Raw genomic sequence first — 72,089 nt, 5'->3', positions numbered from 1 at the left:
TCTTTTCTATGGTCAAATGCATCTCTATTTCTTTTTCCTTTTGATCTTCATTTTTCCACTCTAATTTTCTCTCACTCTCTTTTCTTTCCTCTTTTTCTTTTTCTTTTATTTTTCTCTCGATCTCTCTTTGTGCGAATTCATCGTGGGACTTTTCAAGTTGCATTTGGTCTTCAAAAACTTGTTTAGGGGTTAAAGGAAGAAGAGTATACTTTTTGCCCTCTTTTCCTACCATGTACCTATTGAGATACCCATCATACATCACTCTCCTATCCCATTGCCATGGTCTACCCAGTAAAATATGACTAGCTTGCATAGGAACTACATCACATATCACCTCATCACTATACTTTCCAATAGTAAAAGGCACCCTCACTTGCTTATTGACTCTCACCTCCCCACTATTGTTAAGCCATTGCAGCTTATAAGGTTTAGGATGTTTTGTAGTTTCCAAACCCAGTTTATCAACAAATAAGGTACTAGCCACATTTACACAACTACCCCCATCAATAATCATGCTACACAATTTTCCATTCACTAAACATCTAGAATAAAAATTGTTCTCTCTTTGAAACTTAACCCCCTCATCATCATTCCTTACTTGCATATTCAAAGCACGTCTAGAAACCAACAATCTACCTTCCATAGGCATTTTCCCATCACTGCAATCCTCCACATCATTCTCATCATCCGTTTCAACACCATCACCACGCATCACCATTACCCTTTTATTTGGGCATTGAGATGCAATATGACCAAAACTCAAGCATCTGAAACACTTGATATCTCTATTCCTAGGAGTTTGGGAGTTAGAAATACCTTCGTGTTTATTATCATTAGCATCTTTTGGCTTAGTTTTGTCATCTCTTTTGAATTGGACAGCCTTGTTATCTCCCCTCCAATTCGGTCTCCAATTTGAATTTTGGGCCGAGTAAGTGTTGGCTTGCCTTGTGTTTCCCTTTCTCTTTAATTGTCTTTCAATCTTTACAGCCATGTGCACCATATCATCAATCGCCACATAATGTTGAAGCTCTACAATGTTGGTTATGTCTTTGTTAAGGCAATTTAAGAACCTTGCCATAGTAGCTTCCCTATCCTCTTCAATATTAGCCCTTATTATGGCTATCTCCATCTCTTTGCAGTAGTCTTCTACACTTTTGTTCCTTTGTATAAGGCCTTGCAATTTTTGATGTAAGTCCCTATAGTAGTGAATAGGAACAAAGTACCTTCTCATGATAGCCTTCATTTCGGCCCAAGTGGAAATAGATCTCTCTCCATTTCTCTTTTTACTTGTGATGAGTTGATCCCACCACACAATGGCATACTCTCCAAACTCCACGACCGCAAGCTTTATCTTTTCTCCTCCGAATAATTGTGGCACTCAAAAATAAGCTCCACCTTACGCTCCCATTCAAGATAAGCATTCGGATCATTCTTGCCTAAAACGATGGGATTTTCATTTTGATGCTCCCAATGTATTTATCAAGATCGTTTCGACCACTACCATAATTTCGACCTTCATTGACCAAAGTAGCTTGGTCATTAAAAGGTGGTGTTGGAAGTCTTCTTGCCCCTGGATTGGTTTGATAAGCTTCTCCTCTCATGGAATTTAACTCACGTTGTTGTTTCTCTAGATTCTCATTCACGTTGCCAATAGCTAGTTGAATCCTCTCAAATTGTTGTTGCATTGCTTTGAGGATGAATTCTTGATCTTTTAATGTTCTTGCACTCCCTTTTGGCTCCATCTTCAAATCTGAAATTTTAATGACAAACAAAATAAATTGCAACCTCACAAATCACTCCTTCAAGTGTTTACTCTCGTAGTATGGGCACTCGTGTTTCACTCAATTTTGGCTTTTACCCTCTTTTGAGCTCACACTCTCTTGCTTTTTAACACTCAAGCAATCTTTTATAACTTTATACAAAATGGCCAATTCAAACAACAACTAATTATCACTATGTACTCAATTTTAATTAGAGATAACAAAGAATTCCTAAAGAAACAAGATACACGAATTCAACTCTAAAAGCAAACTAGAACAATCTAAACAATGAAGAGCACACACTTGATATAGAAATAAGTGCATGATGATTTTTATGTTAATTAGGTAACAACGAATCAATATTATTACCTCAAGATGTAATAAGAAGCAAATGGGCATAAATATTAAATGAAAACTAAAGATGCAAGAAAAAAAATGGTGAATATGGAATTTAATGCACGAAACTTCTAATTCTCTAATAGAACCACAAATTATTACCAAAATACTCAAATTAAGTGAAACAAATAGTTTTGGATGAAAACAAACTCAATTGAGGTGAGTTGTTTCCAAACAGCCCCAAAAATTACACAAACAATCTCAACCAAACAAACAGCCTTGAAACGAGTTTCTCTTTTAAATTTTAAATGTATTTGAATGTTATATGAGATAAATAAAAGGAAAATAACAGCAGCTGTGTCAATTACACAAGGTAGAATATGTGGAAATGTGTTTTGCACAATTAAGCAAATTAGTCTAATCTGATTTTTTTTTTTTGCTTAATGCAAATTTTGTCTCTTTTGTTTGTAAGAAATAATGAAAATAAAGACAACAAAATAAGGATAGACTAATTTACTTGGTGAACCAATGCTCTGATACCAAATGATGCGGAACCCCAAGACCCTTGCTTGAACCATAGACCTCTTCAATCAGTTTAGAACAGAATTTAGATCACAAGTAAAAAAGGAATCAAATTTATTCAATCACCCAAATGATAGAAGTTAATGAGAACCCAAGAAAGATAAATGATATCTCTTGAACCCAATCCAAACAAGCACCAAGAACAATAGATAACAATTGTATTCCAAATCAACACCTCGTGCATAAAGTGAAAAGAAAGCCAAAACACTCTCAACTCAATTCTGAAATGTTTGATTACAACTCTTGATGTCCACAAAGAAGAGTTCCTTTGGTATTTATAGCCAAAAAAATCAATGATAAGTTACAATACAATAACTACAATTGTAACTCCCACAATAACTAGGTTAATTATGTGGTAATTACAATTATAACTCCAACAATAACTAGGCCAATTATAGACATGTAATTGTTATGTAACTCCAATCTTCTTAACCAACACCACTAATTGTTTGTGGCACCATATAGTTATGGGCTCATTCTTGTAATAACACTAAGACAAGACTTAAGCCCAAAATGAGTTATACTTAACTATATAGGCTTAATTAACTCAAATTAAAATAAAACAATCCAAAATACTTAAAACAACTCAACTAATCCAGCCTATACACAAGGCTTATTCATCCATTATCAATAAGACTCAAACAAGCCCAAATTATCCAAAATCACTTAAATCCAATTAAAGTTACGAATTTGAGCTGTTCAAAAAGCTCATATTTGAACTTTCCACAATTGGCCAGCCCATCATCCACATGTTTTTGAGTAAAAACTTGGAGCAACTCTTTAAGCTTCTTTACCTTTGATCTTGTTACTAGTCCGCTGAAACTTTCCAGGTTTGGAACTGTATTTGTGTTTACATCATTTGAAATTTGCTCTAAGTCACCTTCTGATGCTCTTTGAGTATCTTGAGTGTTTTTAGCCTTGTTTGCATCATTCCCCCTCCCCTCAAAAAGATTCGTCCTCGAATCAATTCCTGCATCAATTTCAAAATGGGATAAATCAGATATGTTAAATGTAGCCAAAACACTATACTCACCTGGTAGGTCCACTTTGTAGGCATTTTCATTGATTTTGGCTATGATTTGAAATGGACCATCCCCATGAGCATCCAACTTAAATTTCTATTTTGGTGGAAATCATTCCTTGCACATTTGAACCTACACCCAATCTCTGGGTTCAAATGAAATCTTGCGCCTTCCTTTATTGACATGGGATGCTACTTGTTCATTTTTCTTTTCAATGTTCTGCCTTGCTTTTTCATGATTTGCTTTAACCATTTTTGCTTTCTTATGTCCATCCAAATTAGAAATGTCACTTATAGGAATAGGCAACAAATCAAGTGGAGTTAAGGGATTAAAACCATACACAATTTTAAAAGGAGAAAACCCAGTAGAAATACTCCGATAGAGGTTCATCTGCATGGGCACCATGCGTTGTGCGCATGCGTGCGCGCGTGACTAGGCACAGAACGTGCACACCCATCCGCGTGGGTGCTGCACGCAGGCCTACTGCACGGATAGTGCACACACCGGGCAAATAGACCAGGCTTCGTGCCTCGCGGGGATAGGATGTGTGCACAGTGAGGACATCCTATGTTGGCTACACGGGCGACGTGCGATGTTAGTGCGGGCAGAACCCTTCTCGAGGGGTTTTCCAGTGGGATTTCTGCATTTTCTCCATCTTTTTTTATGAAAATATTATTTTTAAATAATAAAAATAAAAAAATTTAAGAATATTTAAATAAATTAAAAATATGAATTTAAAATACAAAATATGATATTTAGCATAAAATTATGAAATATCTAAAGATTTTAAGGCTCAAATAAATAGGGTTCACAATTACAAATTAAGCGCAAAAATTTTTGGGGTGTTACCCTCGACTTGGAGAAGATCAAGTTATGCATAAGAGGTAAACCGCCAACAACATATCTTAATTTCATAAGTTTAGCCCTCCTTCCTTTAGGGTGGTCTTGATCCGATGATCGCTATGTGTTGGATAATGCAGACAGAGAAAATTTTCACTATACTAGAGATCGATGATGAGAAGAAGGTTCCTCTAGTTGCTTTCATGTTCACCGATGAGGCAGAGAACTGGCAGAGATTGAAGAAGGAGACTTTGTCAGTTCTTATTACTTATAATAGATTTATGTATGCCTTCTACATAACTTTTTCCCAGTCTAGGTTAGAAAGAGGAAGAGTTCCAGGACCTTTGACAAGGCAGTCTTTCTGTAAGTAACTATGCTGCTAAGTTTGTTCAACTGTCTAGGTTTGCACCTGAGTTGGTCTGTACTGAGGACAAGAGGGCTAGACATTTTCTCAAGGGCTTGAGAGCAGATATCTATGATCGAGTGGCCATGTTTAGGCCAAGTACTTATCCAGAGGTTCTTGAGAATGCATAGTTAGTTAAAGAGCTTATTTCAGCTCGTTTCAGACAAGCTAGTGGTTATAGATTTTTTGATCAATTGAAGAGAAAACATGTGACATCCCGATACCTGGTGGGGTAACAGCACCTGATAGTAGAACATATATGAGTGCATAATAGAAATATATAACAGAATAAAAGTCATCCTTTAAAAAAATTGATGTTCTAATACAACTGAGGCCAAGACACTGGCAAATGCAAATATATATAAATGTTGTTCTAACCACTTTTATCATTATAATTTAATTGTTCATCAAAGTACAATCATTCACATGTACTCAAATGTCCACTACAGGTCTACAAATGGATCCAAACAAGATTCAAGGCATAGCTCGACGAGTGATTCTTCACTTTCCACATCGTTTGGGGGAAATGGATTGGGGTGAGTTCCATAAAACTCAATAAAACAAACAATATTTAAACTGCACTACTAATATTTCAAAGGTTATTTTATTTTAGAAAAAAATGCTATTACCTTTACAATCCATGGGACTTACCGTTAGAGAGCATTACAGATTTTGTCATATTATTTTTCATTTAAAATACTATTGAAAATATGGTGCTTTTAATTTACTAAAATTAGTTTTGAAATACCCGACTCAAAACATAAGCAATTAGGTAGAACATAGGGAAACATATTTGATACATCCATCTAAACATGGCATAACAAGATGAAATAGTGAAAAACATATTCGACACACAGGAACTTATCTAACATGGGGTCACAACAATAGTCCTTGCTAATCCAGTTCAAACTTCTCATTTTAGTTTCAGTGTTTTACAGATCTTCACGCGTAGTTATTTTAACTCATAGCATCATATGGCAAAAGGGATCCCTGACTACTAATGTGAATGAGAAATAGTTCAGTTCGATATACAGTAAAATAGTTGGAAACTATGACTACGACCATTCTTTATCACTATGGCCCCTATAATTAATCGTGATCCACTCTTGTCAGAGGGAAAGGTTACTCCATTCATAGGGAGTGCTTCACCAACGGTCGATTTCACTCATATTCAGTTACCCCTCAGTAATAACGGTCAAACAAATTTAGTCTTTATTCGTTGTTCTTAACAATCAAAATCTCAATCACAGTTTAACAAAATTTAACTTCAACACATTGGGTCCATCAAACCGGTCCTTAAACTTATAACTTTTCCAATTTAATAAAATTCCCTCATCTAAATCATCTTGACCTAATTAGCAACTTCAGGCCCAAATGAGGCCCAATAGATGAATAGACCCGATTAATACTCATTAACTAACTTAGCCAACTAAGGGCTCATTAGAATGAACTGGACTTGGTGGGGGTCTCGGCATGCAAACCATTCCCCTCGTGCATGCAGGCTTCTCAGCATGTGTAGCCTAGCAAGCTGCGCGCATGGGAGCATTGGGCATGGGCACCAATATGCGCACACATATAGCAAGTAGCAACGGTATGTTGGCACACTTGGTGGGGCATGTGCTCCTATGCATAACTGCTGCACAATTGCAGCAACCAAGGACCGTGCCCCTCATGCACGGTTGTGACACAGCCACAACCCATGATTCCTTCTCGGCACCTTAGTGCCCCAAACTAATTTTTGAGCTTTTCTTCTACCTCTCAAATCATTTCATTTTGAAACTTCACGTACCTTTTTACACATGCACAATCATATAGGCGATATAAGTAGAAAATAATCACCTTGAATCGATCAAACTTTCAATAGAATACGGTTACTAAATTGCACACATGCATGCATGAAACCAAATAAAAACAAACATATGAATTCATTATTTCTAACATTTCAAAATCTAAAAAACACATTAGAAGGATACATGATAATAGCAAAACCCTTACCAAACTTTTAAGCTTTCAAGTTCGCAAAGAAATGAGGTTAGTTTATTATTTGAATGAGAAGGAAGGTTGCTCAGCACCCATGGATTTATAAAAGAAGTTTTGTAATTTAAAGGAAAAAAACGCTCAAGAGTGAACTCTTGGTAAACTAAGTAAAGAAGGGAAAGCAAGAGGAAAAAGTGGGAAGCTCACCACTTGGGGGAGAAAAGCTCTTGGGTCACTTGTTGATGCACTCTCTCTCTCTCTCTTTCTCTCAACCAAGTGAAGAAGAAGAAGAAAAATGAAGAAAATGGAAGAGAAGAGTGAAATTTGGCTTTAATTGCCAAAAGGGGGCAAATGTGATCCATTATATCACATGCAATGGCCCTTGGCTGTTGATCAACCCTAGTTGCTAACCGACCATTCCATCATGGCGTAAATGCCTTGGGCAGTGTGTCGTTCCCCCTTGGGCACCGTGCACTATCTTGGGCAGTGTGTGCCACCGATTGGCGGTGTGTTGTTGTTGGTTGGGAGACGTGCCTCTATTTTTTGTACTACGATCGTGTCGCATCACATTACTCCTTTCCCATTAACTTTTTTGCTACTCACCAGATTTTGTCACTTGGTGCAAATCTAATGTTTCCCATTTTCTATAGATACGGACCCCTTCCTTCCTATTTCCTCATAACTTCCATTTCATTCTTCCATCCTCCAAGAGCTTAGAGAGAGAGGGAGTGATCTAGAGAAAGAAGGAGAGGATAAGAAGAAGAAAGGTGTAGAAAACATGAAGGTTTTGGTAAGAAATTTAGTATTTACTTTTAAACATCTTGAGGAGTATTTCTAGAGTTAAAATTTATGAAGCTTAAAATTATGATTTGTATGATTATGTTAAATGTCGTGATAAAGCATGTTATACGATCCTATATGCATTTGATTATTTGCATGTAATTTTAAATGATATAATTTTTGTGATCGATTTCTGAAATGCGAAAAAGGAGATTAAGTATGAAATTATGCGGAATCCCAAGAACCTTGCTTGAACCTTAGAACTCTTCAATCAGTTTAGAACAGAATTTAGATCACAAGTAAAAAAGGAATCAAATTTGTTCAATCACCCAAATAGTAGAAGTTAAGGAGAACCCAAGAAAGATAAATGATATCCCTTGAACTCAATCCAAACAAGCACCAAGAATAATTGAAATAGGAAATCAAAATTGAAATACAAATGATAACAATTATATTCCAAATCAACACCTTGTGCATAAAGTGAAAAGAAAGCCAAAACACTCTCAACTCAATTATGAAATGTTTGATTACAACTCTTGATGTCCATAAAGAAGAGTTCCTTTGGTATTTATAGCCAAAGAAATCAATGATAAGTTACAATACAATAACTAGGTTAATTATGTGGTAATTACAATTGTAACTCAAACAATAACTAGGGTAATCATAGGCATGTAATTGTTATGTAACTCCTTGTAACTCCAATCTTCTTAACCAGCACCACTAATTATTTGTGGCACCATATAGTAGTGGACTCATTCTAGTAATAACACTAAGACAAGACTTAAACCCAAAATGAGTTATATTTAACTATATGGGCTTAATTAACTCAAACTAAAATAAAACAATCCAAAATACTTAAAACAACTCAACTAATCCAACCCATACACAAGGCTTATTCATCCATTATCAATAAGACTCAAACAAGCCCAAATTATCCCAAATCACTTAAATCTAATTAAAGTTATGAATTTGATATGTTCAAAAAGCTCATATTTGAACTTTCCACAATTGGCCAGCCTATCATCCACATGTTTTCGAGTAAAAACTTTGAGCAACTCTTTAAGCTTCTTTGCTTTTGATCTTGTTACTGGTCCGCTGAAACTTTCCAGGTTTGGAACTGTATTTGTGTTCACATCATTTGAAATTTTCTCCAAATCACCTTCTGATTCTCTTTGAGTATCTTGAGTGTTTTTAGCCTTGTTTGCATCAAAATGGTATGAAAATATGAATTTGTATTGACATGTATTATCAAGTGTTTTATTAGGTTTTTTTATCTCTGAGGGACTTCTGTTTTCCCCTTTCCTCATCTAGTCTGGAAAGATGTAGGAGGACCACTCCTATGGATGATAATGTACCCTCTAACGAGAGTGGTGGCGCAAATTATCTATTAGGGATCACCTTTGGTTAAGTACTGCCAGAGCTATAAACTATCTGATAGGGCCATTATGGTTGGTATGGTCGTGGTCATAGATCATATCATGGTTTGGCAAGCCAGAAATGTGCTATTGGCGAATTGCCATTATATATCTGATCTGGTCTTTCCACATGAGTAGTTAAAAATTCGTATTTGCGCTCAGTAGATGGAAGTTAGAATGACTTCGTGAAGCATGAAATAAAAATTTGAGCATCTCATGATTTATTTGATTTTTTCTATTATCAACATGATTGTTTTGATTTTTATGACTATGACATGATGGATATGATGTTTTTATAAAGTAATAAAATGTTTTCATAAATTAAGAAAAGGATCTTGACGTGACCCTTGATCGTAAGTATTGATGACATAATAATTCACTTTTAAAATCTTATGATATTATTTAAATACTATTTTTCTTACTGAGTATATGGAACTCACTCTTTTTACGCCCCCCCAAATGAACAAGATAGTGAGGAACCGATCGCCTTGTCGAAGTCTATGAGGATCTCGTTGATCCATAAACCTTGAGTGCATGACTTGTCCCACACTCTGATGACTCCATTCACATAGTGAAAAAATTTTGTATTTTTTTCCACTTCTGGCCTTAGTTATATATATATGTGCAATTGAAAATTATATATTTTGGTAAGGAATTTGTAATAATTTGCTCCGCTGCATATAATTATTTATCATGCACTCGTAATCTGTTTCTGTATCTGGCACTCTTATGCGTAATTAGCATTTCTGATGTCACAAGAAGATCCCCTAAAATCTGCGAACATGATAGTCGGTGGTCACGTCGTTCTCGTAGCCATGCCCTCATGCTGCGTAGGTCCCACCGTCGGCCACCCATTCTTCAACCACCTACCACTTTTCCTGTTCGAATTAGTGCCACGTGTTGCTCATCCATGGCCCCTCCTTAACTATTTAAAAAGCTTTCTTCCTTCACTTTTCCACCATTTTTCCCATTCTTCCATTTTACAAATTTTTGAGAGAGAGAGAAAATATTTAGTGAGAGAAAGAAGCAAGAAAGAAGAAAAGAAAGTAGAAGTTTGAGGAGTTGTCTGAGGAGTACGACAATCCCTTCCTTTCCCTTGCTAAAGACTAATTTGACTTTGATTTCGGTAAGGGTCTCTTTAGTATTTTTTCTTACATTTCTAAGTGCACTTTTTAGTTGAACTAGATTGTGATACTGATGATTCATGAATGGATTTCTACACTGTTTTAGTGAATAATTATTTGGATATGAATGTGTGAGATATGATGCATGATGGTTGTACTATATGATGAAATGACTATAATGTATAAATTTCTATAAAGATTGATGTTGTTTAATTAGATAAGTGACAGCATGTTATTGAGCATGATGATTTGATGCATGCATCCTTTAGGTAATAGATTATTACTTATTATGGAGATATTGAGCATGATGTAGGAAAAACAAGACGACTGGTAACTCCATGCGGGTTTGGCCCTTCGCCATACCTTGGTGATGGCAAACAGGGTTATTCTAGTGGGCCCTGACCCAAGAGGATGACCTGAAGGTCAAGACTGGGTAAACATGGGCCTTTGAGCTGGATATGTGAAATAGGCCTTCAGGCTGGATATGTTGTTGAATCTCCTTGGATTTGAAATATGAAAATGATTGTGTTGAACATGAAAAATGCAGATAAAAGAATAAGGAATTTGTTGTGAACATAGAATAAACAAGTGAAAAGAATGAAAAAATCCATTCAGCTGCTATCTTTGAGGGGTTTCTATTTCTTCTTCCTCTGAATAAATGTTGATGAATTGCTTTCGATGATTATTGGCATTCTCTCTATTGAGAGTAGATTTGCATTAGGATATATAGGGCCATAGTTGTGATGTACGGATATGATCATAGTTTAGATGGAAAAATAGAACTGGCTCGGAAAGGGCTCGATGAATCATAGTGATAGCTGGGGATCTCCTTTGCTTTCAGTGGATATATGTTGTAATGGCTTTGCGCAGAGGTCGGTAAATGACTTAATAAAGCACATGTATGAATAAAAATACAGTATGAGACTATATGATGTTTTTATATGATGGTCCTTTTACTTATCCTGAGGTTATTAGGTATGCCACTTATTTAATATCTATTGAATATTTGACAAGCTTGGATATGCCTTATGTGACACAATATGCCTGCTGATGATCTTGATAAAATCTACTCTTTGCTTGGTCATACAACTAGTTCACTGAATTTTCCTAAAGAAAGACAAACGTTTTCTAAATATATGAACGTATTCATCCTGCGGTGGCCCTCCAAGATACGAGGTTTATATGAAAATATTGTTCAGGTTATTTACTTTTAAACCTTAGCTGTGTGGTTTAAATATTGTGTCCCTTATCGAGTTTATATAGAACTCACCCCTAATCCGTGTCCCCAAATGATGTCGAAGTTGATGATTTGTTCCCTGAGTTTTTTATTGAAGTTTTATTATAGCCATTCACGGATCTTTAGTAATTCCTTAATACATAATTCGAGTGTAATAGTTTATTTTGCACTCTGATGTAATATCCTGAAAGGACTTTACTTTTTGTATTTAATACTTAGGATTGTCAATTTATGGTCTCTGATGTAAGTTTTAAAACTTAGTTTGCTTGTAAGGGATTTCTAAATTTTCACTTCAATGTTAAACTTGTTTTTAGCACTTATAACTACTTGGTAGTTGGCTCCCTTCTACCAATTAGGTATATGGGATGTTACAAAATGGTTTCAAAGCCTAACTATAGAAATATCCCTTATACCAAGATCTATAGTTTAGACTTAGAGAAAACCTTCGAAAATTCTTAGAATTAGAAATGACTTTTTTTTCTAGTCATCAAGCTTGTTGTCTCCCTTTTGAAAGAATTATGACTCGAAAGGGACCATCCATAGAATGCCCTAAGGCTCAGGATGCTCTGACTAGGGCTGAGTTTACTGAGCTACTCCGAGTCATCCAGTGTTTGACCATTGTAGACAGAACCATTTCACAAAACATCTCTGAGTTTAGGAGACTGAACCCTCCTTCCTTGATGATGGACCCAATCCTTTGGCAGTAGAAACTTGGATTCTTCAAATAAAAAAGTTTTTCTCTATTCTGGGCCTAATTGAGGAACAGAAGATCCTTTTTGCTGCTTTCATGTTTATAGGTGAAGTTGAGCATTGGTGGCGGCTTAAGAAAGATGTCTTGCCCACTCCTACCACTTGGGATATTTTTATGGATGCCTTTCTAGAGAACTTCTTCCCAGTTTATGTTCGGGAGAAAAAGAAGAGGAATTTTAGGACCTATGCCAAGGAAATATGACGGTTAACCAGTATGTAGCTAGGTTTGTCAGTTATCCTAGTTTGCCCTCTAGGAGTGATAATTTATTGTGGGTTCATAGTACTCAACATTGAGGAGATGGAAGCAATTGCCGAGTGTAGCCAATCTTAGCAAGACCTTCGATGGACTCTATTACCAAAGGATCCTAATAAATCTCGATAAAAAGGAATTTTGTAATTAGATACCCTAGAGGAACTCAATCAATGGTTGGAATTTTGGGAGTCACCCAAACTTTGATAGGTTTTGAGGGTAATATAATACCTTTACGGAAGGATTATGTAAAGTGAAATAGAGAGTTTTCGAACATGTTACAGTCAACCACTTAAGTTTTAAATCTATGAGATTGGAATACAAGTTCTTGGTGAATGAACCTTGGTTTGGGAGTATTTAGAAGAGAAGTAACTAACCTAGGAGAACTTATGAATCATAAGAGAATATAAGCACGAGATTAGACCTCCAAGAGAAAGCGAGGAGTTGTGATGGTATGTGTGGGACGTAAATAACCATTATATTCGAGGTTGGTAGTATATTATGATAATGAGTTTACACAAATTCCTAATAAATCCATCCTCTTTCTAGAGACAGAAAAGAACTGGCCCACTTTGGAAGCATCCTTCTTTTCTCATTCAGGAAAGACCTTAAAGTTTTTCGCAAGTGTTAAAACAATATATTCAAGATTTGTTCAACCATGCTTGGAAAAAAGTTGTGTATATATATGTAATGATAAAAGAAAGAATACAATCTTAGATACAATTCCTAGAAGATCAATTATTATGATACCATAAACCGACCTCCCTAAAACTAAAATTTCTAAAACACAAATACTACTATTAACAAATTCAGTGATCTAAATTACCCAACCTTCACCAGCCATTAGTCATAAAGATTTGTTCCTAACTCATAATCGACTCGCATGTGTGCTTGGTAGAGCCCGGGGGCATGTATGCAGCTTTTTGAGCGCACATAATGTGCTAAGGGGCTCTCTTTGAGCACTTGGTCGTGCCTAGATAACAACCCACATGCATCAATTGCCCACAACTGTGCGATGCAGTCCCTTCTAGCACCTTGGTGCCTCACTTGATTATTTTCTTTCCTAAATCAATAAAACTCGTAAATTCACTTAACCATTCATCTTATTAAATCGTGATGAACACACACACTTCACCGTGTATCAAGAAAGACAATACTCCTATCATTACCTTAGGGTCAACTATGCATGGTGTTTTAAATAGAAGAAAAAAGGCTTCTTAAATGCGAAAGAGAAGCGATTACGGTGTCAACCTATATTTTTTAAAAAATTGAGTACATTGCTATATAGGAGGAAGGGAAGTTACGAAAGGAAAAAAAAACAAGAAAAAATGGCCAAAGGGAAGGGTGTTTACCTGATGGAAGAAAAGAGATGCACGAGTTACGGTACAATTCACACAAGTAGCACCGATCACAAGTTTTTCATGTAACGATCCGCTCTTGGTCTTCTCTCAGAATCTTGCTCAGGTTTATTCTCTTGGTTTAGCACTCCAGTTTGCTGTTTTGTTTTCCTCTCTTCAAATGAGTGAAGATAGAGAAAGAAGAAAGCCTCTTAAGCAGGAAATGAAGGAGAGTCATTGACCGTCAGATTATGTGACATCCCAAATACTAATTAAAGCATAAGGGTGCCAAATACAGAAAGAAATAATAGTGCATTTAAAATAATTACATGCAGTAGAATAAAATATATTACAAATCACTTACAAAATAAGTTTGAGTTCCAAATCTTATAATACTAAGAAAAAATAAAAATAAATACAAGCTTTTTAAAAGTTGGACTCATTAGAGTGTGAAACAATATATGCACTCGTAATGGTTCATGGATCCATGGGATCCTCAACGACTTCAATGGACAGGTGACTAGTGGTTCTTCACTATCATCCTCATCTAAAGGGGGGTCATGAAAAGAGGTGAATTCTAATATACTCAATAAGAAAAATAGTATTTAAATGACATTACTAAGATCTAAAAGTAATTAACTTAGAAATAATACCTTATATGCTTACCATCAGGGAACGTGCACGTGGGACCATTTAATACTAAAAAAACATTTTATTTTATTTAGAAAAATATCAACATTAAATCAATTGTATCAAACATATGATCACATCATGTAAATAGAGAAAATCAAATAAATCATATCATATCATACTTTCATTGCATCTTTTACTAATTTTTCATGCGAAGCCGTTCCGACCTCTATCTACTGAGGGCAATATGGATTCTTGACTACCACTATAGAATGACCAATTTATTTCATATCATTTTTAGCACATTTACGGCTTACTAGACAATGACATGTTCTATGACTATGATTGTGCCAAATACAGTGGTCCTGCATGTAAAATATAGTCACGACCATACATTGCCAAAGCTAGCCCCTACAATCATATCGCATCATCACTCTCGTCAGAGGGTATGCTGTCATCCATATGGAGCAATACTCTTATGTCTTTTAAGACTAGATGGGGGAGAAATAGAACTCCTCAGAGATAAAAAAGTCTAACGGATCATATTAATTTAAATATCATGCATGCAAATATCCATAATCCTTCCACATGTTAGTCAAATAACATCATGCTTTATCATCTCTTATCATGCCATCATATTTAGTATATTAATTTATTTACTTGTTAAAATGATGCAAATCATCCAATATCATGGAACATTTATGTAAACATATTTAAAACATAACAATAATTAAACATGTAACAAGCCATGTCACATTCATGCAATATTCTTTTATTAATCTAGAAATTATCCTTATAAAGTATAAAGTTAATACCAAATTCATTACTGAAAGCTTGAGGAAAGTCTTCTTCTTTCTATCCTCTATTTCTCTCTTTAAAATTTTCTTTGGTGAATGGAAGAATGAAGATGACGTGACGGAGTGGTGGAGAAGATCCCTATTTATAGGAAAAAGGGACTGGTTGATTTCTGCCAAGTGGCATAAATATGTCAGGAGAGAGGGAGAGGGAAAAGTGACTAATACGATGTGAAAATTGACAGACATGACTGACGAGACGACGGTAGCATAAAGACTAAAGGTGCACCCCAAGCTTGCATTGCACCCAGGCTGAGGCCTATTATGTGCAGTGTGTGCCTCATGCCCTATGCAAATGGGACGTGCATGCCCCATTATTTGTATATTTAATTTTTTGTGCTAATGTTCTATTTTGATATTCAAATAAATAATTTTCTTTTTTAATGATGAGTTAGGTAAACAAGAAAACCAAACGGTGAGATAAAATAATAAACTTTTGAAATCATACAATGTTAATTTTATACTGTTTTCCTTATTGAGCATATAGAACTCACTCTTTCCATTCTCCCCCGGATGAGGAAGAAAATGAGGAACTGCAAGGCCCTTATGTTTGTATTTTGTAGCCACTTCTGGCTTCAGTGATGTATGTATTTAGAACACTATATATATTTGTAAGGGATTTGTTAACATTTGATCCGCTGCATAAATATTATCATCCATTCATTATTCTGAATCTGTCTCTGATACCCATTTGCCTTAATTGACGCCTTGGATGTCACAGGTGGTACCAGAGCCAGGTTATCATGGAACAAATCCCTTGAACTGAGGCCTAGGATAGATAAACTTTTTAGAGTACCTAGGGAAGATAAATGTCCTATTTTCAAAGATTAAGCCTCCAACTCCTGTCTTCCTTTCTTTTATAGGAATGATGCGGGGAAGACCATTACACATGGTAGGCCAGCATGCCGTATGCCTGTGCGTGCGGTAGGCTAAGCTTGCGGTGCATGGTAGGTTGGGGCAACCTGTGCTGCCTCAAGCAGTGCGTGCCACCCCCTTGGGAATCATGCACTATTGTTGGGCAGCATGCCACCGTCACTTAGGCGACGTGTCACTGTCGTTTGTGTTGCGTGCCTCTGGTTTTTGTGCCACCATCACATTGCATGGTCCATTCGTCGGTCACATCTAACGGCCGTCACATATCATATTTTCACATTGTCTTTCTTTTTATTCACCAGATTTCACTGCTTGGCGCAAATCTAATAGTCCCTATTTTCTATAAATAGGGATCATCACTTCACCATTCCCTCATCACTTCCATTTCATTCTTCCATCCATCAAAGTGCTTTAGAGAGAGAAGAGGGAGTGATCTAGAGAGAGGAGAGGAGGAAAAGAAGAAAAAGGCGTAGGAAATATCAAGGTTTCGGTAACGAATTTAATATTTACTTTTAAACATGATAAGGACATCTCTAGATTAAAATTGATTGTTAATGCATGTTTTAGGAATATATAAAAATTGATTATTTGCATGTATAATTTAAATAATTTAATGTTTGAGATAAATATTGATATGTGATGCATTAGACGGTGGAAAAATGAATGAGCATGAAATGATGCATAGACATGAAAAGTATGTATTACTATTGGCATGCATAATTTATTAAGTATTTCGTTAGGCTTTTGATCTCTGAGGGATTTTTGTTTCTCCCCCTTCTAGTATGAAAAGACGTGAGAGGATCGTTCCGTATGGATGATGACATACCCTCTAATGAGAATGATGGCGCGATATGATTGTAAAGGTCACCGTTGGTGAAGTATGACCGTAGGCATAATTAACATATAGGACCACTATTGTTGGCATGATTGTGGTCATAGATCATGTCTTGGTTTGGCAAGCCACAAATTGCTGATATAAATAAAATGAATTGGTCATTCTACATGGGTAATCGGGAATCCATATTTCCCTCAGTAGTTTTGTCAGAATGACTTCGCATGAAGAATAAAAATGCAAAATAGTGCATATCATGATTTATTTGATTTTCTTTATTTTCACCATGATTGGTCTGATTTACATGATATGACTTTGACTTGACATTTTCTTTATTAAATAAAATTGATTTCATAATTAATAATGAACCCAGACATGACTTTTGATGGTAAGTAATGGTGTAATCATGGTACTTTTAATTACCTTTGAAATCTTATGATGTTATTTAAATATTATTTTTCTTACTGAGTATATGGAACTCACCCATTTCCATGCCCCTCTAGATGAGAAATCGATTACTGACCTGCCCCTTGAAGTGTTTGAGGATCCCACGGATCCATAATCTTTTATGAGTGCATGATTGTCTCGCACTCTGATGAATCCATTTTTTGTATAAGCTTGTAATTAATTTTGTTTTTGCCTCAGTTATGTATGAAGCTCTATTATTATTTCATAAAGGATTGTAATTATTTGTTCCACTGCATACATTTATCTATTATGCAATTGTAATCTGTTTCTGTATCTAGCACCCTTATGCCTTAATTTGTATTTGGGATATCACACTTTGACTTTACCTACTGGACACCCTGCCCGACTTACCCAACCATGTCAGCATTGTGGACGCTTTCATGGTGATAAACTCTATTGGCATTCAAACAACACCTTCTATAAGTGTGGAAGCACTCAACACTTTGTTAAAGACTTTCCCTAGCAGCCGAAGGACATGGCCAGACTAGTAACCCAGGGTTGTGCGCACCATCTTGATGAGCCTGGTGTCCTCACTACTCCTACTATTATTGAGGGTATGCTTTCTATCCATGACATTACTGCTCGAGCTCTAATTGATACAGGTGCTACTCACTCTTTTATTTCTTTTTCTTTTGCTTGTAAATTAGATATTAAGCTTGAATCTATTAATGAGATATTAGTAGTAGAGACGCCATCCAAGGTTGAAACTGTGATTAATTGGAACTGGCCAACAAAAGTTGCTGAGGTACGTAGTTTCCATGGTCTAGCTCATTACTATCAGCGGTTCATTGATGGGTTCCAAGATTGTAATTCCATTGACTTGCCTCACCCGAAAGGATGTAACTTTTATTTGGAATTATGAATGTGAAGAAAGTTTTGCCGAGTTGAAATATCGCCTCACCTCTGCTCCAGTGTTGATCTTTCTTGACAATACTAGATAATTTTAGGTTTATTGCGATGCATCTCACATAAGTTTGAGATGTGTCTTGACGCAGCATTGTTAGGTAGTCACTTACGTATCCAGACAACTGAAACCCCATGAGTGTAGCTACTCCACGTACGACCTGGAGTTGGCTGACATAGTTTTTTCTTTGAAGATATGGCGCCAATATCTGTATGGCCAAACATTTAAAATTTATACTAACTATAAAAGTTTGAAATACATATTTTTACAGAGAGAAATGAATATGAGGCAGAGACACTAGATGGACCTGTTGAAGGATTACAATTGCAAGATCCTTTACCACGCCGGTAAAGAAAATGTGGTTGCTGATGCCTTGAGCCATAATGAGTCTGCTTTGTTGGCCCGAATGATAGCCTCCAGTTGGAAGCTAGTTGATGCAATACAAACACTCTGCCTTAACCATTATGGCAATGGTGCCTACCTCACCCAGATTCGGGCCTTACCTAATCTTTTCATGAAGATTTGAGAAGCTCAATCCATCAATTTAGAGATAATTAAGAATCTGAGTAAGTTTACTTCTAATAAATTTCTTGATTTTAGGTTTACCGATGATGGTTTGTGTCGATTCCAGGATCGTATTTGGGTCTATGCCGCATTCAAGATGGATGTTTTTAAAGCTGCCCATGTATCCAAGTTGTTTATTCACCCCAATAGTACCAAAATGTACCGATACTTGAGGCGCCAATATATGAAGAAAGACATTGTTGATTATGTTTCCCGATGCCTTACTTTTTAGTGAATTAAGGCCAAACACTAGAGACCCGGTGGTTTGTTATAAGGCCTCCCTATTCTAGAACAGAAATGAGAGTATGCGACCATGGACTTTGTCACCGGTTTTTCCAAAACTTGTTCCACTTGTAATATAATATGGTTCATTATTGATAGGTTGACCAAGACTACGCATTTTTTACCTATCAAAACAACTGATTCCACAAGGAAGTTAACTCGTCTCTACGTCGAGGAGATTGTTCAACTCTACATCGTTCCCTCTTCTATTGTTTCAGATAGAGATCCCGATTCACCTCTCATTTCTGGGACAGTTTTTAGGAAGCCTTTAGTTTGGGTTTGTACTTCAGTACTGCCTATCACCCTTAGACTGATGGTTAGTCTGAACGTACCATCCAGACGCTCGAGGATATGTTGTGCGCTTATGTTCTCGATTTTGGTGACAATTGGTATAAGTATCTTCCCTTATGTGAATTTGCTTATAATAACAATTATCATTGCAGCATCGGCATGGCTTCGTATGAAGTCCTGTATGGTAGGCTCTGCCGCTCCCCCACTTGTTGGAACAAAGTCAGGAACCAATGTTACCTGGGACTGAACTACATTCAGGAGACTATTGAGAAAGTCGCCATCATTCAGAAGAACCTAGCCACCACTCAGAGTCACCAGAAGAGCTATACTGATAATAATAGGAGACCACTGGAGTTTACTGTTGGTGACCATGTTTTCCTCAATATCTTCCCTTAAAAGGGTAAAATGCGGTTTGGTAAGAAGGATAAGCTAAGCCCCTGTTATGTGGGAGTTTTTATGATCATGGAACGTATCAAACCCGTTGCATACCACCTTGCTCCACCTCTAGAGTTTACGGGTCTACATGATATTTTCCATGTCTCCATGCTTAAAAGGTACCACCTTGACCCTTCTCACATCTTTCCTCACCAAGAGATACAGGTCCAAGCAGACATGACTTATGAGGAGCTCCCTGTGGAAATCCTTGGTTAGACTTATAAAATTTTGCACTACAAAAGGATCTCGATGGTGAAGATATAGTGGCAACATGACACTTCAGATGAGGTAGTGTGGCAACTGGAGAGTGAAATGCAAGAGATGTTTCCTAATTTATTATGACAAATTTGGAGGACCAAATTTTCTAATAGTGGGGGGAATGTAACACTCCAAAAACCTTTGCACTTAATTGTTGTATAAAACCTCTAATTATTCGGGTCCTAAAGCAATCTCTTTAAATTCTATTTTATCTTATGTTATTTTAAATTCTGAATGAAAATGGGTTAATTAGTTAATTATATACTTTACGGACAAATTTAATTTTTTTACATTTATTTTGCCTAATTATGTATTTGTTTTTATCATTATTAATTTAAAAATTTTCAGAAAAATGGAGAGGGAAAAATGGCAAAAAAATCCCGCATAAAAGGCTGTGGGAAAGCCTTCCCCATCCGTATGGGGTAGGAGGTGCACGGTCTGCCCACGTGCCTGTGCGCACAGGCCCTTAGCTAGCGCACGCTGGAGGTGCTGGCTGTGCACAGCAGGCCTGCATGCATTGCCCTCAGGCAGTGCGCGTTGCCCCTTAGGGGGGCATACCGCCATTGATTGGACAGTATGCCTTTGGTTTTTGCACTGTTGTTGTGTCATTGTCGTCATGTTGACCATCCATCAATCGCGTCCGTCAGTTGTCGCGTTGCATCAAGTCACATTTTTCCTCCCTTTCTCCTCACAAGATTTTGCCACTTGGTGCCAATCCTACGGTCATCATTTTCTATAAATAGGAACCCCTTTTCACCATTTCTTCACCACTCTAACTTCATTCTTCCATCCACTAAAGAGATTTTAGAGAGAAAAGAGGAAGGAATAGAAGGAGGAAAGACGTAGGGAAAAACTTCAAGTTTCAGTAATGAATTTAGTATTTATCTTTACATTCTAAGGAGTATTTCTAGAATAATTAATTGTAATATTAATCGGTTGGTTGCATGCTCAATTTCGTTGTAATTTAATCTCACTTAAGCAAATGTTATGTGTTAATACATGTTTATATTATATGTAAAAAAAGTATATGTGATAACATGATAAAGAAATGAAGCATGATATTGTACTATAAATATGGAAAATAGATATCGATATTGGCATAAATGGCTTATAGATGACATGATTCATTAGCTTTTTATCTCTGAGGAGTTTCTGTTTCTCCCTTATCTGATATGAAAAGACGTGAGAGGATCACTCTCTATGGATGATGGCGTACCCTCTGATGAAAGTGGTGACGCAATATGATTGTAGGGGTCACCTTTGGCAAGTACGACCATGATTATAGTTTACATGTGAACCACTGTGGTTGGCACGGTTGTGGTCATAAATCGTGTCATAGTTTGGAAAGCCATAAATGTGCTGATGGTTTAGCAAGCCCCAAATTTCTGATATGATATGAAATGAATTGGTCATTCCACATGGGTAGTTGAGAATCTGTATTATCCTTAGTAGATAGAACTCAGAATGAGCTCGTGCGAAGAATAAAATAAGATAAAAGCATGACATTATTTGTTTGATTTTTTCTATTTAATTTCAACATGATTGATATGATTGACATGATATGATTGATAGGATTTGATATCATTATGACATGATTTTATATGATTGATTTGAAATTTTCTTTAAATATAGTAAACTATTTTCATAATTATTGAAATGGATCTCTAACATGATTCCTGATGGTGAGTAAATAAGGTACCATTTTTCAAGTTTAATTGCCTTTAAAATCTTAGTGATGTTATTTAAATACTGTTTTCCTTACCTTAATGTGAAACTCACCCATTTTCATGGCACTTTAGATGAGGACGATAGTAAGGAACCGATCGTTGACCTACCTATTGAACCTTTCAAAGATCCCGTGGATCTGTGAACCGTTGCGAGTACGTATTTTGTTCCATACTCTGATAAGTCCATATTTTAGAGAGGCTTGTATTTAATTTTGTTTCGCCTCAGTATTGTAAGATTTGGAAATCTATTATTATTTTGTAAGAGATTGTAAGATTTTATTCCGCTACATACAATTATCTAAAATGCACTCGTATCTGTTTCTGTATCTGGCACCCTTATGCTTTAATTAGTATAAGGATTTCATGCATTTGGTTCATGCTAAAAACAGAAAATCTATCTATAGGTAATCTTTTTACTTGAAATGTCTCTAACATTTTGAAACGGGGATAAACATTTATGATGAATGCACCTGGTTACTCAGTTAGTAGCGATTTTAAATGACTAAAGGACTAGTTTATTATTTGTGCTCTATTTTTCATAATTTCTTTAATTGTCAGTTCATTTTATGCTCCATCTCACATTTTTACTCCAATCATGTTTTTGATAGTGAGTGTGTTTTACACTCCATCTCCTCCATCATATGCTAGCTAATTTGTTCTATTCATCCAAACCTTTGCTTTGTTTTTCTTTTTTATTTTAATATGCAGTTCTAAACATGAACCTATAAAGTTTAGATAAGTTGTGATGCAAACAAGGCTAAAAACACTCAAGATACTCAAAGAGCATCAGAAGGTGACTTGGAGAAAATTTCAAATGATGTAAACACAAATACAGTTCCAAACCTAGAAAGTTTCAGTGGACCAGTAACAAGATCAAAGGCAAAGAAGCTTAAAGAGTTGCTCCAAAGTTTTTACTCAAAAACATGTGGATGATGGGCTAGCCAATTGTGGAAAGTTCAAATATGAGCTTTTTGAACAGCCCAAATTCGTAACTTTACTTGGATTTAAGTGATTTGGGATAATTTGGGCTTGTTTGAGTCTTATTAATAATGGATGAATAAGCCTTGTGTATGGGCTGGATTAGTTGAGTTGTTTTAAGTATTTTGGATTGTTATATTTTAGTTTGAGTTAATTAAGCCCATATAGTTAAGTATAACTCATTTTGGGCTTAAGTCTTGTCTTATTGTTATTACAAGAATGATAAGCCCATAACTATATGGTGCCACAAATAATTAGTGGTGTTGGTTAAGAAGATTGGAGTTACAAAGAGTTACATAACAATTACATGCCTATAATTAGCCTAGTTATTGTTGGAGTTACAATTATAATTACCACATAATTATCATACTTATTGTGGGAGTTACAATTGTAGTTATTGTATTATAACTTATCATTGATTTCTTTGGCTATAAATACCAAAGGAACTCTTCTTTGTGGATATCAAGAGTTGTAATCAAACATTCCAGAATTCAGTTGAGAGTGTTTTGGCTTTCTTTTCACTTTATGCACAAGGTGTTGATTTGGATTACAATTGTTATCACTTGTATTTCAATTTAAGTTTCCTATTTCAATTGTTCTTGGTGCTTGTTTGGATTGGGTTCAAGAGATATCATTTATCTTTTTTGGGTTCTCTTTAACTTCTACTATTTAGGTGATTGAACAAATTTGATTTCTTTTTTTACTTGTGATCTAAATTCCGTTCTAAACCAATTGAAGAGTTCTAAGGTTGAGCAAGGGTCTTGGGGTTCCGCATTATTTGCTATCAGAGCATTGGTTCACCAAGTAAATTAGTCTATTCTTATTTTGTTGTCTTTATTTTCATTTCTTACAAAAAAAAGAAACAAATTTGCATTCAGCAAAAAAAAAATCAGATTAGCCTAATTTGCTTAATTGTGCAAAACACATTTTCATATATTCTACTTTGTGTAATTGACACAGCTGCTGTTATTTCCCTTTTATTTATCTCATATAACATTCAAATACATATAAAATTTAAGAAGGAAACTCGTTTCAAGTCTGTTTGTTTGGTTGAGATTGTTTGTGTAATTTTTTGGGCTATTTGGAAAAAACTCACCTCAATTGAGTTTGTTTTCATCCAAAACTGATGTTTTACTTAATTTGAGTATTTTGGGTGATAATTTGTGGTTCTATTAGAGAATTACAAGTTTTATGCATTAAATTCCATATTCACCATTTTTTTTCTTGCATCTTTAGTTTTCATTTAATATTTCTGCTCATTTGCTTCTTATTACATCTTGAGGTAATAATCTTGATTCGTTGTTGCCTAATTAACATAAAAATCATCATACACTTATTTTTATATCAAGTGTGTGCTCTTCATTGTTTAGATTGTTCTAGTTTGCTTTTAGAGTTGAAATCGTGTATCTTGTTTCTGTAGGAATTCTTTATTATCTCTAATTAAAATTGAGTACATAATAATAATTAATTGTTGTTTGAATTGGTCATTTTGTATAAAGTTATAAAATATTACTTGAGTGTTAAAAAGCAAGAGAGTGTGAGCTCAAAAGAGGGTAAAAGCCAAAATTGAGTGAAACACGAGTGCCCATACTACGAGAGTAAACAAGTGAGGGAGTGATTTGTGAGGTTGCAATCTATTTTTTTTGTCATTAAAATTTCAGATTTGAAGATGGAGCCACAAGGGAGTGAAAGAACATCAAAAGATCAAGAATTCATCCTCAAAGCAATGCAACAACAATTTGAGAGGATTCAACTAGCTATTGGCAACATGAATGAGAAACTAGAGAAACAACAACGTGAGTTAAATTCCATGAGAGGGGAAGCTTCCCAAACCAATTCAGGGGCAAAAAGACTTCCAACACCACCTTTTGATGAGGAACTGGAGGAAGAATTTGATGACCAAGCTACTTTGGTCAATGAAGGTCGAAATTATGGTAGGGGTCGAAACGATCTTGATTAAAACATTGGGAGCATCAAAATGAAAATCCATCGTTTCTAGGCAAGAATGATACGAATGCTTATCTTGAATGGGAGCCCAAGGTGGAGCTTATTTTTGAGTGCCACAATTATTTAGAGAAGAAAAAGATAAAGCTTGCGGTATTTTAGTTTGGAGAGTATGTCATTCTGTGGTGGGATCAACTCATCACAAGTAAAAGGATAAAAAGAGAGAGATCTATTTCCACTTGGGCCGAAATGAAGGCTATCATGAGAAGGCGCTTTGTTCCTATTCACTACTATAGGGACTTACATCAAAAATTGTAAGGCCTTATACAAGGGAATAAGAGTGTAGAAGACTACTACAAAGAGATGGAGATAACCATGATAAGGGCTAATATTGAAGAGTATAGGGAAGCTACTATGGCAAGGTTCTTAAATGGCCTTAACAAAGACATAGCCAACATTGTAGAGCTTCAACATTATGTGGAGATTGACGAGATGGTGCACATGGCTATAAAGATTGAAAGACAATTAAAGAGAAAGGGGAACACAAGGCAAGCCAACACTTACTCAGCCCAAAATTCCAATTGGAGACCGAATTAGAGGGGAGATAACAAGGTTGTCCAATTCGAAACTCCTTTGAGGTTTAAGTGCCTCCAATTCGAACACTGTATCTTGTAGATTCTCTTTAGGAACAAGATCTATCTTCTAAAATTTTTAAGCTATCCACATCAAAATCATTAGAAATCATAATTTTTAACTTATCATCATGGCTTGAATTAAAATATGTTTGACTTAGAGGATCTATAGTATCCAATCCATAGACACAAGACACATCACTATAATACTTCATATCATTATATACATTAAATTTTGCCATTTTTTCATCAAATTCCACAATGAGTGTACCATCCTGCAGATCTATCTTCGTCTTGGCCGTACTAAGGAAAGCTCTTTTGAGCAAAATATCAGAGGAGTTAGATGATTTATCATCCTCCATATCTATCACATAAAAATCAACATAAAAAATAAGATTATCAACTTTGACAAGCACATCCTCTTGAATTCCTTTAGGATAAACAACTAATTTATCAGCTAGCTGAATTATAACACTTGTTTATTTTAAAGGACGACCAGTATTTAACCTTGAATAAATGAAAAAAGGCATGACATTTATTAATACTCCTAAATCACACACGACTTTCTTTAGTTCTAAACTGCTATCTTGTAAGAAATAACAAACATACTAATGTCCTTGCATTTTTGGGGGAGGGGTAATTTTCTCTAAATTATAGCTAAAACATTTTCTCCCACACTTACTCTCTCATTGTAAGCTCAACCTTTTCTTGTTGGTGCATAGCTCCTTTAAAAATTTGGCATATTGAGGTACCTACTTAATTACATTGAGTAAAGGAATGTTTATCTTGACTTTGTGAAAAATTTCTAGGATCTCCTTATTTTCCTTTTCCTTCCTTAATTGAGCAAATATTTATGGAAATGGTGGAGAGATTATGAACAATGTTGGCTAGTTAAAATATGGCTCAGCTCTATCGGCCTTATCATTGATAATTGCTTATGGTTATGTATTTTTCTGTAAGCCTTGCCCACGGGTTACCTGACAGTGACTTTTCAACAATTCCTTATAGTTTCTCAAAGTGATAGCACTTATGTTTTGTTTTGGATTAACCTTGGGTTGAAATGGCAGTTTGCCTCGGGATTCTAGATTACTTGTAGATATTGCTAGTTGTCTTGTTTTAGTTTTTAGATTCTAGATACTAGCTCTACATTCCCATTGGAACTATTGAGTTTCTTGTTGGAATTGCTGAGTGTTAGTAGCCAATGATTTAACAATTTCTTCAAGAGACATATTTTGTTTTGGAGGTACTAGTTATTGATGTGGAGGTGGTCTTGGCTGGTGTTGTTAGAAATTTTGTTGACTTGCTCCATAGCCAAAGTTAGGATGATCCCTCCATCCCGGTTTGTAAGTGATGGGATAGGGCTCATATCTCCCTTACGGCTGGTTGGGGAACCCTCCAATCGCATTAACTTGTTGCTGATCATTATCTTAAAGTGTAGGAAACATGTTTGCAGGATGTCGAGGATGCGCATAAATTCCACAAATTCTAACCTATTGTGTACTACCTGTAACCATATTTCACACCAAATTAATTAGTTGTTAAATTTGAGATTCAAGAGAAGAAATACTTACCTCATTCACCCTTCTTGCGGTGTTTCACGTGTTCCTAAATTGCTGCAAAGTGGCCGCATGATTGCTATCAATTCTCTAGCTTGGTGGAGTGTTTTATTTACAATGGTACTGCCACTAGTTGCATCAAACATTCTTCTCTCTATGGGCGAGAGTCATTCATGAAAATAATGAATGAGGGACTATTCTAATATGTCATGTTGTGGGTAGCTTGCACACAACTACTTAAACCTTTCCCAATAATCATGGAGACTCTTTGAATCCTTTTATTTTTTCCCATATATTTCCTTCCTTATTCTAATAGCTCTGGAGGCGAAAAAAATCTATTTAGAAACATTTTTATCATATCCGTCCAAGTAGTAATCGAATTAGGGGTTAAATAAAACAATAAATCTTTAGCTGCATCATTAAACAAAGGGAACACTCTCAATTTTATTTATTCTTCAGAGACTCTTTGCGGCTCCATACTTGAGCACACAATATGGAATTCTTTGAGGTGCTTTGAGGTTCTCATTCCCAAATCCTCTAAACTTGGACAACAAGTGGATTAAGCCATATTTCAACTCAAAAGCTACGCTCAAATCTGAATAAGTGATGTAAAAGGGTTGCTAGTTGATAAGCAGTGTTGCTAGCTCCCTCAAAGTGCATTCGTTGGCCATCTGCTATGTTTCTCCTTTTGTTTCAACGATTGTGCTTTTTTGTAAAAATCGTATTCTGTTGACATGTTTTCCTCTTCAGCTTGGTTTGTTTTCTTAGGCTCTTGGCAATTTTCTTGATTCTAGATTATATAGAATAGGTTCTCCATGATCAGACCTGGTCATAAAAAGAAAAATGATTAGTTAATCTCAACTCCTTGGCAACAGTGCCAAAATTTGATGGGTGTTGAATCCACCAAAAAGAAAATCCTGATTAACTAATAAAACAAATCTGTAGTGGTGGTAAGCAGGATCGAATCCATAAGGAATTGGAAACTAAATTTCTTTCTTAACCAACGAATGAAAAATAACAATGAGATTTTTATAGGTTTTAATATTAATCATAAAGTGTAAAATATAAAATAAGAATAGAACATAATAAAACTTATGTCTATAACTTAGAAAATAGATCAATTATAAGAAATATTCCTAGTTAACAAAATAGCTAAACTCTGGTTATGTATTTGATCATAGATGCAAAGATTAGTTTCATTTAAAAATATAAAAAAATCAGTTATAGTTATCAGAAATGTTCTTTAGCTGGATTTTCACTAAACAAATAGTTATAGGAACATCCATATGATTTAATTTGCCAACGACCTTGAGAGTTAGAAGAACTTGAATCAATTTTTCGGATTCATCCGCGTGAACTAGTCAACCAGATTACTTACCTTCTCAGTGCAACACTGATCGCCACTGTGCTAGAACTGCTCAAATAATAACAGATTTGAGTGGTTCGGCTGGCTACTTGTTGTTCCACCTTGCATTTGACAGGCTCTATTCAAATCTATTAAAAAATAACAAAATATGTAGGTGTAGAAAGTAAATAAATACAAAGATTCAAACAAAACTTAGATTACTCAATTTGATCTAACAATATGTCACTGAGTTTGTTAAATTTGTCAACTAGGAAAAGAAAGCAAATCAATCACTCATGGTGGAAATGAGTTTAATAAGAATAAAGAAAAGAGGGAAGATAAAGGGAAGATGCGGCGACAGTGGATGGTGCTATGAGTAGCAGGGAGAGGAAGAGAGATCCTTTTTCATCTTAGCAGCCCCAATTTTTATAACATAAAAAAGCTAGGGTTTCTCTTTTTTCTTTGATTAGGATCATTCTAATGATTTTGGCTCATCTTTGACTTTTCAAAATAATCTTCCCTTGATTTTCAGTCCTCAGATCTCGACTGGAATAAAATCTTTTTCATATTCAAAAAGTGCACCTTTTTCTTCAAGTTGGTTGATGTGCGCGACACAAGCCTTGGGCAAGGTTTATTTATGTTTGGTGCTTATTTGGATTGGGTTCAAGGGATATCATTTATCTTTCTTGGGTTCTCTTTAACTTCTACCATTTGGGTGACTGAACAAATTTGATTCCTTTTTTTACTTGTGATCTAAATTCCGTTCTAAACCGATTGAAGAGTTCTAAGGTTCAAGCAAGGGCCTTGAGGTTCCGCATCACGCTGACAATGAGTCAGGTGATGACTGAGCCCAGAATAAGTGACAACTAGAAGGAGATGATGTTGGTAAACTATATGGCAATCCAAAACACGAGGTTCACCTGCCGCTTGTGCACCATACACCATAAGAAATAGGGTTCTATTTTGGATAGGATGTTTGGTGCGTCCTTGTGGCCGGAAAAGGAGTAGGCAAGTGGTGGATGTATTCCATGTTTGGTGCCCGTAAGTAAAGGTCTTTGGATTTGTTAGGGTCGTAGGTGTCTGGTGGACATGTGGCGGATGGGTGGAAGAAAGCTGCTGGTGAATGGGAGAAGACCACGTCAGGGGTGTCCATGAACTGACAAGGCACAGGGCATGCATGCACAAGATGCAAGAGCAAACACTTGCATACATGTCAGAGTGCACAATGCACAAGCGTGCGCGCAGGTGCCGGCTGATAGTGTCGGCTAATAGTGTGTAAAAATGACATTTTTATTGCCAAATTTTGAGCTATCAAACTTAATGAAATGCTATTAAATCCAAACTATTTTCTACATTTTATTGCAAGATAGGAGATAAAGATGAGATACGGAAAAAAAAAACATAAAAAGAAAAAGAGTTCGTGAAACAAGTTGTCAGAGAAGGAACAAACCTCGGGCAAGACTTGGATCTAACAGATAGCAATAGGTTTTGTTCCCAAACAAAAAGAATCGAGCAAAGCTAAAACAGTATATAAGTTCACATGCCCTGTGGAAATCAAAATTAAAATACAAGTGATAACAATTGTATTCCGAATCAACACCTTGTGCATAAAGTGAAAAGAAAGCCAAAACACTCTCAACTCAATTCTAAAATGTTTGATTACAACTCTTGATGTCCACAAAGAAGAGTTCCTTTGGTATTTATAGCCAAAGAAATCAATGATAAGTTACAATACAATAACTACAATTGTAACTCCCAGAATAATTAGGTTAGTTATGTGGTAATTACAATTGTAACTCCAACAATAACTAGGCTAATTTATGCATGTAATTGTTATGTAACTCTTTGTAACTCCAATCTTCTTAACCAACACCACTAATTATTTGTGGCACCATATAGTTATGGGCTCATTCTTGTAATAACACTAAGACAATACTTAAACCCAAAATGAGTTATGCTTAACTATATGGGCTTAATTAATTCAAACTAAAATAAAACAATCCAAAATACTTAAAACAACTCAACTAATCCAGCCCATACACAGGGTTTATTCATCAATTATCAATAAGACTCAAACAATCCCAAATTATCCCAAATCACTTAAATCCAATTGAAGTTACGAATTTGGTCTGTTCAAAAAGCTCATATTTGAACTTTCCACAATTGACCAGCCCATCATCCACATGTTTTTGAGCAAAAACTTGGAGCAACTCTTTAAACTTCTTTGCTTTTGATCTTGTTACTAGTCCGCTGAAACTTTTCAGGTTTGGAACTATATTTGTGTTTACATCATTTGAAATTTGCTCCAAGTTACCTTCTGATACTCTGAGTTTCTTAAGTGTTTTTAGCATTGTTTGCATCACAGCGTCACTAGCTTTGACCCCATCAACAACAACCGGCACGTTGCCTTCCCTCAAGCACGACTAGATTTTGGATCTTTTGATGCGGAACCCCAAGACCCTTACTTGAACCTTAGAACTCTTCAATCGGTTTAAAACAGAATTTAGATCACAAGTAAAAAAAGGAATCAAATTTGTTCAATCAACCAAATGGTAGAAGTTAAAGAGAACCCAAGAAAGATAAATGATATCCCTTGAACCCAATCCAAACAAGCACCAAGAACAATTGAAATAGGAAATCAAAATTGAAATACAAGTGATAACAATTGTATTCCGAATCAACACCTTGTGCATAAAGTGAAAAGAAAGCCAAAACACTCTCAACTCAATTATAAATAAGACTCAAACAAGCTCAAATTATCCCAAACAACTTAAATCCAATTAAAGTTACGAATTTGGGCTGTTCAAAAATCTCATATTGGAACTTTCCACAATTGGCCAGCCCATCATCCACTTGTTTTTGAGCAAAAACTTGGAGCAACTCTTTAAGCTTCTTTGGCTTTGATCTTATTACTGGTCCGCTGAAACTTTCCAGGTTTGTAACTGTATTTGTGTTTACATCATTTGAAATTTACTCCAAGTCACCTTCTGATGCTCTTTGAGTATTCCGAGTGTTTTTAGCCTTGTTTGTATCATCTTTAGATGCGATGGTGCTTACTCCACCTCAGAAATGGACCCCCATACTTTGCTCCTCCTGATTCACTTGTCCAGACAAATCAATGCCTATCTAGCAAGGAGGAGCCATGCAAACCTCTAGCCGTAACCCCTGTACAATCAAATATGAAGGAGTTCATGGACTTCATCCTCATGCAATTTTACAGGATGGATGACTGTATGAACCTTTTGTAGCAATCAACACAAGAATTGAATGGAAAATTTGATGCCCTAACCGAGTTACTCACCCAACAAGGCAACTAACCAAGTAGCCCCTCACCAAATGAACCTCTAGGGGAGTACTCTATCCTATTCTTTTTATTTTTTTCCTCTTTTTTTTTATCTTATACTGCCTTTTCTCTCTTATTTATGCATTATTCGCTCACACTAGGGATAATGTGTAGTTTAAGTGTGGAGGAGAAGCATTATGCATTCTGTATCTTAGGAATCTAACTTTTTTTTAGCACTTCAGTCTAGGTGTTTTGACCTTGCCTAATTTTTGCCACACCACACATACGCTCCCAACGGTTTTTGATTCCGATCTTCACAACTGTCTATATTATTTTAAAGCAGCTCAAATAAGATATTTTAAAAATTGAATTGCAATTATAACAATTTTCTAGGAACTATAACTTGTTTTTCATCTTTTCATACTATGAATGATTATTTTTTATTATGTATTTTAAACATGACTTGTTTGGGGATCACCTATTCAAAAATTAATTTTCTTTTATTTTTAAGTGAATGTCAATATTTAGAAAGAACTCTACAACTTGTTCGGATATGTGTGCCTAGAATTCTATGGTTCATGTCTAGGACTACACATTAAAACAAAAAAAAAATTAAAGTTTGAATGATTAAAACAAATTAGCTAGCATGTGATGGATGAAATAGAGCGTAAAACGCACTCATTATCAAAAACATGTTTGGGTTAAAAGTGTGAGATGGAGCGTGAAATGCATTCACAATAAAAGAAATTATGAAAAATAGAGCATAAATAATAAACTACTCCTCTAGTCACATGAGATCGATACTAACTGAGTAATCGGGTGCATTTATCACAAAGGTTTACCCTCACATAAAACGGTTTTTCATTAATATGCTTCCATGAAACTCAATCCTATAAACTATTAGTTGATGGTTATTTTTGTAACTCGAGGGTTGAGGTGTAACATGCAAGTTGTGATGGAATGATTGCGATTAGGTGAGTTGAAAGTGAGGAGATGAGGATTCATGGTATGTACTGTGTAGTGCTTGAGGGAAAGCACAAGATAAGTATGATGGAGTTTGATAGTGTACAAAAATAACATTCTCGTTATCCACTTTTGAGTGCTTAATTGAACTATTTACTATCTAATTAAGTTATTTTGTCCTTTTTGACATAGCAAAGGAGACAAAGCCCAAATCTGAAAGAACAGTGTAAAAAGAGCAAGAACTGCAAAACAACTATCTATCACCATTTAAGCCTTGGGCAAGGCTTAGACTTAACAGCAGCAATAGACTTTGGAGCACACACTCAAGTCTCGGGCAAGGCTAAGGTATCGACATGATCATAAATCTCAGATACACCGAAGTAAGCCTCGCCCAAGGCTTACGTCTTAGTGAAAAGGATGAGCACAACCAATCCTTGGGCTTGACTAGTAGCCAAGGCAGCAAGAGGGAGTCAGGATTACACTCGACCAAGCCTTGACCAAGGCTTAAGTCACGTGTAGTTGCTGATTTAAAAAAGGCGTGCTCTTGGGATTCAAAAGAGAGAATCCTACTGCAACTAGGATTAGCAACCAAAAATTAAAGAGAAGATGATTTGGAAAATAAGATAAGTGCCAAAATCATTGGAATAAAGCCAAATGGAAACCTTAATTCTTTTAGTTATAAAAGGAAGCAGCCAACATAAAACGAGGGGATTTTTTTCCTAGTGCCACACTCTGCAACTTCTGAAAGTTTTCTACCTTCTTCTTCTTCCTCTTTTCAATATTCAAAACCCTATTTTTTGTGTTAATCCCCCACCATGAGTGGCTGATTAACTTTTCTTTTCCCAATTAACAGGTCTAATAAAACTCTAGTTTGTATTATGAGATCTAATTGATTTAATTTCGATTTTACTGAAGTTTAGGTATTTATTTTTTTCTCTATAGATATATTATTGTTGGTGTGAACCGTTTAAACAGGGCCTATTAAATGTGCGATCCTGCAGCATATAGCCATATGAGCAGCTCAAATATGTAATTATTTGAGTTGCTTTGGTACCCAATGACAATTAGTTCTAAACTAAGAGAAAAGGCAATTTAGTTAAGTGGGTCACGCGGTTGACTTCGACAATCAAAACTGGGTTTTTCTAGTTCTCAAAGCTATTAATAAGTAAAATCTTAAAGACGTTCCTAGGTGATGCGGAACCCCAAGATCCTTGCTTGAACCTTAGAACTCTTCAATCGGTTTAGAACGGAATTTAGATCACAAGTAAAAAAATAATCAAATTTGTTCAATCACCCAAATGGTAGAAGTTAAAGAGAACCCAAGAAAGATAAATGATATCCCTTGAACCCAATCCAAACAAGCACCAAGAACAATTGAAATAGGAAATCAAAATTGAAATACAAGTGATAACAATTGTATTCCAAATTAACACCTTGTGCATAAAGTGAAAAGAAAGCCAAAACACTCTCAACTTAATTCTGAAATGCTTGATTACAACTCTTAATGTCCACAAAGAAGAGTTCCTTTGGTATTTATAGCCAAAGAAATCAATGATAAGTTACAATACAATAACTACAATTGTAACTCCTACAATAACTAGGTTAATTATGTGATAATTACAATTGTAACTCCAACAATAACTAGGCTAATTATAGGCATGTAATTGTTATGTAACTCCTTGTAACTCTAATTTTCTTAACCAATACCACTAATTGTTTGTGGCACCATATAGTTATGGGCTCATTCTTGTAATGACACTAGGACAAAATTTAAGCCCAAAATGAGTTATACTTAACTATATGAGCTTAATTAAATCAAAGTAAAATAAAACAATCTAAAATACTTAAAACAACTCAACTAGTCCAGCCCATACACAATGCTTATTCATCCATTATCAATAAGACTCAAACAAGCCCAAATTATCCAAATCACTTAAATCCAATTAAAGTTACGAATTTGGGCTGTTCAAAAATCTCATATTTGAACTTTCCAAAATTGGTCAGCCCATCATCCACATGTTTTTGAGTAAAAACTTGGAGCAACTCTTTAAGCTTCTTTGCCTTTGATCTTGTTACTGGTCCGCTGAAACTTTCCAGGTTTGGAACTGTATTTGTGTTTACATCATTTGAAATTTGCTCCAAGTCACCTTCTGATGCTCTTTGAGTATCTTGAGTGTCTTTAGCCTTGTTTGCATCATTCTCCCTCACCTCAAAAGGATTCGTCCTCGAATTAATTCCTGCATCAATTTCAAAAGGGAATAAATAAGATATGTTAAATGTAGCTGAAACACTATATTAACCTGGTAGATCCACTTTGTAGGCATTTTCATTGATTTTGGCTATGATTTGAAATGGACCATCCCCACGAGCATCCAACTTAGATTTCCTTTTTGATAGAAATCGTTCCTTGCGCATATGAATCCACATCCAATCTCTGGGTTCAAATGAAATCTTGCGCCTTCCTTTATTGACATAGGATGCTACTTGTTCATTTTTCTTTTCAATGTTCTGCCTTGCTTTTTCATGAATTGCTTTAACCATTTTTGCTTTCTTATGTCCATCCAAATTAGAAATGTCACTTATAGGAATAGGTAACAAATCAAGTGAAGTTAAGGGATAAAAACCATACACAATTTCAAAAGGAGAAAACCCAGTAGAACAATGTGTACTCCGATTATAAGCAAATTCAACAAATGGTAGTATATCTTCCCAAGTTTTAACATTCCTTCCAATTAAAGCACGTAATAATGTACCAAGTGTTCTATTTTCTTCTTCAGTTTGACCATCTGTTTGTGGATGTGAAGTAGTAGAAATTAAAAGTTTGGTCCCAAGTTTAGACCACAAAACTCGCCAAAAGTAGCTTAAAAACTTAACATCCCTATCGGACACAATGATTTTAGGAATGCCATGCATTCTAACAACTTCGCGGAAAAACAAATCCGCTAAGTGTGTGGCATCATTTGTTTTGTGACATGGTATAAAGTGTGTCATTTTGGAAAAACGATCAACAACAACAAATATTCAGTCTCGGCCTTTTCTAGTCCTAGGCAAACCCAACAAAAAGTCTATAGAAATATCAACCCAATGATGTGTAGGAATAGGTAATGGCATATATAATCCATGTGGTTGAACTCTAGACTTAGTTTGCCTACATGAGATGCACTACACACAAATATTCTCAACATGTTTGCGCATATTAGGCTAAAAGAAATGTTCATGTAAAATGCTCAAAGTTTTGCCAATCCCAAAATGTCCCATTAAACCACCACTATGTGCTTCACGAACAAGCAACTCCCTAATAGAACTATTAGGCACACATAATTTTCCCTTTTTAAATAGAAAACCATCATACCTATAAAAGTCTTGAAATACCGCATGTTCACAAGCCACATAAACATTTAAAAAATCACTATCATGCACATACAATTCTTTGAAAGGCTCAAATCTCAACAATTTTGTAGAAAGAGTAGAGATAAGACTGTACCTTCTTGAAAGCGCATCAGCTACCATATTTTCTTTTCCTTGCTTATATTGGATCACATATGGGAAGGACTCTATGAATTCTACCTATTTTGTATGTCGTTTATTAAGCTTGCCTTGCCCTTTCAAAAGCCTCAAAGATTCATGATCGGTGTGAATCACAAATTCTTTTGGTAACAAATAATGTTGCCATGTCTCTAATGCTCTTACCAAAGCATAAAACTCTTTGTCATAGGTGGAATAATTCAATTGTGCACCATTGAGTTTCTCACTGAAGTAAGCAATGGGTCTTTTATCCAGCATCTATGATAGCAACGGTTACCCGTTGATTAAGATCGTCCTTGATGATCTAGTTCAGCCAATCTTTAATCTTGGATGAACTCAACAACATTAAGCATATCAAACTCAACACCTTTGAATTACACCAAAAGAAAGAATTATGAAAATCTTCTAAGCAACCCAACCCAACCTATTTGAACCCAACAACAGTAGGTATATCAAACCTACCACCTTTGAATCACAAAAAGGTAGAAAAATTGAATTACTGTTACCCACCTCTAAATCTAATGAACCCAACAATAATAGGTATATTAAACCTATCACCTTTGAATTACAAAGGAGAAAGAAGAAAAGGCCAAGGTGCCACAACTTAGGAGGAAGAATCCTAGTTGATAAACCTAATAAGTTTTGCAAGCAACTTGCAAGACCCAAACTAGCTCAAAGAGACTAGCAAATTAAGGAAAACCCTTAACAAGTATGTAATTTCAATCTCATTTTTACAAGTAGAATGCGGATCTATTTATAGGTCATAGGGAGCATGAAATTCAAAAGTAAATTACTTAAAATTAACTTTGGAAATAAAAACTAATAAAGAAAAATTCAAGACTAATTAATGACTTGGGATTCTAGTCTTCTTTGAATTCATTTTTCCAAGGTTGACTTCTTTTTACTCCATGCGGATTTTTCATCATCCAATGAAGAGTTTTAATGCTTTTGAAGACACCAATCTTGTTCATAAATGATCAGATTTATTGATGTCCTTCAACTTCAAAGTCAAGCCATTATTGTTGACTAGAATTTATAAAAGAGTATAGTTTTGAACCAGCCATGCTTTTGCACTAATTTTAGGCCATATTATGGACCAAAATGATTGTCTTGATCAACCCAATATGATCCATTAGCCCTTATTGGCCCATGATCTGAAATGGTCATGAAATTCACAATTCTAGACTTCGCATTGTGGGCTTTGGAGCATTCTAGTGAAAGACTTGTACTAATCAAATTCTTCAAGGCTTCTTGCATTTTCTTTCTTCTTGAACATGTCATTGGACCAGCAATGTTGATTAAATTATCATCTTCACAAACTTGAGCTTCTTGATTAGCAACATTTGAGCTTTTGTGCATTTGATCGCTATCAACCTATCCCAAGCCCAGAGGCATCACATTCAATTTCAAAAATTGAATCAAAATTAGGCAATCTTAATAAAGGCGCATTACATAACTTTTCTTTCAGTAAGAAAAATGTATGTTCTTGTTCTTTTCCCCAAACAAATCCTTGATTTTTTTTCATGATTTCAGTTAAAGGGGCAGCAATTACACAAAAATCTTATACAAATCTCCTATAGAAACTTGTCAAACCATGAAAACTACGCACCTAACTTACACTTTTAAGTGTCAGCCACTCTTGAATACCCTTTACCTTTTCACTATCTACCTTGATTCCTTTTGCACTCACGACATATCCTAAGAAAATGATGCGATCAATGCAAAATGTACATTTCTTCATGTTAGCATATAGTTGAAATTTGCGCAATGTGTCAAACACTTGCCTCAAATGCATGACATATCATCAATAGATTTGCTATACACAAGAATGTCATCGAAGTAGACAACCAGAAACTTTCTAATAAATTCACGTAAAACATGATTCATTAAACGCATGAAATTACTTGGCACCTTAGTTAATCCAAATGGCATAACCAACCACTCATATAACCCTTGTTTTGTTTTAAAAGCAGTTTTCCATTCATCTCCTGGTTTCATTCTTTTTTAGTGATAACCACTTTTAAGATCAATTTTGACAAGCACCATGCAACTCATCTAACATATCATTAAGTCGAGGTATTGGGTGTCGATATTTTACCATTATTTTGTTGACAGCTTTACAATCAACACATACGCCAACTACCATCTTTTTTGGGTACTAATAAGATGGGCACTGCTCATGGACTTAAACTTTCTCGAATGTGCCCCTTTTGTAAGAGCTCCTCCACTTGCCTTTAAAGCTCTTTGGTCTCCTCGGGATTTTTCCTATAGGCTGGTCCATTTGGTATGGCAGCCCCATGAATGAAGTCAATTTGATGCTCAATCCCTCTCAAATGTGGTAAACCTTGAGGTAGATCATCGGAAAAAACATCGCTAAATTCTTGAATAATTTCAAACACAACACTTGGCAAAGAAGGTTCAAGTTCGTTAGTTGAGAAACAAGCTTCCTTGTACATGAGTATAATAATTGGCTTGTTAGAAAATAAAGCTTTCCTCACATCTCTTATTTAGCATAAAAGCTCATTTTCTTTCCCTCATTCTTTTCTATGGTCGAATGCATCTCTCTTTCTTTTTCCTTTTGATCTTCATTTTTCCACTCTAATTTTCTCTCACTCTCTTTTCTTTTCTCTTTTTCTTTTTATGTTCTTTTTCTCTCGGTCTCTCTTTGTGCGAATTCATCATGGGACTTTTCAAGTTGCATTTGGTCTTCAAAAACTTATTTAGGGGTTAAAGGAAGAAGAGTATATTTTTTGCCCTCTTTTCTTACCATGTACCTATTGAGATACCCATCATGGATCACTCTCCTATCCCATTGCCATGGTCTAACCAGCAAAATATGACTAGCTTGCATAGGAACTACATCACATATCACCCCATCACTATACTTCCCAATAGTAAAAGGCACCTTCACTTGCTTATTAACTCTCACCTCCCCACTATTGTTAAGCCATTGCAGCTTATAAGGTTTAGGATGTTTTGTAGTTTCCAAACCCAGTTTATCAACAAATAAGGTACTAGCCACATTTACACAACTACCCCCACCAATAATCATGCTACACAATTTTCCATTCACTAGACATCTAGAATGAAAAATGTTCTCTCTTTGCAACTTAACCCCCTCATCATCATTCCTTACTTGCATATTCAAAGCACGTCTAGAAACCAACAATCTACCTTCCATAGGCGTTTCCCCATCACTACAATCCTCGAAAGGAGGCATTTCATCCTCCACATCATTCTCATCATCCATTTCAACACCATCACCACGCATCACCGTTACCCTTTTATTTGGGCATTAAGATGCAATATGACCAAAACTCAAGCATATGAAACACTTGATATCTCTATTCCTAGGAGTTTCGGAGATAGAAATATCTTTGTTTTTATTATCATTAGCATCTTTTGGCTTGGTTTTGTCATCTCTTTTGAATTGGACAGCCTTGTTATCTCCCCTCCAATTCGGTCTCAAATTGGAATTTTAAGTGTGGGCTTGCCTTGTATCCCCTTTCTCTTCATGTGCACCATATCAGCAATCTTCACATAATGTTGAAGCTCTACAATGTTGGCTGTCTTTGTTAAGGCCATTTAAGAACCTTGTCATAATAGCTTCCCTATCCTCTTCAATATTAGCCCTTATCATGGCTATCTCCATCTCTATGTAGTAGTCTTATATACTCTTGTTCCCTTGTATAAGGCCTTACAATTTTTGATGTAAGTCCCTACAGTAGTGAGTAGGAACAAAGCGTCTTCTCATGATAGCCTTCATTTCAGCCCAAGTGGAAATAGATCTCTCTCCATTTCTCCTTTTACTTGTGATGAGTTGATCCCACCACACAATGGCATACTCTCCAAACTCCACCGCCGCAAGCTTTATCTTTTTTTCCTCCGAATAATTGTGGCACTCAAAAATAAGCACCACCTTGCGCTCCCATTCAAGATAAGCATTCGGATCTTTCTTGCCTAGAAATGATGTGATTTTCATTTTGATGCTCCCAATGTTTTTATCACGATCGTTTCGACCCCTACCATAATTTCGACCTTCATTGACCAAAGTAGCTTGGTCATCAAATTCTTCCTCCAGTTCCTCATCAAAAGGTGGTGTTGGAATTCTTCTTACCCCTGGATTGGTTTGGGAAGCTTCCCCTCTCATGGAATTTAACTCACGTTGTTGTTTCTCTAGTTTCTCATTCATGTTGCCAATAGCTAGTTGAATCCTCTCAAATTGTTGTTGCATTGCTTTGAGGATGAATTCTTGATCTTTTGATGTTCTTTCACTCCCTTGTGGCTCCATCTTCAAATCTGAAAATTTAATGACAAACAAAATAGATTGCAACCTCACAAATCACTCCCTCACGTGTTTACTCTCGTAGTATGGGCACTCGTGTTTCACTCAATTTTGGCTTTTACCCTCTTTTGAGCTCACACTCTCTTGTTTTTTAACACTCAAGCAATGTTTTATAACTTCATACAAAATGGCCAATTCAAACAACAATTAATTATCACTATATACTCAATTTTAATTAGAGATAACAAAGAATTCCTAAAGAAATAAGATACATGAATTCAACTCTAAAAGCAAACTAGAACAATCTAAACAATGAATAGCACACACTTGATATAGAAATAAGTGTATGATGATGCAAGAGAAAAAAAAATGTTGAATATGGAATTTAATGCACAAAACATGTAATTCTCTAATAGAACCACAAATTATCACCCAAAATACTCAAATTAAGTGAAACAAACAGTTTTGGATGAAAACAAACTCAATTGAGGTGAGTTGTTTCCAAACAGCCCAAAAAATTACACAAACAATCTTAACTAAACAAACAGCCTTGAAATGAGTTTTCCTTCTAAATTTTAAATGTATTTGAATGTTATATGAGATAAAAAAAAAGGGAAATAACAGCAGCTGTGTCAATTACACAAGGTAGAATATGTGGAAATGTGTTTTGCATAATTAAGCAAATTAGGCTAATCTGATTTTTTTTTTTTTGCTGAATGCAAATTTGTCTCTTTTTTTTTGTAAGAAATAATGAAAATAAAGACAACAAAATAAGGATAGAATAATTTACTTGGTGAACCAATGCTCTGATACCAAATGATGCGGAACCCCAAGTAAAAAAGAAATCAAATTTGTTCAATCACCCAAATGGTAGAAGTTAAAGAGAACCCAAGAAAGATAAATGATATCCCTTGAACTCAATCCAAACAAGCACCAAGAACAATTGAAATAGAAAATCAAAATTGAAATACACGTGATAACAATTGTATTCCAAATCAACACCTTGTGCATAAAGTAAAAAGAAAGCCAAAACACTCTTAACTCAATTATGAAATGCTTGATTACAACTCTTGATGTCCACAAAGAAGAGTTCCTTTGGTATTTATAGCCAAAGAAATCAATGATAAGTTACAATACAATAACTACAATTGTAACTCCCACAATAACTAGGTTAATTATGTGGTAATTACAATTGTAACTCCAACAATAACTAGGCTAATTATAGGCATGTAATTGTTATGTAACTCCTTATAACTCCAATCTTCTTAACCAACACCACTAATTATTTGTGGCACCATATAGTTATGGGCTCATTCTTGTAATGACACTAAAACAAGACTTAAGCCCAAAATGAGTTCTACTCATATGAGCTTAATTAACTCAAACTAAAATAAAACAATCCAAAATACTTAAAATAACTCAACTAATCCATCCCATACACAAGGCTTATTCATCAATTATCAATAAGACTCAAACATGCCCAAATTATCCCAAATCACTTAAATCCAATTAAAGTTATGAATTTGGGCTGTTCAAAAAGCTCATATTTGAACTTTCCACAATTGGCCAGTCCATCATCCACATGTTTTTGAGTAAAAACTTGGAGCAACTCTTTAAGCTTCTTTGCCTTTGATCTTATTACTGGTCCGCTGAGACTTTCTAAGTTTGGAACTGTATTTGTGTTTACATCATTTGAAATTTGCTCCAAGTCACCTTCTGATGCTCTTTGAGTATCTTGAGTGTTTTTAGCCTTGTTTGCATCACAAGGACTGTTTGATCAACAAGAATCAATCAATGAACGTTTCTTGGTTGATTTAAGATTAAGGAAGGATTGGCTGTCGGAATGTTTTCGACAACTAGAATTGGTTTGCTGCACTTAGTATAATTAATCACTGCATCTATGATTAATTTCATAACTTGAAATTAGTTATTTCTTTAACTGGGAATCTATCTTATATTTGCTTTATTCTCTAAACTGTTTTCTAGAATTCTTTACTATTTTTCTTCATTCTTATTGGGTATTTTATATTTTCTAATAATATAGAATTTCAAGAAACCCCCCTTTGTTTACTTTTCTCATTCACTGGTCAAGGAAGAAAATTAGTTCTTAATTCCCTAATGATTTGAGCCTACTTACCACTAGTTCAATGTTGTTTTATTGATTAAATAGGATTTTATTTTTGGTGGATTCAACATCCACTAGGTCTCCCCCTTGAATGAATGTTATGTGGCCTACACCGCGCTTTATAACTAAAAGACGTAGGAGGATACAAGGAGGATTGTTGAACTCCTTAAACCTCACCTAAATATGCAATCAGAGACTTAACTGCTCAAATGAACCCCTCTCTACTTGAATCTACACCCAACTACATGAAATGCAAAAACATGAAATCGGAAAATTAAAACGAGAAAAAAAAAATGTCAGGACTTACTGGATAAGTTGATCCCAGCTCCTCAGCTCAACAAGACTTCAGAAAGCTCCCTAACTTTGAAGAATTGGAAGATGTTAGAAATTAGCGAAAGCTAATTCTTGAAGAAAAGCACAAAGCTTAATTTTATTAATTCTCAATGTTGTGTTTACAAAGCTAGAATTTAAGCCTTTATGTAGATTTTTATTTTCTATTTCTAATTGGAATGGGATTTAAAATTCTTTTCCAAAATTTAGGACCTAATTTAATTAGAAAACAAATACAAAATATTAAAATAAAAGAACCTTATCCTAAATTTAATTAAAATTATCAATATAATTAAAATAACTAACAAAATAATATTTTCTCCTTATCCAAATCTTCAAGAATCTTGATCTCCCTTAGACTTCAATTTTGAGTTGAAATTATTCTCCAATTTAGCACTTTAATCTCATGGAATAATTATAAAAGCATGGGAAACCTTGAAGAACTTGGAAAATGATATAAAGAGCGTAGAAGGACTTAGAAAAACTCCAGCGGTGTGGGTACCTTACTTGGCACGCGGGCAGCGTGCGGGTTGCACAGGTGGGTTGTGTGGACCTACTGCACAGAGTTGAGTCATGCATTCATGGGGTGTTGGGTGTACGCCTGGCTTCCTGCGCACATGCACGTAATCGCGCACATGTAGCATGTACATGCCTGTTGGAACGCATTGGGCGAGTGAAGCTGCCTATATGCGCATGCGTGCTGGTTGCACATGCGGGTAGCTTCTCACACTGTGAGGCGTGCAAGCACTGCTGCTCGCGTGACTATGCAGGCGATGTGCCTGTATGTGTAGGTGCCACATCTAACACATGTGGAGACCCATATACATGTATGCCATGGGCCCAGACCATGTTTTGGGATTTTTCTTAGGTCAGGATTCGTGGACTGAGTATCTCCTTAGCCATAAGGCCCAATAACTTTCTTGTTTACCGTCCTTTCTGATTCTACTACTTCTTAGACCGAGGGCCAGATGCATTTAATCTAGATTTACTATCTTGGGCCTATACCTTGGTGAATTCTGTTTGATCACTATCTGTCTATGGACACTTGTGAATATGTTTAGGAAGTTCACTATTGTTTAGTCTTTTTTGCCCTTCATTGATCACATAATTCTCCTAATTATTATTGACCTTTTCCTTAGTTATTATCACATCATAATAGTTGAGATCAATTCCTGCTAAAAAATTTAATGAATGATCATGATTGCCTCCTACCTAAACCGATCTAATGGCTTAGATTAATTCCTACTCAAAGGCCCATAATTTGAGGAAGTGTAAAAAGACCCACCTTAATGAAATCCTAGATCGAATAGTGACAATTTAAGGGAGCAAGATCGAATGGACATGGGTTATTTTTGCATATGAAGGAACAAAACAACCCCCCTTTAATCCAACAACCCAATTTTTCTTGGGGAAAATATTTAATAATATGATGTTTGGGTATTTAAGGAAACCTAATTCGGATTTCCTTCAAGTTGGGATAAGACGACCGGGAAAGAGAGAGAGAGGATGCAACGTTGGGAGAGAGAAAGGAAGAGAAAGAGAGTGAGAGATTGAAGTTTGACTTATAAAGGGAGGAACGTCATCGCTGGAGCACAACAACCGAGAGGAAAAAAAGGGAAGAGGAACTAGACGGTGGCCATGACTTATGGGGTCCCCATGAAGTTAACCCTCAAGTAACCTTTCCCATCCTTTTACCTCATTGTTTTGGTACAGTTAACCATACCTCACATGGACCATGCATGGCTAGACATTCAAACCGCTACCCAAACACGGTGAACTGAGAGGATCTCTTCAAACATCAAACCTAGCATCCTACCGGTAAGCTCTCAAATCCGAGACTCCAAGGAAATTTTAATTTATTTTGTTTTAGATTAAGATAAGTTAATGCATGTTAGGTTTAGTTTAGATATAATAGAACATCTAAGTGATTGGAATAGTTGAATAAACGAGTGTCAAATGTGGAAAATTTGCATTGGAATCTCGGGCTTACTTACTGACCTGAGAGGTTGGACTTTTAAGCAGATTATTGTGTGAATTTTGAGGACATTTAGGTGATCTCTAGTACGAGATTTTACACAAGAAATCTATAAGTATAAGTAGTGCCTGTCCTAAAGCCTCCATGTTATGATTTTCATCATAATTTTGCTAACCAACCTTTCTGATAAATTGATAAGTTTTGAGCAGGTGAACGGAAATTGCAAGAAAGGGACCTAGATTTGAATTTGTTGTTTTCCTTGTATGTTTCATTTTCTGTTTTGCATACGAAATTACTTAGTTGTACAACAATGTTTCTAATTACATGAAAAACTAAGGAAAGAAGTGAATTAAAATGGATAGTTAATTTGGGTTTTTCACGATCAAGAAAGAAAAATTATGATATGAAAATAATTTCATTTTTCTGAAAAAAGAAAGATTTTAGTGATCTTGTGCTACGTCATAATTTTGAAAATCAGAACAATTCGACTCATTTGAACACAGAGGCATGCAAAACAGACAAACTAACAATCATATTAAATTTTCTTATCTAAAAATACTCCTTAAGTAATACTAGATTCCTTATCGAAACCTTGAGGTTTTCTCCTGTTTCACTGTTTTCTGATTTTTTTTAAAATTTTCTCTTTGAAATAAAATAAAATAAAAATAGATCAAAATTACAAATCTTGAGAAATATTAAACAATATAAATTAATTTAAGTTTAAGGTGGCCAAAGGCCAAATAAATAGAGTTTTCAAATCATTTTAGCACAATAATAGGTGGGGTGTTACAATATTCCTAAGGGGAGACTTTGCCAAAATTTTGGTAGAAAATTGAGATAATCTTGGGGGGGGGGGGGGGGGGGGCGTTGCTCAATTGAAAATAAGAAATTGGGGTTTTCATGAGGGGAGACTCTGCCAGCGTCAATAGAGAAATTTAATGGTTTTATAGGGGAAACTTTGCATGATTGAGCAGAGAGATTAGAGCTTGTGTAAGAGGGGACTCTACCCAAATCAAGGTTTGCATAGGATTCAATGTGACGTCATGCTACCTGGTGGTGAGTGGTGTCCAATGCAGAGCAAGTATGATTGCAAATATATATGTACAGCGCGGAAGTTCATTCATCCCTTACGAAATTTAATAGTCTCATTACACTTTTGAGGTAGAGAAGTTAGCTAGTAAAATAACTACAGACATTTTTATAGACACTTGTGAATCGCACATTCACAACTAACAAGCTACGGATACACAAGCAGATCCAAACAAGCATCAAGGAGCAGGTTGAGAGACACGTCATCTTCTTTAACATCATCTGGGAAAAATGGATTTGGGTGGGTTCCATGAAACTCAATAAGGAAAATAGCATTATTATCATACTCAACATTTCGAAAGTTATTGAAGACAGATAAGTGAAAATACTTTTACCGTTTTAAACGCCATATTTGCATTTTTTGGACAGCTAAAAACTTCATAATAAAAAGTTAACGTATCTTTCTTTTAAATTTTATTCTCTGACCTATCCCTGACATAATCATATGCATGATAGAAAATCATTAAAGTGATCTATAACTAACCAATGACTGAACTAATATACAAAATAGGTTATTACAACAAAAGTGACTCACGTGGGTTTCAATGGTTATAGATCTTTGCACGAAGCTATTTAGTCCTATACCAACGAAAGGTAGAAGGGATCCCAAACTACCACTATGAATGGGAATAATAATATGTTCAGAAAATAGTAATTTAGAATTTCTCTGATCACAACGTTACTTCACCACTGCGACCGCTACAGTCAGTCACCATTAACTCTTGTTAGAGAGAAGGCCAATACAGTTTCCATTCACAGGGAGTGGTTCACCAAAAATCAGTAAATAGATGGATAGTAATAACCCTTCCATGATAATGGGCAAACCGATTTAGGGTTATGAAGATGTAACACCCCGAAAAACCTTTGTGCTTAATTTATAATGTGAACCCCTATTTATTTGTTTTCTGATCCAGTTATTTATTATTTATAAATATATAAGATATATGTTTTGATGTGTGTGAAAATTATATCTATTGCATGTATTACATGTGTATCATGATATCTGTTTACTGGGATAGTATATCTCACTCCCTCATCATTTTCAGATCCTGTAGAGACCGATGAAGAGTAAGTCGTAATAGCAGAAAAGTCTTTTACAAGTTAGGTTTTGTAAGAACTCAGTTTACTATTTTGTGCTTTTACTTTGTAATGTAAGAAAGAAAAAATTTTAGAGTCTCGTTTTGTTTGTATATGATGTATATATATATTAAGGGATGTAACACTTTTATATTTTTATATTAATGAAAGTTTAATTATATCTCATTTAATTAAGTGTAAAGCGTTACTGTGCTCCGAACATGCCCTATAAGAGGGGTGGTTGTGACAGATCTCCATGCTTGTAGGAATCCAAGAAGGATAAGGATTCTTCATTCTTACAGGCTTGTGATTTCCTATGGATGCTCCTTTGCACTATCTCTTTGCACGCATATGTTATTCGCATGCGTGTCACCTCCGTGCACGGGTAAGTGTTCTTGCATGTTGCTTTCGTGTACGCAGACATCTCCTTCCTATGCAGCTTTGTGCATGCATGTAGCAACGTGGGCTTGCTCATGAGGTAATATCCTAAACTTGGCATGTCTACATGCAATGCATTTATTATAAATGCATTTTATATCCTTCCTCATGTTAGGCCAATAGAACTACTCATGTAAGATGTCTAGAGTGTTCGTTATCCCAAAGTGATCCATGAGTCCCCTACTATGTGCTTCTAGCACTAACAATTCCTGAAGTGAATAGTTAGGCACACAAAGTTTAACATCCCTAAGGAGAACCCGTCATGCCTATAGAACTTTTAGAATGCATAATGGTTACATGCATGATAAACAGAGGCAAATTCGAAATCATCAGCATACATCTCTTTAATATGCTCGAATCCTAACAACTTAGAACTAATAGTAGAAATCAAAGCATACCTGCGGGATAATGCATAAGCTACAGTGTTATCCTTACCTTTTTTATACTTGATAACATATGGGAATGACTTGACGAACTCAACCTACTTACCATGTTGATGGTTGAGTTTATCGTGACCCTTTAGATGCTTTAGGGACTCATGATTGTGTGAATCATGAACTCCTTCAGCAGTAGGTAATGTTGCTGTACCTCTAATATTTGTACCAAGGGATACAATTCTTGTCATAGGTTGAGTAGTTTAATGTTGCTCCACTGAGTTTCTCATTGAAATAAGTTATGACGCGGTAGGGTATGGGAAGGATCAAATCAACTCCTATAACCCACTCAACGTATGCAATACCAAAACTATAACTTCTTAGATAAACTCCTCCCTCTAATTGAATCTACAATCCAAAAAAGAAAGTAAAAGCAAAGACTAGGGAAAATAAACAAAGAAAAAAAAATGCCATGGACTTACTGATAAGTTGATCTCCGTTCCTTGGCTCAATAAGACTTCTGAAGACTTCTGAAGACTCCTGCTTCCTGAAGAACTTAAAGAAGCTAATTTAGAAAAAATGCTAAAAAGAAGAAAAGCCTAAACTTTAAAGAACTATCTCAAATTGGTTGTAATTGGTGTGTTTACAACCTATGGGCAAAGGCTTATTTGTAACCTTTCTCGAGCAATCTAGATGAGTACAAACTCTTGAGATAATTTTATAAAATGATACCTTAAAAAAAATCTCTCTAAATCTAGGATAATTACATAATAAAATAACTATGCTATTCTAAATAAATTAATTAAATAATCCTAAGGGATAAATTTATAATAAAATAATAATTAAAATAATTTAATGTTTATCCCATGTGATTTTCATGTAAAACACATGCGAAAATTAATTTAGGCATATGGAATTTTAATTTAAAACATTGGTAATTTAAAAAGTGGATCCCACATGCCTTTTAAAATTTTAAAATAATAAAATAAATACTAGATAATTAAAAAAGGGAAAAGGGCCAGCCTGGTTTGGGTCACCCGAATGGCCGGGCTGTCTGATCCGCACGAGCTATGCGAGAAAAGGCTTGCGGGAGTTGTGAACTGGTGTGCTTGGGCTAGTTGGGCCCTTCGCAAGCCCATCCACATGGGGTGGCCGAGTAAGAATCTCAAGCTGTAGGTCATGCACACACAAGGCCGCGTGCATGCCAGGCGGGACTTGCGTGCACGCTACCCGGGGCATGCGGGCTATTCCGGTCGCATGCTCGCAAGTTGCTTCACGTGTTCGAGTTACCCACCTGCACGGGTGGATCTCCATGCTTGTTACTCATGTGCCAAAGGAGGTTTATGCATACCTCAAGTGTCTTCCATCTTCAGACTGGACTTTGGGCATCCATTTATGCTTAATTAATGATCATGTTACTGACCCAATCCTGGACTAGCAAATTGAAAATTCCTGCAAGCTTGCGGGCCTGGCATTGGTGATTAGACCTACAGGCAACTGGACTTATTTCCACATTGGTCCTAGTTCGTCATGGACTTTAGAGTCCTACACATCTTCTTTTATCAGGATATCCTTCGTGATGGTTCTCATGTCATCCCCCCCTTCTTTGAAAAGATTAGTCCTCGAATCTTCACCTACATCAAAAGGCAACAGGTCAGATACATTAAAAGTAATGGATATTTCATACTCACCTGGTAGGTTGATCTTGTAGGCATTGTTGTTGACACACTCTAGAACTTGGAATGGTCTATCTCCTCAAGGATTCATCTTAGATTTTTGCTGATTGGGAACCTTTCTTTCCTTAAGTGAACCCATACCTAGTCTCTCAATTGGAAAACAAGGTGTTTCCATCCCTTGTTAGCAATAAGCTTTATTCTATTTTTGTATGTGCTGCTGAGTCTTCTAGTGTATGGTTTTAATGAGTTCAGTGTGCTATTGTCCATCCATACTTTTTACTTCCTGCATGGAAACAAGGATTAGATCTAATGGAGTCGAAGGATTAAAACTGTGTACTACTTCGAAAGGTGACATCCTAGTGAAAGTATGAATACTTCGGTTATAGGCGAACTCAATCATAGGTAGACAATCTTCCCAGGTCTTCAAGTTGCGTCCTACCACGACTCTTATAAGGGATCCTAGGGTCCTATTTAACACCTTGGTTTGCCCATTGGCTTGGAGGTGATAGGTAGTGGAGCACAACAACTTTGTTCCTAACTTTCCCCACAACACTCTCCAAAAGTGGCTGAGAAACTTAATGTCCCTATCACTCACAATAGTTTTAGGTATACTGTTAAGTTTGACGACTTCCCTAAAGAATAGATTAGTGATATTTGTGTCATCATCTATTTTATGGCATGCAATAAAATGGGCCATCTTGCTAAAACGGTCTACCACAATAAATATACTATCATTACCTCTACTTGTCCTAGGCAGCCTTAGTACAAAGTCTATAGAGATGTCTACCCACGAGGCGGTGGGTATAGGTAGCGGGGTGTATAAACCATAAGGCATCATTCTAGATTTGGCTTGCTTACATGTGATACACTGGCTATAGATACGCTCGACATCCCTCATATTTAGTCAATAGAAGTGTTCTTATATCATGTCTAGGATTTGTGCTACCCCAAAATGTCCCATGAGTCCCCCACTATGCGCTTCCCATACCAATAGTTTCTTGATGGAACAACTTGGTATACAGAGTCTGTTTTCCCTTAGGCGAAATCCATTACTCTTGTGATACTTTTGGAAAGCATAGTGCTCACTAGCTTTGTAAAGAAAGAAAAAATCTTTATCATTGACGTATATCATCTTTATGCGCTCAAACACTAAGAATTTAGAGCTTAAGCAAGGGAAAGACAACATCCTTGCAGATGTATTATCTCGAAGGTATGTACTCCTATCCACATAAGGGAAAGTTTATGTGAACTATGACAACTTATCGTGTCGGTGGTTGATCTTACCTTGGCCCTTTAAATGCTTAAGGGATTCGTGATCAGTGTGGACAAATTCCTTCGGTAGTAAATACTGTTGCCACACTTCCAAGGATCGCACCAAGACATACAGCTCCTTGTCATAGGTCGAGTATCTAAACAATGTGCCACTAAGTTTCTCACTAAAGTAGGTTATTGGGCGCCCTTCTTGCATTAACACAACTCCTATACTTATTCCTAAAGCATCACATTCAAGCTCAAATGATGCGGAACCCCAAGACCCTTGCTTGAACCTTAGAACTCTTCAATCGGTTTAGAACGGAATTTAGATCACAAGTAAAAAAGGAATCAAATTTGTTCAATCACCTAAATGGTAGAAGTTAAAGAGAACCCAAGAAAGATAAATGATATCCCTTGAACCCAATCCAAACAAGCACCAAGAACAATTGAAATAGGAAATCAAAATTAAAATACAAGTGATAACAATTGTATTCCAAATCAACACCTTGTGCATAAACTGAAAAGAAAGCCAAAATGCTCGCAACTCAATTCTGAAATGTTTGATTACAACTCTTGATGTCCACAAAGAAGAGTTCCTTCGATATTTATAGCCAAAGAAATCAATGATAAGTTATAATACAATAACTACAATTGTAACTCCCACAATAACTAGGTTAATTATGTGGTAATTACAATTGTAACTCCAACAATAACTAGGCTAATTATAGGTATGTAATTGTTATGTAACTCCTTATAACTCCAATCTTCTTAAACAACAGAACTAATTGTTTGTGGCACCATATAGTTATGGGCTCATTCTTGTAATGACACTAAGACAAGACTTAAGCCCAAAATGAGTTATACTTAACTATATGGGCTTAATTAACTAAAACTAAAATAAAATAATCCAAAATACTTAAAACAACTCAACTAATCCAGCCCATACACAAGGCTTATTCATTCATTATCAATAAGACTCAAACAAGCCCAAATTATCCTAAATCACTTAAATCCAATTAAAGTTACGAATTTGGGTTGTTCCAAAAGCTCATATTTGAACTTTCCACAATTGGCCAACCCATCATCCACAAGTTTTTGAGTAAAAACTTGGAGCAACTCTTTAAGCTTCTTTGCCTTTGATCTTGTTACTGGTCCGCTGAAACTTTTCAGGTTTGGAACTGTATTTGTGTTTACATCATTTGAAATTTGCTCCAAGTCACCTTTTGTGCTCTTTGAGTATCTTGAGTGTTTTTAGCCTTGTTTGCATCATTCCCCCTCCCCTCAAAAGGATTCGTTCTCGAATCAATTCCTGCATCAATTTCAAAAGGGGATAAATCAGATATGTTAAATGTAGCCGAAACACTATACTCACCTGGTAGGTCCACTTTGTAGGCATTTTCATTGATTTTGGCTATGATTTGAAATAGACCATCCCCACGAGCATCCAACTTAGATTTCCGTTTTGATGGAAATCGTTCCTGCGCATATGAACCCACACCCAATCTCTGGGTTCAAATGAAATCTTGTGCCTTCCTTTATTGACATGGATGCTACTTGTTCATTTTTCTTTTCAATGTTCTACCTTACTTTTTCATGAATTGCTTTAACCATTTTTGCTTTCTTATTTCTATCCAAATTAGAAATGTCACTTATAAGAATAGGCAACAAATCAAGTGGAGTTAAAGGATTAAAACCATACACAATTTCAGAAGGAAAAAACCCAGTAGGAATGTATACTCCGATTATAAGCAAATTCAACAAATGGTAGCTTATCTTCCCAAGTTTTAACATTCCTTCCAATTAAAGTATGTAATAATGTACCAAGTGTTCTATTTACTACTTCAGTTTGACCATCCGTTTGTGGATGTGAAGTAGTAGAAAATAAAAGTTTGGTCCCAAGTTTGGACAACAAAACTCGCCAAAAGTGGCTTAAAAACTTAACATCCCTATTGGAAGCAATGGTTTTAGGAATGCCATGCATTCTAACAACTTCGCGAAAAAACAAATCCGCTAAGTGTGTGGCATCATCTGTTTTGTGACATGGTATAAAGTGTGCTATTTTGGAAAAACGATCATCAACAACAAATATTTTGTCTCGGCCTTTTCTAGTCCTAGGCAAACCCAACAAAAAGTACATAGAAATATCAACCCAAGGATGGGTAGGAATGGGTAATGGCAAATATAGTCCATGTGGTTGAACTCTAGACTTTGCTTTCCTACATGAGATGTACTGCGCACAAATTTTCTCAACATGTTTGCGCATATTAGGCCAAAAGAAATGTTCATGTAAAATTCTCAAAGTTTTGCTAATCCCAAAATGTCCCATTAAACCACCACTATGTGCTTCACAAACAAGCAACTCCCTAATAGAACTATTAGGCACACATAATTTTCCCTTTTTAAATAGAAAACCATCATGCCTATAAAAGTCTTGAAATACCGCATGTTCACAAGCCACATAAACATTTGAAAAATCACTATCATGCACATATAATTCTTTGAAATGCTCATATCCCAACAATTTTATAGAAAGAGTAGAGATAAGACTGTACCTTCTTTAAAGCGCATCAGCTACCACATTTTCTTTTCCTTGCTTATATTGGATCACATATGGGAAGGACTCTATGAATTCTACCCATTTTGCATGTTGTTTATTAAGCATGCTTTGCCCTTTCAAATGCCTCAAAGATTCATGATCGGTGTGAATCACAAATTCTTTTGGTAACAAATAATGTTGCCATGTCTCTAATGCTCTTACCAAAGCATAAAACTCTTTGTCATAGGTGGAATAATTCAATTGTGCGCCACTGAGCTTCTCACTGAAGTAAGCAATGGGTCTTTTATCCTGCATAATAACAGCACCTTTCCCAAGCTCAGAGGCATCACATTCAATTTCAAAAGTTGAATCAAAATTAGGCAATCTTAATAAAGGCGCATTACATAACTTTTCTTTCAGTAAGGAAAACGCATGTTCTTGTTCTTTTCCCCAAACAAACCCCTTATCTTTTTTCCTGATTTCAGTTAAAGGGGTAGCAACGACACTAAAATCTTTTACAAATCTCCTATAGAAACTTGTCAAACTATGAAAACTACTTACCTCACTTACACTTTTAGGTGTCGGCCACTCTTGAATAGCCTTTACCTTTTCACTATCTACCTCGATTCCTTTTGCACTCACGACATATCCTAAGAAAATAATGCGATCAATGCAAAACGTACATTTCTTCATGTTAGCATATAGTTGAAATTTGCGCAATGTATCAAACACTTGCCTCAAATGCATGACATGCTCATCAATAAATTTGCTATACACAAGAATGTCATCGAAGTAGACAACCACAAACTTTCCAATAAATTCACGTAAAACATGGTTCATTAAACGCATGAAAGTACTTGGCGGATTAGTTAAGCCAAATGGCATAACCAACCACTCATATAACCCTTGTTTTGTTTTAAAAGCAGTTTTCCATTCATCTCCTAATTTCATTCTTATTTGGTGATAACCACTTTTAAGATCAATTTTAGAAAATACACAAGTACCATGCAACTTATCTAATATATCATCAAGTCGTGGTATTGGGTGTCGATATTTTACCGTTATTTTGTTGACGGCTCTACAATCAACACACGTACGCAAACTACCATCTTTTTTGGGTATTAATAAGACGGGCACTGTGCATGGACTTAAACTTTCTTGAATGTGCCCCTTTTGTAAGAGCTCCTCCACTTGCCTTTGAAGCTCTTTGGTCTCCTCGTGATTGTTCCTATAGGCTGGTCTATTTGGTATGATAGCCCTGGGAATAAAGTCAATTTGATGCTCAATCCCTCTTAAAGGTGGTAAACCTTGAGGTAGATCATCGAGAGAAACATCACTAAATTCCTGCAAAACTTCAACCACAACACTTGGCAAAGAAGGGCCAAGTTCGTTAGTTGAGAAACAAGTTTCCTTGTACATGAGTACAATAATTGGCTTGTTAGAAAAATAAAACTTTCCTCACATCTCTCATTTTAGCATAAAAGCTCATTTTCTTTCTCTCATTCTTTTCTATGGTCAAATGCATCTCTCTTTCTTTTTTCTTTTGATCTTCATTTTTCCACTCTAATTTTCTCTCACTGTCTTTTATTTTCTCTTTTTCTTTTTCTTTTCTTTTTCTCTCGGTCTCTTTTTGTGCGAATTCATCATGAGACTTTTCAAGTTGCATTTGGTCTTCTAAAACTTGTTTAGAGGTTAAAGGAAGAAGAGTGTACTTTTTGCCCTCTTTTCCTACCATGTACCTATTGAGATACCCATCATGCATCACTCTCCTTTCCCATTGGCATGGTCTACCCAGCAAAATATGATTAACTTGCATAGGAACTACATCACATATCACCTCATCACTGTACTTCCCAATAGTAAAAGGCACCCTCACTTGCTTATTAACTCTCACCTCCCCACTATTGTTAAGCCATTGCAGCTTATAAGGTTTAGGATGTTTTGTAGTTTTCAAACCTAGTTTATCAACAAATAAGGTACTAGCCACATTTACACAACTACCTCCATCAATAATCATGCTACACAATTTTTCATTCACTAGACATCTAGAATGAAAAATGTTCTTTCTTTGCAACTTAACCCCCTCATCATCATTCTTTACTTGCATATTCAAAGCACGTCTAGAAACTAACAATCTACCTTCCATAGGCGTTTCCCCATCACTACAATCCTCCAAAGGAGGCATTTCATCGTCCACATCATTGTCATCATCTGTTTCAACACCATCACCACGCATCACCGTTACTCTTTTATTTGGGCATTGAGATGCAATATGACCAAAACCCAAGCATCTGAAACACTTGATATCTCTATTCCTAGGAGTTTGGGAGTTAGAAATACCTTTGTTTTTATTGTCATTAGAATCTTTTAGCTTGGTTTTGTCATCTCTTTTGAATTGGACAGCCTTGTTATTTCCCCTCCAATTCTGTCTCCAATTGGAATTTTGGGCCATGTAAGTGTTGGCTTGCCTTGTGTTCCCCTTTCTCTTTAATTGTCTTTCAATCTTTATAGCCATGTGCACCATATCATCAATCTCCACATAATGTTGAAGCTCTACAATGTTGGCTGTGTCTTTGTTAAGGCCATTTAAGAACAATGCAATAGTACCTTCCCTATCCTCTTCAATATTAGCCCTTATCATGGCTATCTCCATCTCTTTGTAATAGTCTTCTATACAAGAGTTCCCTTGTATAAGGCCTTGCAATTTTTGATGTAAGTCCCTACAGTAGTGAGTAGGAACAAAGCGCCTTCTCATGATAGCCTTCATTTTGGCCCAAGTGAAAATAGATCTCTCTCCATTTCTCCTTTTACTTGTGATGAGTTGATCCCACCACACAATGGCATACTCTCCAAATTCCACGACTGCAAGCTTTATCTTTTTCTCCTCTGAATAATTGTGGCACTCAAAAATAAGCTCCACCTTGCACTCCAATTCAAGATAAGCATTCAGATCATTCTTGCCTAGAAACGATGGGATTTTCATTTTGATGCTCTTAATGTTTTTATCAATATCGTTTCGACCCCTAACATAATTTTGACCTTCATTGACTAAAGTAGCTTGGTCATCAAATTCTTCCTCCAGTTCCTCATCAAAAGGTGGTGTTGGAAGTCTTCTTGCCCCTGGATTGGCTTGGGAAGCTTCCCCTCTCATGGAATTTAACTCACATTGTTGTTTCTCTAGTTTCTCATTTATGTTGCCAATAGTTAGTTGAATCCTTTCAAATTGTTGTTGCATTGCTTTGAGGATGAATTCTTGATCTTTTGATGTTCTTTCACTCCCTTGTAGCTCCATCTTCAAATCTGAAATTTTAATGACAAATAAAATAGATTGCAACCTCACAAATCATGTGTTTACTCTCGTAGTATGGCACTCATGTTTCACTCAATTTTGGCTTTTACCCTCTTTTGAGCTCACACTCTCTTGCTTTTAACACTCAAACAATCTTTTATAACTTTATACAAAATGGTCAATTCAAACAATAATTAATTATTACTATGTACTCAATTTTACTTAGAGATAACAAAGAATTCCTAAAGAAACAAGATACACGAATTCAACTCTATAAGCAAACTAGAACAATCTAAACAATGAAGAGCACACACTTGATATAGAAATAAGTGTATGATGATTTTTATGTTAATTAGGCAACAATGAATCAATATTATTACCTCAAGATGTAATAAGAAGCAAATGGGCAGAAATATTAAATGAAAACTAAAGATGCATGAAAAAAAAATGGTGAATATGGAATTTAATGCATGAAACTTGTAATTCTCTAATAGAACCACAAATTATCACCTAAAATATTCAAATTAAGTGAAACAAACAGTTTTGGATGAAAACAAACTCAATTGAGGTGAGTTGTTTCCAAACAGCCTCAAAAATTACACAAACAATCTCAACCAAACAAACAGCCTTGAAACGAGTTTTCCTTTTAAATATTAAATGTATTTGAATGTTATATGAGATAAATAAAAGGGAAATAACAGCAGCTGTGTCAATTACACAAGGTAGAATATGTGGAAATGTGTTTTGCACAATTAAGCAAATTAGTCTAATCTGCTTTTTTTTTTTTTGCTGAATACAAATTTTGTCTCTTTTTTTTTTGTAAGAAATAATGAAAATAAAGACAACAAAATAAGGATATATTAATTTACTTGGTGAACCAATGCTCTAATACCAAATAATGCGGAACCCCAAGACTCTTGCTTGAACCTTAGAACTCTTCAATCGGTTTAGAACGAAATTTAGATCATAAGTAAAAAAGGAATCAAATTTGTTCAATCACCTAAATGGTAGAAGTTAAAGAGAACCCAAGAAAGATAAATGATATCCCTTGAACCAAATCCAAACAAGCACCAAGAACAATTGAAATAGGAAATCAAAATTGAAATACAAGTGGTAACAATTGTATTCTAAATCAACACCTTGTGCATAAAGTGAAAAGAAAGCCAAAACGCTCTCAACTCAATTCTAAAATATTTGATTACAACTTTTGATGTCCACAAAGAAGAGTTCCTTTGGTATTTATAGTTAAAGAAACCAATGATAAGTTACAATACAATAACTATAATTGTAACTCCGATAATAACTAGGTTAATTATGCGGTAATTACAATTGTGTAACTCCAACAATAACTAGGCTAATTATAGGCATGTAATTGTTATGTAACTTCTAGTAATTCCAATCTTTTTAACCAACACCACTAATTGTTTGTGGCACCGTATAGTTATGGGCTCATTCTTGTAATGACACTAAGACAAGACTTAAAGTCCAAAATGAGTTATACTTAACTATATGTGATAGCAACGGTTACCCGTTGATTAAGATCGTTCCTTGATGATCTAGTTCAGCCAATCTTCAATCTTGGATGAACTCAACAACATTGAGTATATCAAACTCAACACCTTTGAATTACACCAAAAAAAAGAATTATGGAAATCTTCTAAGCATCCCAACCCAACCTATTTGAACCCAACAACAATAGGTGTATCAAACCTACCACCTTTGAATCACAAAAATGTAGAAAAATTGAATTACTGTTACCCACCCCTAAATCTAATGAACTCAATAATAATAGGTATACTAAACCTCACCTTTGAATCACATAAGAGAAAGAAGAAAGGCCAAGGCGCCATAACTAGGAGGAAGAATCCTAGTTGATAAACCTAATAAGTTTTGCAAGCAACTTGCAAGACCCAAACTAGCTCAACGAGACTAGCAAATTAAGTTAAACCCTTAACAAGTACGTAATTTCAATATGATTTTTACAAGTAGAATGCATTCCTATTTATAGGTCATAGGGAGCATGAAATTCGAAAGTAAATTACTTAAAATTAACTTTGGAAATAGAAACTAATAAAGAAAAATTCAAGACTAATTAATGACTTGGGATTCTAGTCTTCTTTGAATTCATTTTTCCAGGGCTGACTTCTTTTTACTCCATGCTGATTTTCCATCATCCAATGAAGAGTTTTAATACCAATCTTGTTCATAAATGATCAGATTTATTGATGTCCTTCAACTTCAAAGTCAAGCCATTATTATTGACTAGAATTGATAAAAGAGTGTAGTCTTGAACCAGCCATGCTTTTGCTATCTAGTGTGATGTATGGAATATATGACAAAGGTGGAGTGTTGGAGTATTTCTATTGATCGGTCATGTCATATAGGCCCGAGTCGGACATCCAATTGCTTCGATTTGAATTATCCGGAGGATGTCTTATATATATTAATTATCAAAAAGATGGACAATCAAACCTATTTCTCGATTCAATAGAAGCCCAAAGAGGTGAATAGGGTCCCAAATAATTTTAGGCCATATTATGGGCCAAAATGATTGTCTTGATCAACCCAATATGATCCATTAGCCCTTATTGGCCCATGATCTGAAATGGTCATGAAATTCACAATTCTGGACTTTGCATTGTGGGCTTTGGAGCATTCTAGTGAAAGACTTGTGCTAATCAAATTCTTCAAGGCTTCTTGCAAATTCTTTCTTCTTGAACGTGTCATTGGACCAGCAATGTTGATGATATTATCATCTTCACAAACTTGAGCTTCCTGATTAGCAACATTTGAGTTTTTGTGCATTTGATCGCTATCAGTTCCCTCCCCCTCAAAAAGATTCGACCTCGAATCATGTCATGCATCATTTTCAATTTCAAAAAGATCAGAAACATTGAAAGTATTACTAATTTCAAACTCATCGAGCAAGTCCAACTTGTAGGCATTATTGTTGATTCTTTGAAGGACTTGAAATGGACCATCTCCACGAGGGTGTAACTTTGCAGTTGATCGCTATCAATATGGGTTTAATTAACTCAAACTAAAATAAAACAATCCAAAATACTTAAAACAACTCAACTAATCCAGCCCATACGCACTGCTTATTCATCCATTATCAATAAGACTTAAACAAGCTCAAATTATCCCAAATCACTTAAATTCAATTAAAGTTACGAATTTGGGCTGTTCAAAAAGCTCATATTTGAACTTTTTACAATTGGCCAGCCCATCATCCATATGTTTTTGAGTAAAAACTTGGAGCAACTCTTTAAGCTTCTTTGCCTTTGATCTTATTACTGGTCCGCTGAAACTTTGCAGGTTTGAAACTGTATTTGTGTTTACATCATTTGAAATTTGCTCCAAGTCACCTTCTGATGCTCTTTGAGTATCTTGAGTGTTTTTACCCTTGTTTGCATGATCAAATTTATTGTTAAAGTTAGGTAAAGCAAGTATAGGGGTAGAGCATAATTTTTTTTTAATAAGGTAAATGTGGATTCTTGCTTATCAATCCACAAAAATTTGACATCCTTTTTTACCAACTCGTTTAAGGGTGTCGTCATGGAACTAAAATCTTTAACAAACCTACGATAAAAATTAGCTAACCCATGAAAGCTTCTTACTTCATTGTAATTACCAGTGTGGGCCACTCCTTAATGGCTTTTATCTTTTTTTCGTCAACCTTAATACCACGGGCACTTACCATGAATCCTAAGAAGATCAACTTACTGCTACAGAAGGTACATTTTTTTCATATTAGCATACCGAATATGAATATGCTGGATGTGGTCGTCTAGATTCCATTATAGATTAGGATATCGTCGAAGTACACAACTATGAATTTTCCTAGGAAAGGTCGTAAGACATGGTTCATAACTCTCATGAAGGTACTAGGGGCATTTGAAAGGTCGTATTAGGTTTTGAAAGCCATCTTCCATTTGTCTCAAGGGTTCATCCTAATTTGGTGGTACCCACTTTTGAGATCAAGTTTGGTGAAGGTAGTTGCCCGATTAAGTTCATTTAGCATGTCGTCTAATCGAGGAATAGGGTGTCTATACTTTACAGTAATTTTATTGACAGCTCGGTAATCGACACACATTCTTTAGGTACCGTCCTTTTTAGGTACTAACAGAACAGGTACAACACATGGGCTCAAACTTTCCCTAATATGCCCCTTGGCCAGCAGCTCTTCCACCTAGCTCTGGAGTTCCTTAGTCTCTTTTGGATTACTCCTATAGGCAAGATGATTGAGAATAGTGGCTTCCGGGATAAAATCAATTTGATGTTCAATTCCTTATAGTGGTGGAAGTCCGTCTAGAATTTCCTCTGTCAGAACATCCTTAAATTCTTAGAGGAGTTTAACAATACCTCGCAGTAGTGTTGGGTCTAGGTCAGATAGGTTTAGGTAGACCTCCTTATATTGCAATACCACGAGGCTTTTTTTTCATAAACGGCTTGCCTCATTTGTCATCCCCTCACGTAAAGGCTCACTTTCCCTTCCTCTCTCTCTTAGGTCTTTACTAGGCTAGGTTTACTTCTTTATGAGGACTTCTAATTTTTTCTCTCCCTTTCTCTCTCCAAGTGTTCCTCGAAGGTCCTCTTGACCTTCGCTTAATTCTCGTGCACCTGTTCGGGTGAGAGGGGTGTGAGGATATGAGTGAGATCGTCCTTCCGCAAAGAATAGCGGTTGGCCCGATCATAATGTTGGACTAGTCTATCCAATTGCCAACGACAGTCAAGTATGACATGCTATGTGCATAGGAACAACATCACAACATACCTCATCTTTGTACTCACCAATGGAGAATGGTACCATGACTTACTAGGTTACCTTTACTTCGCCACTTTCATTCAACCACTGCAACTAGTAGGGGTTGGGATGAGCAAGTTGTGGACTATATTCTCCTATTGTTCATGGTCCTCGTCCTTGACATGCAAGTATAGGGCCCTCCACAGAACAAAGTAACTGCACCAGTTTGGAGTTTCTTCGATGAGCTGAAACATGCCAAAGTACCTGCAAGAAGACATTAGTGAAGATAAAAACTCTCCCTTACCTTCGTTCGTGTTTACCTCGAAATATCTCAATTGATAGCTTCATCTATTAAGTTGAGCTTTTGGAATCAGAATTGCTTGAATTGGGTCTACACGTTAATCCTTATGACACAACAAAGAACCCTAAAGGATTCTAATTTCCACTAAGGGTCATATATAAATACACAGAAAAAGGAATGGTGTGCCCTTTGTGTGTTAAGCAACTAGTAACAGTTAGTCGCTTAATTGTATAATGGAACAAACATAAAATAAGATAAAGAAACGTAGATAAAAAAGAATGACAATTCGAACAAATGCGGAGGGATCCGATCAATCTCAATGGATGTAATCGGTAGGTGTATCTTCCTATACTACTCCTAATTTGTCAGCTATATTTTAGGACCGATCAAGTTTCTTTTTGCAACATTGATGCATAATTATAGAAATGAAATTCGAAAACTAAATGTGGATAGTGTGTGGAATGAAAACAAAAGTTTTCGCTCACACTAATTAAGTAACGTACTTTGCCTTCGATTTCTCAAAGGATTTCCAACCACCAGTTAGGCAGTTATTCTGCTTTTGTGATGCAAAACGCAAACAATGTGCCAATTGCCTTATGGGGTGCAACTAGGATATTTTTGGTATTTTAAATATATATAATTTATTTTTGAATAACAAACATCAACTACTTGAATTGAACGGATATATATGAATTTAAGAAGGATGCAATATGAACAAAATAAAAATTAATTTGAATTGTTAATGAACAAAATGCTAAAAGCAAATAAAGATAGATTTAGGTTTCTAAGAGCCTAAGCTTTGATACCAGATGATGCGGTAGGGTATAGGAAGGATCGAATCAATTCCTATAACCCACTCAATGTATGCAATATCGATACTGTAACCCCTTTGATAAATCCCTCCCTCTAATTGAATCTACAATCCAAAAAGAAAAAAAAAAACAAAGACTAGGAAAAATAAACAAGGAAAGGAAAAACATCATGGACTTACTGGTAAGTTGATCCCCACTCCTTGGCTCTCAAAAAGACTTCTGAAGACTCCTGCTTCCCGAAGAACTTAAAGAAACCAATTTAGCAAAAATGCTAAAAAGAAGAAAAGCCTAAATTTTGAAGAATTCTCTCAAATTGATTATAATTGGTGTGTTTACAACATATGGGCAAAGGCCTATTTATATCTTTTCTTGGGCAATCTAGATGAGTACAAACTCTTAGGATAATTTAATAAAATAATACCCTAAATAAAATTCTATCTAAATCTAGGATTACATAATAAAATAATTATTTTATCCAAATAATTTAATTAAATAATCATAAGAGATAGACTTACAATAAAATAATAATTAAAATAGTCTAATGTTTATCCCATGTGATTTCCACGTAAAACACGTGGAAATTAATTTAGACATGTGGGATTTTATTTTAAAACATGAGTAATTTAAAAGTGGGTCCCAAAAGCCTTTTAAAATTTTAAAATAATAAAATAAATATTAGATAATTAAAAAGGAAAAAGGGCCGGCCGGGTTTGGGTCACCCGGATGGGCTGAACTAGCCAATCCGTGCAGGCTGCACGAGAAAAGGCCCACGGGAGTCGCAGGTTGGTGTGCTTGGGTCGATTAGGCCCTTTGCGGGCCCGTCCGCATGGGGTGGCCAAGTGGGAACCCGAGCCGCAGGTGCACTTGCACGGATGGGGCGTGTGACTACGAGTTTGCAATGTGCGGGGCCACACGCATGCTACGTAGGTCTTACACGCATGCTACGCTCGTGGGGCATGCAGGCTGTTCTAGCCGCACACTAGCAAGTTGTTTCACGCATGCAAGTTACCCACCTGCACGGGTGGATCTCCATGCTCGTTACTTATGTGCCAAATGTAGTTTATGCATACTGCACGTCTTCCATCTTCGCACTAGAGTTTTGGCCTCAGTTTGTGCTTCATGGATGATTGTGTTGCTTACCTAATCTTGGACTAGTAGATTGAAAGTTCCTTGAAGCTTGCAGGCCTAGCTTCTGGTGATTGGACCTGTGACATCCCAGATGCTAATTAAGACAAATGATTGTCAGATACGGATTCAGAATAATGAGTGCATGATTAAATTTATGCAGTGGAACAAACTTATTATAAACTTCTTACAAATATATATAAGTTCTAATTACATACATATAACTTAGGCCTGAAGTGGCTATAAAATACAAAAAAAAAAACACAAAAAAGGCCACTTTTTTCATATGCTATTGGACTCATCAGAGTGTGGGTACAATCATGCACTCAATTTTGTGGATTCATGGGATCCTTATAGACTTCCAAGGGTAGGTCAGCCTGCAGTTCCTCATTTTCTTCTTCATCTGAGCGGGAGGGGATGGAAAGAGTGAGTTCCATATGCTCAGTAAGAAAAATAATATTAAATTAACATCGTAAGATTTTAAATGTGAATTATTTTAACTTACAAGCTTACCATTTTGCCTCCTCATAGACCAATCTTACGTTATAAAAATAATTTATTTATTAAGAACACAGTACATTAATATGAACAAATCAAACATATATCATTCCAGATAATAGAGAAAATCAAATAAATCATGAAATGCTAAGATTTTCATGTCATGCTTCGTGAAGTCGTTACAACTTCTATCTCTAAAGGCAGCTATTATTTATAACTACCAAAGTAGAATGACCAGATCAGATACAAATACAACAATTTGCTATGGCCCATTTTTAGCTAGCCAAACCATAGCACGATCTACGACCACGATCGTACCAACCATAATGGCCGTAACAGATATCTATAGTCACGACATTACTTAGCCACGGGTGACCCCTACAGATAGTGCGATACCACTCTAGTTAGAGGGCACGCTGTCATCCACTAGGAGCGGTCCTCTTATGTCTTTCTAGACCAGATAGGGGAGGGGGAAATAGATACCCCGAAGGGTAAGGAGAACAGATACCTCTCATAGATAAAAAATCTAATGAGATACTTGATGCAATATGCATGTTAATACAGATATACTTAGACCAATCATGCTTTATTCCATATTTATCTTTTCTTTTCTTTTTGTACTCTTTATTTTTACTGATTACATTATATTTATTACATGCAATTCATCAAATGTTTGCAATTCATATAACATGCTTGAAAACAGAAACAATTCAACTTATCTGAACTATGAACACAAAGGCATACAAAACAGACAAAATCACAATCATCATATTTAATAATATTAGTTTATCTAAAAATACTCCTTAAGACACTGAAAGAAATACTAGATTTCTTACCGAAGCCTTGATGTTTTTTCCTTCACCATTTTTCTTTCTTTCCTTCATTCTCTCATTAGACTACTATCTATCTCTCTCTAAATCTTAAAAAATAGAAGAATAGAAGTGTGGGGAGGAATGGAAGGGGAATGGTCAATTTATAGAATTTTAGAACCGTTAGATTCGTGCCAAGTGACAAAATTCAGTGAAGAGAGCTAAAAAAGATACTCGACACAAAAAACGAGGGAGGAAGGTCTCCTCCACCGCCGGAGGCGGGGTATCGTATGAGGTGACGGTGGCGCACTGCTCGAGGCGACAATGCCTTGGCCAGCATGCTACAGGCTAGCCTACAAGCACACAGGCTTCCTACCTCACGCGCAGGGCCTTAGTGCACTGTGCGTCATGCGCAAAGGGCTTGTACACACTGGGCGACGTGCGCGCAGGGCCTGGGCGTGCTTGGCACCGCGTGCGCAGGGCCTTGGTGCACTGGGTGCTGCATGCGCAGGGCCAATCTGTGCTGGCCTGCTGCACAGACGCGCACAGTGTACGGCGCCTGTCTACGCACGAGGTGAAGCGCGGAAGGCCTGCCTGTGCGCGACAAGACGCGTGCATGTCCTGTCCATGCAGATGAGACGTGCACGCTGTGTGCACGTCCCGCGGCTGCTGTGCGCGCACATAGAGTGCCCAACACTCGCGTAGGTAGTTCTGCTTCCCTGCAGGATTTTTCTCGTGGGATTTCTTCCCGTTTCGCCATTTTTCTGATTTCTCTCAATTTTCTAAAATTAATTTAAATAAGTTAAATACAAAAAAAATTAAATAATAAAATTAAAATTAAATAAAATTAAATAAAAACAATAAATAAAAATCAACCAAATTTTTACGAATTACGATAAATATCATACGAAAAAATTAAATAAGTTCAATGTAGCGAAAGGCCCGAATAAATAGGGTTTTCCAAATCAATTAAGCACAACGATGGACGGGGTGTTACAGGACCTACGGGCAACTGGACTTATTTTTTCATTTGTCTTAGTTCGTCATGGACTTCAGAGTCCTGCATGTCTTCTTTTTTTATCGGGATATCCTTCGTGATGGTTCTTGCGTCAAGTTATCAAACGCCTTTCCTACATCATAACTACTTTTATACTTATACCTGAAGCATCACACTCAATCTCAAAAACATTATCTTATTTTTCAATCCATATAGACTTTATACTCTTTTTAACCAATGGATTTAAAGGAGTTGCAATAGAACTGAAATCCCTAATAAACCTATAATAAAAGCTTGTCAACCCATAAAAAATTCTTATTTCACTGGCTAATGTAGGGGTAGGTAATTTTCTGATTACTTTTACTTTATCATCATCTACATCAATGCCTTGTGCACTCACCACAAACCTTAAGAATATAAGTTTTTCACTGCAAAATGTACAGTTCTTAGTATTGGTATATAACTATTCCTTCCTAAGGATCTTAAGAACAAACAAGATATACTGAAGGTGATCTTCTAATGACTATCAGTATATCATTGAAGTAGATTACAACAAACTTATAAAGGAAAGGTTGTAAGACATGGTTCATAAGTCTCATAAAAGTACTAGGGGTGTTGGATAGACCAAAAGGTATTACTAACCATTCATATAGGTCATACTTAGTGTCAAATGCAGTTTTCCACTCATCACCATGTTTCATCCTAATTTGGTGGTAATCACTCTTAAGATCTATTTTGGTAAATATGGTGGAGCAACTAAGTTCATCTAACATATCATCTAACCTAGGGATGGGAAGTCTATACTTTATCGTTAGTTTATTGATGGCTCTGTAATTGACACACATCCTTGAGGAACCATCCTTCTTTAGCACATGTAACACTACAATAATATAAAGACGCAAGCTCTTATTATAAAAGGTATACTTCTTGGCATTAGCATATAACTGTTTTTTTTCTAAGGACCTCAAGAACATACAAGATATATTGAAGGTGATCTTTTAATGACTTACTATAGATCAGTATTCATCGAAGTAGACTTTAACAAACTTATCAAATAATGATCATAAGACATGGGCCATAAGCTTCATAAAGGTACTAGGGGCATTGGATAAACCAAAAGACATTACTAATCATTCATATAGGCCATAGTCTTGAATGCGGTTTTCCACTCAACACCAGGCTTCATCCTAATTTGGTGGTAACAACTCTTAAAATCTATTTTGGTAAATATAGTTGAGCCACTAAGTTCATCTAATATATCATCTAACTTAGGGATGGGAGGTCTATACTTTATTGTTATTTTGTTGATGGCTCTACAATCAACACATCCTCGAGGAACCATCCTTCTTTGATAAAAGTAACACCAAAAAAGAACTAAGACTCCAGGTTTCTTAGACATGTCCCTTCTCTAACAACTCCTCCATTTGCTGCTAAAGTTCCTTCGTCTTCTCGGGATTACTTCGGTAGACTGGGTGATTGGTAATTGATATGCCATGGATAAAGTCAATCTAATGCTTGATTCCTCGTAGTGGTGGAAGACCATCCAATATCTCTTATGGAAAGACATCATCAAACTTGCAAAAGAGAGAAAATAGAATTGGGAAAAGAAGGGTTGAAGTCAGATAAATTTAAACAAGCCTCTTTATACCAAAGTACAATTAGACTTCTTTTATCATAACTTGTTTGCCTTACTTCTCTGTCCCTCATATAAAGACATTATTTTCTTTTTTTCTCTCACTTTCTCTCTGTGGGTCATCTCTAATTTTCTTTTGGGCTTTTTTTTCACTCAGTTGCCAATTTTTTTATTTTTTTTGGCTTTTTTTTTCTCTCAATGGGCTATTTTTATTTTTATTTAGAATCTTTTTCTCTTAATGAGGCCATTCTTTTTCTTTTTCTGAAAATTTATCAAAATAATTTTTAGATTTTGATATGATTTGCTTATACCTCTTTTGGTGATAAAGGTGTAAGAATATGCTTCAGGCCATCTAAATGCAAAAAACAATGATCTTTGAAACCGTCATGATGTACCTATCTATCATTTTATCATGATCGCCCAAGTCATATATGGCTTGCATGCATGGGAATAACATCAGGACATACCTCATCTTGATGCTTGCTTATGGAGAAAGGTACCTTGACTTACGTGATAGTCCTTCCTCCCACTCATTCAATAAAAATGTAATTTCTAAGGGGTAGAGTATTTAGTGCAAGATAACCTAACCTGTCCACAAGTAGAGTGCTAATTAAGTTGGTGCAATTGCCTCTATCAATAATCAAACTGCACACCTTTCCATTGACATGACATCTGCTATGAAAGATGTTCTCTCTCTAATCATTGTCTTCTTCTTTGGCTTTTACATTTAGAGCTCTCCAGACAAGATACATGTCACCTTGTACTAGGGTTGCTATATTGTCTTTACTGTCTTCTAGTGATGTCGTACTGCCATTATCATTGTTGTAGTCATTAGTACTCTCTACCTTAGCATCTTCTCGCATCAAAATGACTCTTTTATTAGAGCATTGTGAGGCCGTATGTCCAACTCCAAGAAACCTAAAACATTTAATAGAGCTATATTTTTTAGTAGAAGCATGTATTTTAGAATTACCTCTAGGATCAATAAAGATTGACTTGTCTTTCTTTTCTTTAAATTTTTTTCTCTCATCTTTCTTTGGCTGTTTGTAGTTGAACTAAGGGTTGGAATATAAAGTTTTTCTTAAAGACCCCTTGTACTTCAGTTGCCTCTTAATTTTGATGGCCATGTGCACCATCTCTTTTAGGTCTAAGTAGTGTTATAACTTAACAATATTGGCAATCTCTCTATTCAAGCCGCTCAAGAATCAGCATGGTGGCTTTGAGACTTTCATAGACATTAGCCCTGATTATTGTCATTTCCATCTCTTTGTGGTAGTCTTTTACACATATGAATTCCTGGGTCAAGTCTTATAGCTTTTGGTGCATCTCCCTATTATAATAAGAAGGAACAAACTTTTTTCTCATGATTGACTTCATCTCCCTCCAAGTGGAAATAGAGTGGTCTCCATCATGTCTTCTAAGAGCAGTCAATTGATCCCACAATACTAGAGCATAATCTGGAAACTCTACAGTCGCCAGGTTGACCCTTTTCGCTTGACTGTAATTGTGGCAGTCGAAGATGAGTTCTACCTTCTATTCCAACTTGAGCTGGGTCTTAGCATCATTCCTTCCTTTAAATTATAGTATCTGGATCTCGATGGACTTAACATCCTCATCTTCTCTTTGGTGATCTCTTTGTGACCCCCACTATTGTCGCCATATGATTCAACATCTTCTCGGGTAGGTCAGTGTCTGGTATGGGATTGACTATTGTTTCTTCTCCTGTCTCTTCCATCCATTCTAGCTGCTAGATCTTTAATTGCTAGATTGACCTTCGTAAACATGTCCTCTATGTGTTTTTCTAGATTCGTTGATCTATTTGGCTCACTTGGTTAAAACATAATGATATTTGCAAAAAAAGTTAGTGGAATAATATTACTTCTTCACAGTCACTTGTGTTTACATTCACCTCACAATCTCTAAACTCTCAATCTTTTTCCCTCGAGTTGAGCAGTGGAACTAGATCCTCTTAAACCAAGACAAGCAAGGTTGTCTTTAAGATTCTACAGGAATTTCTAAAAGGGATCTCGTTTCTAAAAGCTCAAAATTAAGCACACAGATAAAGGAGATATGTAACTTTTATTATTATGATGCTTAAATAACTAGAATGCAAGTAGTTATTTGGATGCATCACAAAAGGAAAACACAATTGAAAGAAATAAAATGTTAAGTACAACGAAGACAAATATGGACTTAAAATGTAATGGATTTTTTTAACCCCTATGGATATTACTGGATATGCAATACCTAAATATTCTACTCGATGACAGCTACACTCTGAATAATTTAAGTTCTTTATGCTAAATGCTTATGCAATGCAACAGACATAATATGCTGAAAGAGGGGAGCAAAGGGAATCACACACCTTTTTGTGTTGGTTGAGGTTGGTTTGCACATATATGATAGTAGATTGCTTGATTTATGATGAATAATTTATCAAGCAAGAATGCAAACAAATAATTTTTGAATTGTTTTCTTTTTGAGAAATCAGTTTTACTTTTCTTTATTTTTATTTTTTACTATAATAACAACACGATCCCTTGAATAACAAAGATGAAAAAACTTTTAATTGATATGCAAACAACGAGTTAACACATGCAATTACATCCTAGCTTGAAGAACTTGAAGAACTCTCATAAAATCAGCAAAGCTGATTTCAAAGAAAAGTGAAAGCTTAAACTTTATTAATTTCTTGAAATTATGATTACATCCTTGGATCTAAGGCCTTTATATAGACATTTATTTTCTAATTCGAATAAGAATAGGATTGCATAATTCTAATGAAATCTTAAACTTAAATAATTAAATAATCTTGTCCTAATTCAAATAGGGAAATGAGATCAACAAAATAAATTTAAAACATAATTCTTCCTCTCTTGGCCGATCATGGTTTCCTCTTTGATTTAGGATGCATACATGTAATCAATTTCTCTTCCCTTGATCTTTTAATGATTCTTGAGAGAGTCTTGAATAGGACTCTTGCTATAATTTGAAGGACTTAAAATGAGATAGGGGAGGATGAGCTCGGGTTGAATGAAGACACCTCGAATGCTTGGTAGAGGGACTCCGTTTCCCTTTTGTTACAGAGCTCTTCTTCCAGTCTCTTGGTTATTGGTTTTTGAATTGTAATCCTCCCCATCCAGCCTAGAAACTTCCATGGGATGTAAGTCTTCATGTTGGTATTAAAGTTGCAACGGAAGAAGGGAAGCTTCTTCTGCCTTGGCGTCAGGTTTCCTTGGTCACCCTCTTCCTCTGTCTCAAATGTTTGGCCTTTTAAGGCCAAAGTCCTCCATGGTCGTTTGATCTTCATTTTGGACTTCTTGGTTCGCCTTCTTGTCGACTTTAAAGACTCCTTCCTCTTATTTATCATCAAACACGTCAAGCACAAGGCACCTCCACCAAGCGGGATGCCTTCTCTCTTCTTCTTCTTGGCCGTGAAGACCATGAGCCAAGAGTGGCTTTGGCTAGACCATGAGCTTCTTATTGAGCCTTTGCCACACCTCTTTGTGGCCTATCAAAATAGAGGTTGGGCTTGTATAGCTTGCCTTACCTCTGTTTGGGCATAACCTTCCATGGGCCGCTTCTTGGAAATAAATTCGGCTCGTGGACACTCAGAGTTCCGTAGGTGTTCTGCTCGCCTTGGGACTCTTCTCTGGTTGTGGATTTGGGGCTACCGGATATCACATCAACGTGTATGGAATAGATGCTAATTATGTAATAACAAAGATGTTAGATAGTAAATTTAAAAAAGCTAGCAGACTTACTAGAGTCTAAGCTTTGATATCAAATGTTGTCGAAACTGCAATCAATAATGTAATCCAAAACTTTGTATATAACATCACCATGCAAAAACTTAAATATCTTAGTAAACCATCCCTACTAAACTCCTAATCAACAATGTGAAGGCAAACAAAGGTAATTAGAAATTTAAAAAATTGAAATTGAAAAGATGCCACAAGCTTACCTCGATAAGAAGATCTAATTCCTTGCTCAAGTAGATGGTTGAAGAATCTCTCAATGAACACTCACAATTAATAAGAAAGCTAAAAGCAATAATTGAATATTTTTATTAATCTAAATTGAAGTGAATACAACTTAAGGGGTGTGTCCTATATATAGGAATTCATCTAACATATCCTACTAGAACTCATAATTTAAAATCCTAATTAAATTCTTAATTCTACCTTATCTAGGCTTACATTAAAATAATAATTAATTAAGTAAACTTTAATCAAGAGATAAACTTTTCTCTCTTGAGTCAATTGAAGTCTCCCATTCAGATTGAATTACCCTTATTGGACGCTTGTCCTTGAATTAATCAATAATTTTAGATGCCATAAAAGCCTATTGTTGAAGTAGAGGTGGAATGCAAGAATTCAGCTAGGAGTACAAAACTTCTTAGTTGAATTCTCCCTTTGATCTTATCTCTTTCTTTCTTTGTTGAATTTATATTCTTCTTGAAGTAGAAATATAAATTTGCATAAACTTCTCCCTTGACCGAAAATCAATCCTAAAAGGGCTAAAAAATTACAAAATCCAAAATAGAAGAGGGGAAACCAAAT

The sequence above is a fragment of the Carica papaya genome, chromosome 3, assembly GCF_054855325.1.
Source record: "Carica papaya isolate Zhongbai chromosome 3, ASM5485532v1, whole genome shotgun sequence".
Classification (NCBI taxonomy): Eukaryota; Viridiplantae; Streptophyta; class Magnoliopsida; order Brassicales; family Caricaceae; genus Carica; species Carica papaya.
Note: the sequence above shows the minus strand (reverse complement) of the source record.